At 37.1% G+C, this 72,089-nt stretch overlaps 1 protein-coding gene and 2 non-coding genes across 3 annotated transcripts; 1 reads left to right on the top strand and 2 right to left on the bottom strand.

Annotated features, from left to right (window-relative positions):
* The first annotated feature begins 28,718 nt into the window (after positions 1–28,718).
* On the top strand, positions 28,719–28,826 carry LOC148578070 (small nucleolar RNA R71). Its single transcript, XR_015904685.1, has one exon. It is a non-coding gene; the product is annotated as a small nucleolar RNA R71 (small nucleolar RNA).
* A 17,161-nt stretch (positions 28,827–45,987) lies between these two features.
* LOC107609990 (uncharacterized) lies at positions 45,988–46,968 on the bottom strand. Its single transcript, XM_016312059.1, has one exon. The coding sequence runs from the start codon at positions 46,966–46,968 to the stop codon at positions 45,988–45,990; it is 981 nt and encodes a 326-aa protein (XP_016167545.1).
* Positions 46,969–67,128: 20,160 nt separating this feature from the next.
* LOC148578069 (small nucleolar RNA R71) lies at positions 67,129–67,236 on the bottom strand. The gene has a single exon (XR_015903303.1). It is a non-coding gene; the product is annotated as a small nucleolar RNA R71 (small nucleolar RNA).
* Positions 67,237–72,089: the final 4,853 nt, after the last annotated feature.

The following is a 72,089-nucleotide window of genomic DNA, read 5'->3' as shown; positions in this document are numbered from 1 at the left end:
CGCGCCATGAGCAGAACGCAGATGACGCAGACGCATGACCGAGGCGAACGCGTGACAAGGAAAACTCCAGATGACGCGACCGCGTGATCCACGCGGACGCGTGACAGACACCACGCATCAGAAATTACAGAAAACGCTCCCAGCGATTTTTGAAGCCCTTTTTGGCCAAGATCCAAGTCCAGAAGGCACAGATAAGAGGTTATCAAGTGGGAGAATGCATCCAATTAGGAGAGAGCTCCAATTACTCACTTTTGATAGTTTTAGATGTAGTTTTTAGAGAGAGAGGTTCTCTCCTCTCTCTTAGGTTTTAGGATTAGGATTCCACTTAATTTTAGGATTATTTCTCTTCAAGTGCAGGTTCAATGTTTCTCTTATTTATTTTCCACTTTTATTATATACCTTTGATTATCATTTATCTTTTCAATTTAGCTTATGCTACATTCATGTTATGATTTTCTTGATTAATATTATTTGAGGTATTTCGGTTTATGATTGTTTCATTCTATTTATGAATGCTTTTAATTTAATTTAGATATTTTCTTCCTTTTGGCTTTGGTTAAGTAATTGGTAACACTTGAGTTGTCAAACTCAGCAGTGGTTGAAATTGGCAGATTCCTAATTAATCTAGATCGTTCTAAAGCTACTCTTCCTATAGGGATTGACTAGGACTTGAGGATCAATCTAATTAGTCCACTTGACTTAACTAAGTGGGATTAAAAATCCAATTCTCATCACACCTGATAAGGATAACTAGGATAGAAATTCCAAACTCTCATACCTTGCCAAGAGTTTATTTTACGATCATTTATTTATTTTATTGTCATTTAAATTACTCGTTCCTTACCTTCAAAACCCCAATTTAGAAAACTCATAACCAATAATAAGAACATACTTCCCTGCAGTTCCTTGAGAAGACGACCCAAGGTTTAAATACTTCTGTTATCAATTTATTTAGGGGTTTGTTACTTGTGACAACCAACACATTTGTAAGAAAGGTTGATTGTTCGGTTTAGAAACTATACTTGTAACGAGGATTTATTCTGAATTCTAAACCTTCAATCTTCCTCTCTTCAGCCTTCCATATAAGAATCGAGCTTAATTAATCGTTTAATTAAGTAATTAATTGTCCAAAGTAGGTTCCAAAATAATAGATTGAAAATTTGAGGATTTAAATGTGATTTTTGGATTCAGTAGGTCTTTCTGAGTCAGAAAATGTGTTTTCTGTGAAAAACTGTGAACCGACAGTTGAACTGATTGAACCGGTTCAAGTCTGTCTGGTACCGTATGAGAAAAAGTGAAAACAGTCAAAAACCTTAAAAAATATTAGAAATGAAAAACCGGGCGTTAATTTTAGAGGTTTGGCCCGAAGTTGGGCCAAACGGGCTAAAAATGCTAACGGGTTAGACCAGGCTCAAGCCCAACATATATAAGTGATTTAAGTGAACCCATATCAGCCCAAACCACACTTAAACACACACACTCATGCTGAAAGGAAGAGAGGAGGAAGAAACCCCATGAACACTATTCACCCTCTTCTTCTCTAGCTCATATCTTGAGCTATAGAGCTCCGATCGCCGCACCATTTGCAGCTACGCGTTCCTTGTGAAGAGCTCTATAAAACCCATCCAAGAAAATGGTAAGGAAATCTCGAAATTCCTCTCAGTTATTCTCTTCAAAATTTTGAGTTTTTAGGGCTTTGGATTAAGTGAGTTTTTGTGATTTTGAATGTTTAGGTTCACTCTAATCCTTGCTTAGCATTGAGTTTTGGCATCCATAACTGTTGGATAAGGTAAGAGGCATTAAACCCTTGTGAGATTATGTTTATATTGAGCCCTAGGTTTATTTGAGATGGTTTATGTATATATAGCTTGAATAATTGTGATTTTGGAGGCCTTTGGTGATTGTTGGTGGCTTGGATTGTGTTGGAAAGCTTGTTCGTGATCATTATTGTGCTCATTTTGGGTTAAGGACATATTGGAAATCGGCCAAGGTATGGTTTCGGTTTCCTCTATGTAGTATATAATATTCATGGACATTTAGCCTAGTGACCCATAGGATGGTTTGAATTAAAGTGATTGTTGAGTTGTTGAATGATAGTATGTAATGATTTATAATGAATTGATGATTTTTGAGTTTGATTATGATGATTAATAATGATATGATGAGGATGAATAATTATGTAAAGTTGAGATGTGAATTGTGTTGATATATGAGATATTGATGTTGATGATTTGGTAACGTGGTTAGAAAAGTGGAATGAAAATTGATTGTGGTATTGCACATTTGGTGTTGATGATAAAGTTGTATAAATGGTGAATTTTGACCCAAGAGGGTAGTTCATGTTGTAAATAGAAGTGTGGTATTGAGCGAGTTGGATGTGGTTAAGAAATTGGTAAATTGACTATAGGTGAAAATTTGGTAAAAAGGAAATTTTGGTGAACTTTATCTGACCATAACTTTTGCCTCGGTTTTCAAAATTGGATGAAATTTATTTATAATTAAAGTCCATTGAAAACCCTTTAAATTGATATAAAGTTTGTAAGATTTGGATTATTGTAGAGGAAGTTATGATCATTCAAAGATTGGGGTAAAAATCTGAAATTCTGCAAAGTTGCAGAATTTTGTGATTTTTGGTATGTGCGCACGCACAACTCTGCGAAAATTTTAACCTGTGCGCATGCACAGACCTGTGCATATGCACATGCAGAGGCAGGCAGTCTGTCCACAGCGTTAGCACAGCTTGTGCGCTCACATACCCAATGAGAAATTGCAACCTGTGCATACGCACAGCTCTGTGCGCACGCACACGTTGGGAATGCCAGTCTGTTGAGGGTGCTAGCACAGGTTGTGCGAGCGAACAGATGTTATGAATTTTGGTACCTGTGTGTACGCACACCTCTATGCGTATGCACACGTTTTGAAACTTCTTCGGGGCATGTGCACGCACACCCCTGTGTGTACGCACACACCCTATTTCTCAAAATTTTAACTTTGTTTTCAACTATTTCACCTTCCCAACAAGATTGTAAGCTTCTATAACACCATTTTAAGACTTTTGGGCTTGATTTTGAGCAGGAGAACATGGGAAATAACCTAAGGGTTTTAGTTGATGATTTTTATGAAAAATTTAGAAAATGGAGGATTAGATTTTGGGTGTACTGAGGATGGTTTGATGGTATGTGAAGGATGATTGATATATGAGATGAGACCTAATGAACTATTGAGTTCGGAACTGAAAAGTGAATTGACAGTAGTTGAGCTGAGTCGAGGACTCGGAATGGAAATGTTGATTGGACAGTGGTTGAGATGAGTCGAGGACTCGAATGTGCAATGATGCTTCATTGATGTGTTGAAAAATATTTTCTGAAAAACCACTGAACTACTATTTTAATTTGAGAATATGAGACGCTATGCGCCCGGCAGGGACGGTGGTTGGATCCCGCCTGTCGAGGTAGCGACGGCGGCGTAAGGACGGTGATTTAATCCCGCTTGCGTTGAGATGTGAGGTCTATGGCAAGAGTATCCTACTCGCATCCCTTCGAATCAATAGAGCGTTCAGGCACAAAACCCTGGACAATGATCCAAGCACTATATCTCGGGGGGTTCCCAATGATGATTCCGAAGGGCGACATCTCCATGGAGATGTGTCGGGTTGGCAGTTGAACCGACAATGTAATATCACAGCCAATAGGGCAGGCATTCATCATGTGTATTTTCTATCTATTTGTTTGCTTTGCCGACTTGTAATTGTATGCCTAATTGAATAACATGCCTATTTACTTACTTGAATTACTTGCCTTATACGCTTCTACTTGTGATTTACTTGCATTGTAATTAATTGTGATTTCTACTGGGATTGAGGAGGTTCGAAAGGCGGTGGCGATGGGATCGCATGGAGGATATGTTGGTGAAAGCTGTGGGACAGCGGTGTTTGGTTAGAATAGAAATTCCTTAAGATAGAATACCCTGTTTATTTATGTTAAGATTTATATAATCATGCTTATTTGTTTTAGTATGCCTAAGATGAATCTTGTGATGGATATGAAGTCTAGGATTGCCTTTGGCATCCCGAGGTCTTATATCCTACATCACTGGGCACTGTTACCATACTAAAAACCTCTGGTTCTCATACCATATTTCTGTTGTATTTTTCAAATGCAGGTCGCAACCCACCTCGGTGAGTTGCTTGGATGGTGATAGAAGCGGAGGATCCGGATACCTTTTGGAGTCTTTTGTTTATTTTGTTTATACATCTCTCATTTTGTATTTTGCTTTTGCCTAGAGGCATGTATTGAGAGGACAAAACTTGTATAAGCTGTTTTTACTGTCTGGTTTCATGTGTGGTCTGTATATGGCTAGTCGGCTTAAACTCCGCGAGTCGTAGCTAGATTCTTATGATATTATACTACTCTCTTTTGCTATATCTTATCTATATCTTGTGCTCTAAGTTAGTAGCTCCATTAGTACGTTTTGCACTTTTCAAATTCTGTTTTTGAGCTATACCCTTCATCGGGCTTCTAGATATTATTAATTATTTCTATATATTATATGTATGAGCTCAGAATTGTCGTAATCTCTGATTAACCCTTGCTTTACGACTGACATAGCGGAAATTGGCCGATTAAGAAATCAATATAGAATAACGTTGCGAGTACAGTTCTTAACCAGCAAAAATCCGCTTATCAATTTAGAAGGGTTGTCACAAAATATTAGAATAAAATACTGGGAGTAGAAATCCCAGGTCGTCTCCCAACGAGTTGACAAAAGAGTGCTATTTTATTAATCAGGAGTTTTCTGAGAAATTTCAAGAGTTGAAGGACAGGAAAATAAAGGATTGTGAATTAAGGCAATGTAAATTAAAAGAGATTTATGTATTTAGAATAAAAAGCCTTGACCGGGGGAATGATTAATTGGAAGTTCTATCCTTGTTGGATTTTCTCAAGTGTAGTATCAAAAGGTTGTTATTTTCATTTAGTTAACCCTTACTAAATAAAGAAAAGTCAAGTGATTGAGCTAACTCTTATTCGCAAATCCTAATCCTCTCCCTTGGGAAGGATTAGCGTTAGTAAATAGAGAATTAGCCAACAACTTCCAATTTAACTGATCACTTGAGCATTCCAACTCAAGGATCTCTTTTTAATCAACCCCCAAGTCAAGTTGGGAGTCTACTCCATTGACATGAAAATTAATTGCACAGAATTAAAAAGGGAATGAAAGAAAGACATGATAAACAATAACTGAAAAATAATTAAAAGTAAAAGTAATCCTTTGCATTAATAAATCCCAAAATTCAACATATGTATCTGAACAGGATTAATAAGTAATCAAAAGAGTAAAGGAATAAGAAAGCAAACTAGAATAATAGCAACTTCAACGGAAGTAATGACTCTTCTCAATATCCAAAAGCAAAAGCATAAAAATAGAAATCTATGAATGTAAAGGAAACCTAGAGGAAGTGTGTTCTCTCTCTAAGATTCCCAACTAAAACTCAAAACTATGCGAATGTGAATGTATGTCGAGTCTCTGCTTGTCCCCTAGCTCTAGTCTGTGTTTTTGGGCTGAAAACTGGGTCCAAACTCGGCCCAAAATCGCCCCCAGCATTTTCTGCGAATTCTGCAGGTGGCACATGTCACGCGTACACGTCAGTCACGCGTACGCGTCATTTGGCGGTTTTCCTTGTCATGCGTACGCGTAAGGCACGCGCACACGTCGCCGTGCGAACTCCGATTCACGCGCACGCGTGAGCCATGCGTGCGCGTCGCTCCTCGCTGGTTGTCTCCTTTATTTCTTGTGCTCCTTCCATTTATGCAAGCTTCCTCTCCATCCTCTAAGCCATTCCTACCCTATAAAGCCTAAAAACACTTGACGCACATATCACGGCATCAAATGGTATAAAGAGGGATTAAAGATATACAATTTAAAGGCTTAAGAAGCAAGTTTTCAATTATAGCACAAAACTAGGGAGGAATTGTAATACCATGCAAATTGTATGAATAAGTGTGCAAAGACCTGATAAAACCATTCGATTGAGCACAAGATAAACCATAAAATAGTGGTTTATCAATGACACAAGGTAAATCTTAGGCTAATTAGGGTGTTACATTCCAAGTGTTTGATAAAATGTTTGGTTAGATTTTAGAGTAGATTCTCAACCCTTGCTAGGACCTTTCTAAGTTGTTAGTTTTATTTTCTTGTTCATCAAACCCAAAACCCCAAAAATATACACCCCAAACCAATAATATGCACACTTCTCTGCAATTCCTTGAGAGACGACCCGAGGTTTAAATACTCTCTATTTTTATTGGGTTTACACTTGTGACAAACAAATTAAACTTTGATTGAGGGTTGTCTATCGGTTTGGATCTATACTTCGACGAGATTATTTTTGTGAAAATTCCTACCTACGATTTCCCCACATCAAGTTTCTGGCACCGTTACCGGGGAATTACAAATGTACGTTTGTTATTGGTTATTGTTCATATGTGAATATTGTGAATATGTTTGCTTTTTTTTTCTTTGTTAGTTCTTGCTAGTTTTAGGAGTTGTTTTCTTTGTTTCTTATTAGCTTTTATTTTGATTTTCTCTTGTCACTATGAATTCTCACCCATTTGACTATAAGTTTGGTTCTAACTATGTTGTAGGAAATGGGAATTACAATGAGGATATGCATCAAGGATGGAACAATCAAAGGTGGGAGGAGCCTCAAGCATATGATCAACCTTCTTGGCAACAACCTCCACCAATGTACTATGAGCAAAACCCATTCCATGATGCATACCAATTCAATGGTTATAGTGGACCTCCTAGTGGTTATCAACCACAACCACCATATGCCTATGAGCCCCCTCCTCAACATAGGTTTGAACCACCATACTCACAAGCCCCCTACCACCAAACACCTCCATATGATCCTAACCCATATCCACCATACCAACCACCCTATGAGCCTTATGAACCATACATAGAACCACAATAATTCCAACACAATTACTCCCAAGAACCACCTCCATATACACCATCTCCATATCCTTATCAAGATGAACCACCTTCCTATTATGAACCCTTTTTTCCCAAACAATGAACTCTCCTATCCACCCCAATCCCCAATGGATGACACTCTCACTTCATTACTTCAAGAGCAACGTGAATCTCAAAGGAGGCAACTAGAATTCATGGCTACATTGACTGAGGTAGTAAACAACTTAACCTCACAATGCTTAAGCACTCAAAGCACTCCTATGGTCACATGTGGAGAATCAAATGAAGAGCGTAGCATGAATGAGAGATTAGAAACTCCGGTGGAGAATGAGGAATGGGACTTTGTATTGGAACAATTGGAGGAAGCCGTAATTGTTGAAGAGGAAGAAGTGGTTGAAGACTTAGGAAATGTTGAAAGTCCATGGAAATCTCAAGTCATAGAGCCTCCTTCCAAGAAGTTTGAATTTGATGTTGAGGAGGGTGTACAACTTCCAAAGCATATCATGGTTGAAGAATATGGAAAGGTTGATCAAGAAATGGATTCAATCATTGATGAGTTTTTATCTACAATTGAATACAAGAAGAGCACAAGAAAGTGGAGCTTGCAAGATCATTGGAAACACATCTCCGCAAGCCATCACCATCCATTCTTTCATTCAAGTGGGTAAATCTCTCATCCCTAAGCTTTACTTTTCTACTTGAATATGGTTTGCTTGAGACCGATGGGCAACTCAGAGATCTTTGTGGCTTTAAGAGAAAGAGAGAGGTAGTTAATGGTTAGAAACAACATTCAAGGTTCCTTATGGTTGAGAGCTCAATCGCTTGGGTCAAGGAGGACGTTTGTATGCTTTAGTAAGAATTCGAATTGGTTGCCACCCGAGTGGAGTAATGATGATCAACTTGAAGACGGGTGTAGAAACAAGATTTGGAATCCCGGTATACACGATGTGGATCAACTTTGGGAGCCCTTAGATTGTGTGGAACTCCATCAAGGCTTGATACAATTGAATTGGAATCTTGGGCATTTTGGAGAACCAAGCATTGGTGGGAGTTCAAAAAAGAATATAAGCACAAATCGTCATGACAATGAGCTCACCAAAATGTCCAACTTAAGGACTATAAATAAAAGTGCTAGGTGGGAGACACTCCACCATGGTAACATCTTTTTATTTTTTTTTCTTTTGTATATATATTGGTAAATAAGTTTAATTTCATGTTTAGTTTGGTTTGTTGAGTTTATTTAGTAGTCTAGTATCTTGAATAAGGTTTGGTGGTGTTTAGATGACTGTTTGGATGTTTGGAACGCTTGGTTTGGTGCAAGAAATTGAAAAAATACAGGGCACCTTGTCACGCGTGTGCGTGACCCACACGTACGCGTGACCGCCTAATTTTGAGCGTTCTAGGATCGTGCGTGGACTGTGCCATCGCACGGTCTAAACAGAGAGTTGTGCACGTAGTGTGCGGAAACTGTGTAACACTCTAAATTTTTAAAAAAATTACATAATGAGTTATTCATGTTTTATTATTTAATTTAAAAAAATTATTTTTCTAAAAGTAATTAAATTAAATTTAATGATACTTTGAGTTTAAAATTTATTAAAATTTTTAAATAATTTTTATTATAATGAATTACTTAAAAAAAGAATTATTATTATTATTATTATTATTATTATTATTATTATTATTATTATTAGTCCATTATGTATATATAATGGAAAAGTTTTCAACGAAAACATTTGGAAACAAAGCAAAAGAGAGATGGCTTAATGTATATATATATATATATATATATATAACGATGACACATGTTCTCTTTCATTTTATTAAACCATGACACCTAATCTTATTACTAAGCAAATCTCCTTCTCTAATTATAAACCACCATCAGCCACCTCATTAGCTAAACTTATTATTCTTAATTTCATTCCATTGTACCGAACCACTAAAGAAAGAAAAGAAAGAAAACGTGAATCAATTAAACCTATGGCACCTTAATTAGGATTATTATTCAATGAATAATTTCCTTGGTTTCTTTCTTTGGCTTAAGCCATTAAGGAAACAAAGATCAATAAAAGCCAAATGTGGCTTATGTATGCATACATTAATATATAAATTAAACATGACACATAACCTTATTCATTAATCACCAAAACATTTTTACTTCATATTGGTTCCTTTCATCACCGAACTCAGAAGAAAGAAAATATGAAAAGGAGAGACCGAATGCTTGCATGAAGAAACCGTGACCCACACCAAAAATTTTGGTTCGACTTCTTGAGATCCGTAATTCCAATAAAAAATTTAATCCGATAAAAGTATTTGTATATTTTTTCTCTACATGTTGGCGTTATTTTTGTTCGGTAGAAGCTGACGGTGACGTAGCTCTTCTTCTCCTTAAGTTCGGCCAATTGGAGTTCTAGGAGGCACAGACGATTTCTGATGTTTTCTTCTTCAGCAGCTCGGTCAAAAAGTTTCTCCAGAATTTTCGTTGATTTTGATTTCGTACGGAGGTAGGAATTTGTTTTGAAACTATAAGTTTTTAATAAATGAATGCTCAAAAGTTTAATGAATAATTGTAAATAATTTATGATTGTCTAAACTGGTTGAATGACGAATTTATGTTGAATTTGTGACTATGAAAATAATTAAATTTAATGAATATGTGTTTAATTTCTTGAATGTTTGAGAATGCTAAAGATTCTGATTTATAGTTGGTTGTGATGAGAAATATCAAAATTGTGGCTGTGAATAAATTATGTGTATGTTTTGGTAGAATGATGAAAGTGAGGGAGCCCGTAAGAGTGGTGAAGCCTATTTTAAGGAGAGATTCTGTCACGTTCTTGTAAAAATATACAAAAAAAAATTATTTTGGAAACCTGATTTACAATCTTATTTTGAGAAATGACTTTATGTTAGAAAAAGATTTGGTTTACATATTTACTCATATTGAGAAAAGGATCTTAGTATTAAAAATTTGATTTATTAGTAATGAATAGAGAGTTGGAAAAGATTTTGATATTGGAACTGGTTAGATTTCAGATTTGTAAATGTTTTGAATATTGGACTTGGGTTGTTTGATTTATTGAAAGTGACCTTTGAGAATTGAAAATGGATTTACAGTATTGAATTTGATTTGTTTAAATTATCAAAAAAGATTTTTGAGGATTGAAAATGGTTTGGTAGGGACTCTTGAAGGATGGCAAAGCCTGAATTTTTAGAGGAAATGCTGCAGAAATTTTATAAAACAATGAGGCTTGTTTAAAGCTTTATCTAAAAGAAAGTTGAATTTAAAAACTGTATTATTTGTTTTCGATTTGTTAAGAAAAGAATAAATTATGCTATGATTTTGAATTGTGAAGAAAAGTATTTTGTTTTGAGATCTTTTATTAAAAAACTGAATTTTTCTTTAATTAAACGTTAAAGAAGTTTGGGTATATGAAAATTAAAGATTTTAATGCTAAGACTGAAAGTATACCTATGTGGTGATGTAGAGGTAAGAGTGATTGATTATTTGGTGATGCAGAAGTATGTGTAATTAAGCGGTGATACAGAGGTACGTTTAATAATGTAGGTGATGCGGAGGTTTGTGTATGTAATTGGTGATGTAGAGGTATAATAAAGAGAAAGAGAATAAAAAGAGCTAATGCAGAAGTGCCCGCTTGATTGATAGACTAAGATAACTAATGCGGTAATGTTCGCCTAACTGATAGCATATTGCTTGATTGAATGGGCCTTTGTGCCAAATTGCTAATGCGAAAGTGCTCGCCTGACTGATAGCCTAAGATTGCTAATGCGGGAATGTTCGCCTAACTGATAGCCTATTTCTACCGTGATGCCAAGATATCCTAACTGACATAGGTTCGCCCATGATGATAATTGTGCCTGACTAACACGGTAAAGAAACCATATTCGGGGTTCGCCCCGAGTAACGTCGGGTTGCGGGTAGACAACCGACGCGTGAGCTCATGGCCTGCTTAGGACAAACATGCATCATATTGTTTGCGTATTTACATTTGGTTGTTTTTTTCTTGTTGTATTTTCTCTATGATTGTGCTAGTTGTGTTATTCTACCTTGCTTGTGTGTTCAATTGGATCTCTGGTACTATTAGTTTATGTTTTAAAGTGTTTAAGAATTATTGTTATAAATGAGTTTTGTTTTAAGTTTGGAAATTTTAATGAGAGGAATTAATTGTCTAAAGTAAAATTAAAAACTATTTTCAAAGGGTTGATAAAAGGATAGTTCTACTAAGTAAAGTCAATTATTCGCATTTGGTTCAAACTTTTACGACATTCACTTTCCTTACTGAGAACATGCGAGGACAACGTTCTCACCCCCTACAGATTTCCTTTCAGCAACAGGTTCAGAAATTCTTGGCATAGAGTCGCGACTGAACATCAGTATATATATATATATATATATATTTCTGTATTTGGTTTAGTCTTAGACTTTCTCCTTACTATTTGTTGTCTTTGATTTTTTTCAGAGGGGTAGGACTTGTAATTGAGAAACTTGTAATAAGTCTATGTAAATATAGCTATGTGAATATATATATATATATGTTTTTGTGATTAAGAGGTTTAAAGTAAAGACCTTTCGTTTTCTTGATTAATATTCTGATTCATATTCGCGAAAGCTCAATATCAAATAAAGATAGTATAAAATAAAAAGGGTTAGAGGTCTTTGATTTTTTTCAGAGGGGTAGGACTTGTAATTGAGAAACTTGTAATAAGTCTGTGTAAATATAGCTATGTGAATATATATATATATATATGTTTTTGTGATTAAGAGGTTTAAAGTAAAGACCTTTCGTTTTCTTGATTAATATTCTGATTCATATTCGCGAAAGCTCAATATCAAATAAAGATAGTATAAAATAAAAAGGGTTAGAGGTAAGTAACGCCTAAGCCTTTAGTACAATCATGAGGTACTAAAAGTTAGGGTGTTACAAACTGTGCGTCTAGCACAACGTGTGGCCCACGCGTGTGTGTCACCTTCTATTTTCTCCTGTCCTGCGTACGCGTGACCCATGCGTACGCGTCACACCCCATTCTCCCAACCCACGCCTATGCGTGACCCACGCATATGCGTGGGCATCCCTGTCTCACATACTCTTTTCTTCTCTTCTCTCTATTTTTTTTCTTCTTTTCTCTTTTCCTCTCTTCTCCCCTTCCTTCAACCATCATCTACCACTACCATTCACCATTTACCACCATCTCTATTAGTTAGTTAGTTAGCTAGTTAGTTCAAATTTTTGCTTAAGTAGATTAGGTTGTTAGTTAGTTTAGGTTATATTTTTGTGCTAAGTGTTGGATTATTAATCTTGTTTGCTGTTTATTGCTACTGATTACTGATAGGATGCTATTTTGGCATCATTGTTGTTAATAGTCGTTGTTGGATTTCTTTATTGGGGTTATAATTTGTTACTCGGTATTAAGTTTTGTATGCTTATCATTTATGCATACCAAAGTACTTATAACATTGCCTTTGAGAATGTATTTGGATTTCTAAATTGCATGTTTTGACCCATGTGATTTAAAGCATTTCATCATGATGAGGCAATTTATGTATAATCGATGCATTTTATGTTAGGTGATGATTGTTTATGATTGATCTTTATGTACATCACCTAGTTCATGCATTGAGATCGTGGAATTATGAAATTGGATCGTAAGCTTACCTAGTGATATATTTTTTAGCTTTTTAAGCATTGTGGACCATACTTGCTATGTGATTGATTTCGACTTCTATCTTTCTTTTCCTAAGTTGCATAGCAACTATATTTCCCACTTCATATCAATTAGGTGATGAAAACAAACTTCAAAGTGTGTCATTGTTTGATGTATGAGTTTATATTTCATTTGTTTCATTGAATTTTCTTGCACATCAACCAATGTCCATGCATTATCCATTTCACAATTGCTTGATTCTTTCTTGAATGCTTTTATGCTTCTTTACTACTTGTTTGTTTATCTTAACCTTACACGTTTTCTTCAAAGTATTTCAAGAACACTAGAATGAGTGAAGTGTACATTTTTTTTCTGTAATTGTGACATCGCTTTTCATGCTAGTGTGTGAGTTTTAAACCGCACAACTTAGAATTCACACACTTGTTTTCTACATGTCACAAACTTAGTCACTCACTTCATTTTAGTGATTATCACCTCATTCTAACAATCTATGCTTCCTTGCTTTTGTAATTACTTGTCTTACCATCCTGTTTCCTATCTTTTAAGATGACCCACCATAAGCAAAAAGGGAAGGAGAAGAAAGAATACGCAACAACCAGTTGATCCACCAGCTGAAGGTGGCAATCTGTGAAGTCACCATATCCCCCTTGCTCATCTTTGAATGCACCGAGGACGGTGCAAACTTTTAAGTGTGGGGAGGTCGTCCGACCAATTGGCCATTTTTGGGTGACAAATTTCTAATCCTAACACTTTCATATTTTATTTTATTTTATTTTATTACTAAGTCTTTTAGAATTTTTAGTTGCATTTTCTTGGTTTGCATATATATATATATATATATATATATATATATATATATATATATATATAATAAGCTTAGTCAAAATAATGAAATTTTTCAAGAAAACTTCTTTTCATATAAGGCATTGACATCCTAATTGATTTCAGTTGATATTTGTTTTATTGAAACTTGCTTGAAATATATTGTGGAACATGTTTTTAAGCTAAGAACACATAAGTTTGTGAGTTTTTTAGCCTAATTGTGTGGTTGCATCATATTAACCACTATTTTCCTTCTTGTGTGTATTATTCTCTTTCTATGATTGTAATCTTTGATTTGTTTGATTCTTTATGTCCATTATTATGTGTATGAATGCATATATAATTGAGGCATTCATTTCATTTAGCTTACTTACCCAAATAGCCTTACTTTTTTATCCACCGTTGTTAACCAATGTTGAGCCTGTTTAACCCTTTTGTTCTTAATTTTAGCACATCACTAACCTTAAGTGAAAAATAATAAATGTCCCTTATTTAGAGTGTGTATTATTTAAGTATGAAAAAGCTTGGGAACATTGGTTGAGATGAAAGTGTATTTTTGTATTATCATTGAAAATTTTGGGAATTAGGTACGTACTCATGCATTAAATTTTTAGACCATAAGCATTGATACTCTTGTATATTTTTATTTTGAAAAAAAAAAGAAAAATAAAAGAAAGAAAAAAGAAAAGGAAAAGAAAAAGAAAAAAAAGAGAAAGCAATAAAAATGGACAAAATGCCCCAAAGTAAAGTAATAATAATAATGCATATGTGTTGTGATTGAAGAGAATGTATGAGTGTGTGAAAAAGTGAGAATTATGGATAGCTAGATGTTGTATTAGAATTGTATAGGTTGTTATATATGTTTGGTGAGAGCTTAGGTTAATCAAAGTTTCAAATTTCAAGCTCACTTAACCATATATATCTTTACGTTGACCCTAGCCCCATTACAACCTTGTGAAAAGTCCTCATGATATTTGTATGCATACATTGAATAATTGTTGATTGTTAAATGAAAAATAAATCTTGAAAAGCATGATTAGAGGAGAATTGATGAGTGAATCAACCTTAAGCACTTGAGCAATTAGAGTGCATATACATCCGGTGAGGGTTCGATTGCTCAATTCTATATTTCCACCGGTTATTATTTCTTATCTTGCAATTTTATGATTTTTTCAATAACTCAATTCAATTGTGAATTTGATTTGATTGTGATTGCTTTAGTCCTTATGTTCATATATGTATTCTTAGAAATTGATTTATTTTGACCAAGTAGTTGCACGCATTTAGATAGATTGCATGTAGATAGATTGCATTTAGATAAGTGCATTGAATAAATGCAATACCCTTTCTTGTCTTTCTTGAGTTTAGCATGAGAACATGCTATTGTTTAAGTGTGGAAAGATTGATAAACCACAATTTTATGGTTCATCTTGTATTGAATTTGGTGGATTTTATCAACTTTTTCCACATTTATTCAATGAAATAGCATGATTTTGTGAATCTCTCCTAATTTGTGCTTAAGAATGAAAATATGCTTTTAGGTCCTAAAATTGCTAAATTTTATTCACTTCAATTCCATACGATGTCTTGATATGTTTGTTGAGTGATTTCAGGCTTAGGGGGGTAAGGATTGAATTGAAGAAGTGAAGAAAAAGCATGTAAAGTGGAGAATTCATGAAGAAATGAAGTTTTGGAAATCTTCCATGCAAGGCGTATGCGTGACCCACGCGAAGCGTGACCTGAAAAATTGCAATATGACGCATGCGTGTGACCCACGTGTATACATGACAAGCAGCATGTGACCAACTTAAAGGCAACACTTTGGGGGCGATTTCTGGGGCTGCAGAAGTCCAATCCAACTCATTTTTTAAGCTATTTGAGGCCAAATTCAATAGGGAACAAGGGGGAGCAATTAGGAGTAGTTTTATAAACATGCTTTAGGTCATATTCTAGAGAGATAAGCTCTCTCTTTGGTGGAGGCGTTAACGTCGGTTAGGAATTTTTGCATAAAATTATGATTCCGTCGATAGTATAGTCCCAACCAATGAACAACTCCTGACCAAAGTTTGGAAAGACAAATGGTCACAATCAAAACAAATATAATTTCAGGAGTTTTAATTCCCAGGTCGTCTCCCAAGGACTAGTGATCAATGAGTGCACAATTTCGGTTGTGAAGGCAACAAGATTTTCAATGAAGAGATAAACAATTAAAGGAATAAAAGAACACTCAAAATTGCAAGTAATGAACTAATAAAGGAATTAAAGAACTAGCTATGTAATATGAACAAGTAAGCTATGAAAATGATTGATGTATGTATGTGTGTGTGTTGATTCAAGACATAAATGAAATCTTAGCTTGGGATGAGCTAAGGGTCCTTTCCTTGTTGGAACCCTACCTATGACAATTGTAATGGATTAATTCCACTTAATTAACCCTCACATCGGAGACTAGATCAAGTGAGCATAGTTGTTCTTAATCCACAAATCCTAACTCACTTGCTAATTGCCTTAGCAACAAGTTAGCTTTAGTGGAAAAAAGAACAATTAACAACTCATGAATTATCACTAAATGATGGACATTCCAACTCTAGGAACCCAATTGCTCATTTTTCCCAAGCCAAGAGGTGGAAATTTAGCCCATAATTAAAGTTGACATTTTCACAAACACTTGGTGGGCAAAAACACAAATCATGGCAAAATTGAGAAAATGCTTGAAACTATGAGTAACAAATAATCAAAAGCAACAATAGCAACTCAACCAAGCATATAACAATCACCAATCATCAAAATCATCAACAAGAAATCAAAATTGCAAAAAGTATATATATTAAAACTATGACTTTAATTACAAGAAAGAGTATCAAAATTGTAACTAAAAAGAGTAGTAATTAAGAGATACTTACAATGGAAGCTAGCACAAACCAAGATCAAAATTGAAAATGGCATTTGAAATGTAAAACCCTAATATAAACCCTAATGGTGATGAGAGAAAATTTAGAGGAAAAAAAAACTAAACTAAAGCCTCCTACTACTATCCTAAAAACTACCCTAATGATATGCTATCCTTCTACAAGGTTTGCCCTTTCCAATATGAGCTTCCAGCATCAGAATTGGGCCTTCAAGCCCCTCAAAACGTGAGTCACTGATAAACCCATATTTTATGATATATTTTGTGCCTAATTTAAGTGATTTATTCAATCCTTCACTCACTTATTCATGTTAATTGCATGGTTTTACTTTCCCTTCCTTATTATGTGATATATGCAAAATACATATTTCCTATGCTTTGAAAATAATTATTTTAATTACTCTTTATTACCATTCGATGCCGTGATTTGTGTGTTAAGTAGTTTCAGATATTCTAAAGGCATGAACGACTTAAAGGATGGAAAGGAAACATACAAAAATGGAAGGAAAGCACAAAATGGAGTTTTTGAAGAAACTGGCAGCGACGCGAACGCGTGGGCGACGCGGCCACATGCCTGGCGCGAAGAGAGCGCGATGCGAACGCGTAAATGACGCGAACGCGCGCCTTGAGCAGAACGCAAATGATGCGGACGCATGGCCGAAGCGAACGCGTGATAAGAAAAACTCCAGATGACGCGACCGCGTGACCCACGCGGACGCGTGACAGAGGCCACGCACCAGAAATTACAGAAAACGCTCCCAGCAATTTCTGAAGCCCTTTTTGGCCCAAATCCAAGTCCAGAAGGCACAGATCAGAGGTTATGAAGTGGGGGAATGCATCCATTCAAGGGAAAGTCTCCAATTAGTTACTTTTGATGATTTAGATGTAGTTTTTAGAGAGAGGTTCTCTCCTCTCTCTCTTAGGATTAGGATTAGGATTTAGGATCTTTCTTGCTTTCATGATTGTCCCTTTTTATCAGGTTCAACTTTCCTTTTTATTATCTTCTCAATTTAATTTATGAACTTTTCTATGTTACAGATAATTCTCTTAATTAATGTTATTTGAGGTATTTCAGTTTATGATTGCTCTCTTTTGTTTATGTTATTGTTACTTCCAACCTGAAGATATTTTTATTCGAGTAGATTTACTTTTTCCCTTTTGGTCTTGGTTAAGAAATCAGTAACTCAGGAGTTATCAAACTCAACGTGATTGATAATTGTTATCTTTGCTAAATGAATTGAACTTCAATAATTCCAGTCCTTTCTTAGGAATTGACTAGGATATGAAGATCAGACTAATTAATCCACTTGATCTTCCTTTGCTTTAGTAAAGGCTAACTAAGTGGGATTAAGATTCAATTCTTATCTCTATTGATAAGGATAACTAGGATAGGACTTCCAATTTCTCATACCTTGCCAAGAGTTTATTTTACAGTTATTTATTTATTTTACTTGTCATTCAAATTACTTGTTCCTTACTTTCAAAACCCCCAATTTACAATCTTCATAACCAATAGTAAGAACATACCTCCCTGCAGTTCTTTGAGAAGACGACCCAAGATTTAAATACTTCGGTTATCAATTTATTTAGGGGTTTGTTACTTGTGACAACCAAAACGTTTGTAAGAAAGGTTGATTGCTTGGTTTAGTAACTATACTTGCAACGAGAGTTTACTATAACTTCTAAACCATCAATCTTCAGTTCTTCAGTCACGTGCATTTTTAATGAAGGCATGCGCGGGCACCTATGCGTACGCATAGACATGTGCGCACGCACACTTAACCAAATTTACAGGTTGTGCGCACGCACACTTCGCGATACTCGGGATGCTTGTGCGACGCGCCAGATGTTGTGCGCTTGCACACTTGGCTCTGATTTGCTACCTGTGCGTAAGCGCAAGAGGCTGTGCACACGCACACACACATCAATTTGCCCTTCTCCTTTGTTTCCTCATGCTTCCTCCTCCTTGCATGCTCTTCTTCCATTCTCACCAAGCCATTCTCCTACCTTATACATCTAAAATCACTCACAAACAACATCAAGGTACCGAATGAAAGGTGGTACACCGGAATCGTGATTATTTGTTCCCTGGCTATAATGCCAAAAACTTGGTGTAGGAGAACGTGATCTCAAGACTTCTTCACAATTCTGTGTAACTGACCAGCAAGTGCACTGGGTCGTCCAAGTAATAAACCTTACGTGAGTAAGGGTCGATCCCACGGAGATTGTCGGCTTGAAGTAAGCTATGGTCAACCTTGTAAATCTCAGTCAGACGGATTCAAATGGTTATGAGGTTTTGATAATTAAATATAAATAAAATAGAAATATTTATGTAATTCATTGGTAGGAATTTCAGATAAGCGTCTAGAGATGCTTTGTTGCTTCTGAACTTCTGCTTTCCTACTGCCTTCTTCCAACCATGCGTTACCTCCTTCCATGGCAAGCTGTATGATCCTCTCGGATGAAAACAAATCCATATGCGCTGTCACCGCACGGCTAATCATCTGTCGATTCTCGCTAGCATCGGAATAGGACCATTGTCCTTTTGCACAATGTCACTGCACCCAACATTCGTAAGTTTGAAGCTCGTCAGAGTCATCCCTTCCCAGATCCTACTCGGAATACCACAGACAAGGTTTAGACTTTCCGGATCTCAAGAATGCTGCCAATGGTTCTAGCCTATACCACAAAGACTCTGATCTCATGGAATGAAATGCTCTGTTGTCAGGAGAGGCAATCATGCATCGTGAACCAGGAGGCCAAGAGATACACACTCAAGCTATTGCAGATAGAACGGAAGTGGTTGTCAGGCACGCGTTCATAAGTGAGAATGATGATGAGTGTCACGGGTCATCACATTCATCAGGTTGAAGTGCGAGTGAATCTCTTAGAGAAGAAGTAGGTGTGAGTTGAATAGAAAAACAATAGTACTTGTATTAATTCATGAAGAACAGCAGAGCTCCACACCTTAATCTATGGGGTGTAGAAACTCCACCGTAAAAAATACATAAGTGAAAAGTCTAGGCATGGTCGTGAGGCCAGCCTCCATATCCAAGGTCTAAGGACTCAACTTCCAGAGATACAAAATAAAACTCTCTAAAAGTAGTTTTTATACTAAACTAGTAACCTAAGGTTACAGAAAATGAGTAACTAATTGCAAATAGTGCAGAAATCCACTTTCCGGGGCCCACTTGGTGTGTGCTTGGGCTGAGCATTGAAGCTTTCACATGCATAGGCTGTTCTTGGAGTTAAACGCCAGGTTTGGTACCAGTTTGGCCGTTTAACTCCAATTCTGGTGCCAGTTTGGGCGTTTTACGCCAAGATGTTGTAAACTAAATTTGAACGCCAGTTTGGGCCATCAAATCTCTGACAAAGTATGGACTATTATATATTGCTGGAAAGCCCAGGATGTCTACTTTCCAATGCAATTAAGAGCGCGCTAATTGGGCTTCTGTAGCTCCATAAAATTCATTTCGAGTGCAGGGAGGTCAGAATCCAACAGCATCTGCAGTCCTTTTTCAGCCTCAGAATCAGATTTTTGCTCAGGTCCCTCAATTTCAGCCAGAAAATACCTGAAATCATAGAAAAACACACAAACTCATAGTAAAGTGTAGAAATGTAATTTTTGAATAAAAACTAATAAAAATATCATAAAAAGTAATTAAAACATAGTAAAAACTATGTAAAAACAATGCCAAAAAGGGTATAAATTATCCGCTCATCATAGGCTGTTCTTGGTGCACGAAATTGTGATCTCAGGCAACGGCACCAAAAACTCTATACGCACGTCTTAATAAATTATTTTTCATTCACAACTTCGATACAACTAACCAGCAAGTGCACTGGGTCGTCCAAGTAATAAAACCTTACGTGAGTAAGGGTCGATCCCACGGAGATTGTTGGTATGAAGCAAGCTATGGTCATCTTGTAAATCTCAGTCAGGCGGATAATAATTGATTATGGAGTTTTCGAAAATAATTAATAAATAGATAGAAAATAATGATAGAAATACTTATGTATATCATTGGTGAGAATTTCAGATAAAGGTCTAGAGATGCTTTTGTGCCTCTGAACTTCTGCTTTCGTGCTGTCTTCATCCAATCAGTCCTACTCCTTTCCATGGCTGGCTTTATGTAAGGACATCACCATTGTCAATAGCTACTTGTCATCCTCTCTGGAAAATGGTCCGATGCGCTGTCACTGCATGGCTAATCGTCTGGAGGCATCACCGTGGTCAATGGCTGCATCCTATCCTCTTGTGAAAATGGTCCAAATGCTCTGTCACAGCACGGCTAATCATCTGAGGTTCTCGATCATACTGGAATAGGATTCACCCTCCTTTTGCGTCGGTCACTACGCCCAGCACTCGCGAGTTTGAAGTTCGTCACAGTCATTCAATCCCAGAATCCTACTCGGAATACCACAGACAAGGTTTAGACTTTCCAGATTCTCATGAATGCCGCCATCAATCTAGCTTACACCACGAAGATTCTGATTAAGAGATCCAAGAGATAATCATTCAATCTAAGGTGGAACGGAAGTGGTTGTCAGGCACGCATTCGTGGGGGAATGATGATGATTGTCACGTTCATCACATTCATGTCGAAGTGCGAATGAATATCTTAGAAGCGGAATAAGCTGAATTGAATAGAAAAATAGTAGTACTTTGCATTAATCTTTGAGGAACAGCAGAGCTCCACACTTAATCTATGGAGTGCAGAAACTCTACCATTTGAAAATACATAAGTGATAAAGGTCCAGGCATGGCCGAATGGCCAGCCCCCAAAACGTGATCAATATGATCCTAAGATGAACTAAAAATCATAAGATGTCTAATACAATAGTAAAGAGTCCTATTTATAATAAACTAGTTACTAGGGTTTACAGAAGTAAGTAATTGATGCATAAATCCACTTCCGGGGCCCACTTGGTGTGTGCTTGGGCTGTTCTTGAATGTTACACGTGCATAGGCTCTTTCTAGAGTTGAACGCCAGGTTGTAACGTATTTCTGGCGTTCAACTCTGGTTCGTGACGTGTTTCTGGCGTTTAACTCCAGACAGCAGCGTAGAACTGGCGTTCAACGCCCTTTTACGTCGTCTAAACTCGGCCAAAGTATGGACTATTATATATGGCTGGAAAGCCCTAGATGTCTACCTTCCAACGCAATTGGAAGCGTGCCATTTTGAGTTCTGTAGCTCCAGAAAATCCATTTTGAGTGCAGGGAGGTCAGAATCCAACAGCATCAGCAGTCCTTCTTCAACCTCTGAATCTGATTTTTGCTCAAGTCCCTCAATTTCAGCCAGAAAATACCTGAAATCACAGAAAAATACACAAACTCATAGTAAAGTCCAGAAATGTGAATTTAACATAAAAACTAATAAAAACATCCCTAAAAGTAACTAGATCCTTCTAAAAACATACTAAAAACAATGCCAAAAAGCGTATAAATTATCCGCTCATCACTTATCAATGAACTTAGTTCCAATTAGATGAGCGGGGCTTATAGCCTTTTTGCTTCTGAATAGTTTTGGCATCTCACTTTATCCTTTGAAGTTTAGAATGATTAGCATCCATAGGAACTCAGAATTCAAATAGTGTTATTGATTCTCTTAGTTCAGTATGTTGATTCTTGAACACAGCTACTTTATGAGTCTTTGCCGTGACCCTAAGCATTTTGTTTTTTAGTATTACCACCGGATACATAAATGCCATAGACACATAATTGGGTGAACCTTTTCAGATTGTGACTCAGCTTTGCTAGAGTCCCCAGTTAGAGGTGCCCAGAGCTTTTAAGCACACTCTTTTTGCTTTGGACCACGACTTTAACCGCTCAGTCTCAAGCTTTTCACTTGACACCTTCACGCCACAAGCACATGGTTAGGGACAGCTTGGTTTAGCCACTTAAGCCAGGATTTTATTCCTTTGGGCCCTCCTATCCATTAATGCTCAAAGCCTTGGATCCTTTTTACCCTTGCCTTTTGGTTTAAAGGGTTACTGGCTTTTCCTGCTTACTTTTTCTTTTTCTTTCTTTTTTTTCGCCTTTTTTTTCTGCAAGCTTTTCACAGCTTTTTCTTGCTTCAAGAATCAATTTTATGATTTTTCAGATTATCAATAACATTTCTCTTTTTTTATTATTCTTTCAAGAGCCAACAGTTTTAACATTCATAAACAACAAATTCAAAAATATGCATTGTTCAAGCATTCATTCAGAAAACAAAAGGTATTGCCACCACATCAAAATAATTAAACTAATTTCAAGATAGAATTCAAAATCATGTACTTTTTATTCTTTTGCAATTAAAAACATTTTTTATTTAAGAAAGGTGATGGATTCATAGGACATTCATAGCTTTAAGACATAGACACTAGACACTAATGATCATGTAATAAAGACACAAACATAGATAAAACATAAAGCATAATTTTCGAAGAACAGAAAAAATAAGAACAAGAAAATTAAAGAATGGGTCCACCTTAGTGATGGCGGCTAGTTTTTCCTCTTGAAGATCTTATGGAGTGCTTGAGCTCCTCTATGTCTCTTCCTTGCCTTTGTTGCTCCTTGGTGCACGAAATTGTGATCTCAGGTAACGGCGCCAGAAACTCTGTACGCACGTCTTAATAAATCGTTTTTCATTCACAACTTCGATACAACTAACCAGCAAGTGCACTGAGTCATCCAAATAATAAACCTTACGTGAGTAAGGGTCGATCCCACGGAGATTGTTGGTATGAAGCAAGCTATGGTCACCTTGTAAATCTCAGTTAGGCGGATATAAAATAGTTATGGAGTTTTCGAACATAAATAATAAATAGATAGAAAATAAGGATAGAAACACTTATGTATATCATTGGTGAGAATTTCAGATAAGTGTATAGAGATGCTTTTGTTCCTCTGAACCTCTGCTTTCCTACTGTCTTCATCCAATCAGTCTTACTCCTTTCCATGGCTGGCTTTATGTAAGGACATCACCGTTGTCAATGGCTACTTTTAATCCTCTCTGGAAAATGGTCCGATGCGCTGTCACTGCATGGCTAATCGTCTGGAGGCATCACCCTTGTCAATGGCTGCATCCCATCCTCTTGTGAAAATGGTCCAAATGCTCTGTCACAGCACGGCTAATCATTTGAGGTTCTCGATCATACTAGAATAGGATTCACCCTCCTTTTGCGTCTGTCACTACGCCCAGCACTCGCGAGTTTGAAGTTCGTCACAGTCATTCAATCCTAGAGTCCTACTCGGAATACCATAGACAAGGTTTAGACTTTCCGGACTCTCATGAATGCCGCCATCAATCTAGCTTATACCACGAAGATTCTGATTAAGAGATCCAAGAGATACTCATTCAATCTAGGGTAGAACGGAAGTGGTTGTCAGGAACGTGTTCATAGGGAATGATGATGATTGTCACGTTCATCACATTCATGTTGAAGCGCGAATGAATATCTTGGAAGCAGAATAAGTTGAATTGAATAGAAAAATAGTAGTACTTTGCATTAATCTTTCAGGAACAGCAGAGCTCCACACCTTAATCTATGGAGTGAAGAAACTCTACCGTTGAAAATACATAAGTGAAAGGTCCAGGCATGGCCGAATGGCCAGCCCCCATGATCTAAGAACTAGACGTCCCAAGATGTCTAATACAATAGTAAAAAGTCCTATTTATAATAAACTAGCTACTAGGGTTTACAGAAGTAAGTAATTGATGCATAAATCCACTTCTGGGGCCCACTTGGTGTGTGCTTGGGCTGAGCTTGAATGTTACACGTGCAGAGGCTCTTTCTGGAGTTGAACGCCAGGTTGTAACGTATTTCTGGCGTTCAACTCTGGTTTGTGACGTGTTTCTGGCGTTTAACTCCAGACAGCAGCGTAGAACTGGCGTTCAACGCCCTTTTACATCGTCTAAACTCGGTCAAAGTATGGACTATTATACATTTCTGGAAAGCCCTGGATGTCTACTTTCCAATAAAATTCACTTTTCGTGCAGGGAGGTCAGAATCCAACAGCATCAGCAGTCCTTCTTCAACCTCTGAATCCGATTTTTGCTCAAGTCCCTCAATTTCAGCCAGAAAATACCTGAAATCACAGAAAAACACACAAACTCATAGTAAAGTCCAGAAATGTGAATTTAACATAAAAACTAATAAAAACATCCCTAAAAGTAACTAGATTCTACTAAAAACATACTAAAAACAATGCCAAAAAGCGTATAAATTATCCGCTCATCACAACACCAAACTTAAATTGTTGCTTGTCCCCAAGCAACTGAAAATCAAATAGGATAAAAAGAACAGAATATACTATAAATTCCAAACTATCAATGAAACATATCTCCAATTAGATGAGCGGGACTTGTAGCTTTTTGCCTCTTGAATAGTTTTGGCATCTCGCTTTATTCATTGAGGTTTAGAATGATTGGCATCTATAGGAACTCAGAGTTCAGATAGTGTTATTGATTCTCCTAGTTCAGTATGATGATTCTTGAACACAGCTACTTTATGAGTCTTGGCCGTGGCCCTAAGCACTTTGTTTTCCAGTATTACCACCGGATACATAAATGCCACAGACACATAACTGGGTGAACCTTTTTAGATTGTGACTCAGCTTTGTTAAAGTCCCCAATTAGAGGTGTCCAGGGTTCTTAAGCACACTCTTCTTTTGCTTTGGACCTTGACTTTAACCGCTCAGTCTCAAGTTTTCACTTGACACCTTCACGCCACAAGCACATGGTTAGGGACAGCTTGGTTTAGCCGCTTAGGCCAGGATTTTATTCCTTTAGGCCCTCCTATCCACTGATGCTCAAAGCCTTGGGATCCTTTTTATTTACCCTTGCCTTTTGGTTTTAAGGGGTTATTGGCTTTTTGCTCTTGCCTTTTGGTTTTAAGAGCTTTTGGCTTTTTCTGCTTGCTTTTTCTTTTTCTTTCTATTTTTTTTTCGCCATTTTTTTCTTTTTCTTTTTTTTTCTGCAAGCTTTGTTCTTTGCTGCTTTTTCTTGCTTCAAGAATCATTTTTATGATTTTTCAGATTATCAAATAACATGTCTCCTTATCATCATTCTTTCAAGAGCCAACATATTTAACATTCTTAAACAACAACTTCAAAAGACATATGCACTGTTCAAGCATTCATTCAGAAAATAAGAAGCATTATCACCACATCAATATAATTAAACTAAGTTCAAGGATAAATTCGAAACTCATGTACTTCTTGTTCTTTTGAATTAAAACAGTTTTTATTTAAGAGAGGTGATGGATTCATAGGACATTCATAACTTTAAGACAAAGTTACTAACTACTAATGATCATGTAATGAAGACACAAACATGGATAAGCACTTAATATAGAGAAAACGAAAAACAGAGAATGTAAGAACAAGGAATGAGTCCACCTTAGTGATGGTGGCGTTTCCTTCTTGAGGAGCCAATGATGTCCTTGAGCTCTTCTATGTCTCTTCCTTGTCTTTGTTGCTCCTCCCTCATTGCTTTTTGATCTTCTCTAATTTCATGAAGGATGATGGAGTGCTCTTGATGTTCCACCCTTAGTTGTCCCATGTTGGAACTTAATTCTCCTAGGGAGGTGTTGATTTGCTCCCAAAAATTCTGTGGAGGAAAGTGCATCCCTTGAGGTATCTCAGGGGTTTCTTGATGATGAGCTTCTTCATGTGCCTATTGAGATCCATGAATTTGCTCTCTTGTTTGCTCCATCCTTTTCTTAGTGATGGGCTTGTGAGATGAATCTTTCCATCTCCCATGGCTCAGAGGTGGAAGCAATTGTCTTCCCTTTCCTCTTTCTTGAGGTTTCTCTGGACTTAGGTGCCATTAAGGTTATGGAAAAACAAAAAAGCTATGCTTTTACCACACCAAACTTAGAATGTTGCTCGCCCTCGAGCAAAAGAAGAAAGAATAGAAGAAGAAGAAGAAGATATGGAGGAGATGGAGGGATGTGTGTATTCGGCCATATGGGTGGGATTGGGTGGGGAAGAGATTTTGAATTTTGAAGGTAGGTGGAGTTTACGAGGTAGGTTTACGGGGGAAGAGTGGATGGAAGTGAGTGGTGAAGTGGTGATAGGGAAGAGAGTGAGTGGAGGTAGGTGGTGATCCTGTGGGGTCCACAGATCCTGAGGTGTTCAAGGATTTACAACCTTGCACCAAATTAGGCATGCAAAATGCCCTTGCACACAACTCTGGGTGTTCAGCGCCAGATTGGTGCTTGTTCTGGGCATTGAACGCCCATTTGTTGCCCATTTTTGGCGTTGAACGCCAGAACCATGCTTGTTCTGGGCGTTCAGTGCCAGCTATTCTCCAGGGTGCAATTCTGGCGTTCAAACGCCCAGATGCTGCCCATTTTGGGCGTTCAGCGCCAGAACCATGCTCTGTTCTGGCGTTGAACGCCAACCAGATGCTTCTTACTGGCGTTTAAACGCCAGTAAGGTCTTCCTCCAGGGTGTGATTTTTCTTCTGCTGTTTTTGATTCCATTTTCAATTTTTATATTTATTTTGTGACTCCACATGATCATGAACCTAATAAAACATGAAAGAACAAGAAAAATAAAATTAGATAAATAAGAATTGGGTTGCCTCCCAACAAGTGCTTCTTTAATGTCAATAGCTTGACAGTGGGCTCTCATGGAGCCTCACAGATGTTCAGAGCATTGTTGAGACTCCCCAACACCAAACTTAGAGTTTGAATATGGGAGTTCAACACCAAACTTAGAGTTTGGTTGTGGCCTCCCAACACCAAACTTAGAGTTTGACTGTGGGGGCTCTGGTTGACTCTGTTTTGAGAGAAGCTTATTGTGCCTCTTTTCCATGTTTACAGAAGGATAACCTTGAGTTATAAACACAAGGGAGTCCCCATTCAATTGAAGGACTAATTCACCTCTGTCAACATCAATCACAGCTCTTGCTGTGGCTAGGAAGGGTTTTCCAAGGATGATGAATTCATCCTCATTCTTCCCAGTATCTAAGACTATGAAATCAGCAGGGATGTAAAGGCCTTCAACCTTTACTAACACGTCCTCTACTTGTCCATAAGCCTGTTTTCTTGAATTGTCTGCCATTTCTAATGAGATTTTAGCAGCTTACACCCCCTAGATTCCCAGTTTCTCTATTACAGAGAGGGGCATGAGGTTTATCCCTGACCCAAGGTCACACAGAGCCTTCTCAAAGGTCATGGTGCCTATGGTACAATGTATTAGGAACTTTCCAGGATCCTGTTTCTTCTGAGGCAATCTCAGTTGATCCAGATCACTTAGTTCATTGGTGAACAAGGGAGGTTCATCTTCCCAAGTCTCAATACCAAATAATTTGGCATTCAGCTTCATGATTGCACCAAGGTACTTAGTAACTTGCTCTTCAGTAACATCCTCATTCTCTTCAGAAGATGAATACTCATCAGAGCTCATGAATGGCATAAGGAGGTTCAATGGAATCTCTATGGTCTCTCGGTGAGTCTCGGATTCCATTGGTTCCTCAAAGGAAAGCTCCTTATTGATCACTGGACGTCCCAGGAGATCTTCCTCCTTGGAATTCACGTCCTCTTCTTCCTTTACAGGTTCGGCCATGGTGATTAATTTAATGGCATTGCACTCTCCTTTTGGATTTTCTTCTGTATTGCTTGGGAGAGTACTAGGAGGGATTTCAGTGATCTTTTTACTCAGCTGGCCCACTTGTGCTTCCAAATTTCTAATGGAGGATCTTGTTTCATTCATGAAACTTACAGTGGCCTTAGATAGATCAGAAACTAAGTTTGCTAAATTAGAGGTATTTTATTCAGAGTTCTCTGTCTGTTGCTGAGTGGATAATGGAAAAGGTTTACTATTGTTGAACCTATTTCTTCCACCATTATTAAAACCTTGTTGAGGCTTTTGTTGATCCTTCCATGAGAGATTTGGGTGATTTCTCCATGAGGGGTTATAGGTGTTTCCATAAGGTTCACCCATGTAATTTACCTCTGCTATTGCAGGGTTCTCAGGATCATAGGCCTCTTCTTCAGAAGGCGCCTCTTGAGTACTGTTGGATGCAGCTTGCATTCCATTCAGACTCTGAGAAATCATATTGACTTGCTGAGTCAATATTTTATTCTGAGCCAATATGGCATTCAGAGTATCAATTTCAAGAACTCCCTTCTTCTGAGGCGTCCCATTACTCACAGGATTTCTCTCATAAGTGTACATGAACTAGTTATTAGCAACCATGTCAATGAATTCTTGAGCTTCTGCAGGCGTTTTCTTTAGGTGAATAGATCCACCTGCAGAAGTATCCAATGACATCTTAGCTAATTCAAATAGACCATCATAGAATATGTCCAGGATGGTCCATTCTGAAAGCATGTCAGAAGGACACTTTTTGGTCAGTTCTTTGTATCTCTCCCAAGCTTCATAGAGGGATTCACCTTCTTTCTGTCTGAAGGTCTGAACATCCACTCTAAGCTTACTCAGCTTTTGAGGAGGAAAGAACTTAGCTAAGAAAGCCTTGACCAACTTATCCCAAGAGTTCAGGCTATCCTTAGGTTGAGAGTCCAACCATATTCTAGCTCTGTCTCTCACAGCAAAGGGGAAAAGCATGAGTCTGTAGACTTCAGGATCTACGCCATTAGTCTTAATAGTATCACATATCTACAAGAATTCAGTTAAGAACTGAAAAGGATCTTCAGATGGAAGTCCATGAAACTTGCAGTTCTGCTGCATCAGAGAAACTAATTGAGGTTTCAACTCAAAATTATTTGCTCCAATGGCAGGAATGGAGATGCTTCTTCCATGTAAATTGGAATTAAGTGCAGTAAAGTCACCAAGCATCCTCCTTGCATTATTATTATTTTCGGCTGCCATCTCCTCTTCCTGTTCGAATATTTCTGAAAGGTGCTTGTGGATTGTTGTAATTTAGCTTCTCTTAGTTTCCTCTTCAGAGTCCTTTCAGGTTCTGGATCTGCTTCTACAAGAATGTTCTTGTCCTTGCTCCTGCTCATATGAAAAATAGGGACAGAAAAATAATAATAATAGGGGTCCTTTTTACCACAGTATAGAGGTCCCTGTGTAAGTAGAAGAAAAGAAAAAGAAAAAATTTGAACACAGATGGAAGAGGGGGTTCGAATTTGGGTGAGATGAAGTGTTAGTAGATGAATAAATAAATAGAAGGAGATAAGAGAGAGAGAGAATTTTCGAAAATAATTTTTGAAACAGCGTTAGTGATTTTCGAAAATAGTTTTTGAAAAAAGTTAGTAATTTTTCGAAAATTAAAATAAAAAATTAAAATAATTAGTTAATTTAAAAGAAATTTTGAAAAAGAGGGAAGATATTTTCGAAAATTAGAGAGAGAGTGAGTTAGTTAGGTAGTTTTGAAAAAGATAAGAAACAAACAAAAAGTTAGTTAGTTAGTTGAAACAAATTTGAAAATCAATTTTGAAAAGATAAGAAGATAAGAAGTTAGAAATGATATTTTAAAATCAAATTTTGAAAAAGATAAGATAAAGAGATATTTTTGAAAAGATATGATTGAAATTAGTTTTGAAAAAGATTTGATTTTTAAAATCACAATTAATGACTTGATTCACAAGAAATCACAAGATATGATTCTAGAACTCAAAGTTTGAATCTTTCTTAACAAGCAAGTAACAAACTTGAAATTTTTGAATCAAAACATTAATTGATGATGTTATTTTCGAAAATTAGGAGATGAAGATAAGAAAAAGATTTTTGAAAAATATTTTTAAAATTTTCGAAAATAAATAAGAAAAATGAAAAAGATTTGATTTTTGAAAAAGATTTTGAAAAAGATAAGATTTTTAAATTGAAAATTTGATTTGACTCATAAAAACAACTAGATTTTAAAAAGTTTTGAAAAAGTCAACTCAAATTTTCGAAATTTATGAGTGAAAAAGGGAAAGATATATATTTTTTTTATTTTTGAATTTTTTATGATGAGAGGGAAAAACATGAAAAAGACTCAATGCATGAAAATTTTGGATCAAAACAATGAATGCATGCAAGAATGCTATGAATGTCAAGATGAACACCAAGAACACTTTGAATGTCAAGATGAACATCAAAAACTTATTTTTGAAAACTTTTTAATGCAAAGAAAACATGCAAGACACCAAACTTAAAAATTTTTCATGTATAGACACTATGAATGCAAGAATGCATATGAAAAACAAGAAAAGACACAAAACATGAAAACATCAAGATCAAACAAGAAGACTTACCAAGAACAACTTGAAGATCATGAAGAACACTATGAATGCATGAATTTTTTCGAAAAATGCAAGATGAATATGCAATTGACACCAAACTTTCAACTTGACTCAAGACTCAAACAAGAAACATGAAATATTTTTGATTTTTATGATTTTTTTGTATTTTTATTTTATATTTTTCGAAAATTAGTGTGAAAAAGAAAAATAAGGATTCCAAAATCTTTAAGAAGAATTCTAGGAATCTTTCAGTATTAGCCCAAAGCTCCAATCAAAGGGTTGGACATGGCTTAATAGCCAGTCAGCTTTAGGATGGAATTACATGCATTGTGGTGATTAGTTGAAGACCAATCCCAAAGCAGTTTGGGTATGGCTTTACAGCCAGATAGGATTCAACGTGTTACCATGAAACTCTAGAATTCATTCTTGAAAGTTTTGAAGCCATAGAATAATTTAAAATTTTTTTTTTCGAAAATAGATAAGAAAATTTTGAAAGGTTTTTGAAAAATTTTTGAAAATAAAACAAAAAGAAAATTACCTAATCTGAGAAACAAGATGAACCGTCAGTTGTTCAAACTCGAACAATCCCCGGCAACGGCGCCAAAAACTTGGTGCACGAAATTGTGATCTCAGGTAACGGCACCAGAAACTCTGTACGCACATCTTAATAAATCGTTTTTCATTCACAACTTCGATACAACTAACCAGCAAGTGCACTGGGTCGTCCAAGTAATAAACCTTACGTGAGTAAGGGTCGATCCCACAGAGATTGTTGGTATGAAGCAAGCTATGGTCACCTTGTAAATCTCAGTTAGGCGGATATAAAATAGTTATGGAGTTTTCGAACATAAATAATAAATAGATAGAAAATAAGGATAGAAACACTTATGTATATCATTGGTGAGAATTTCATATAAGTGTATAGAGATGCTTTCGTTCCTCTGAACCTCTGCTTTCCTGCTGTCTTCATCCAATCAGTCTTACTCCTTTCCATGGCTGGCTTTATGTAAGGACATCACCGTTGTCAATGGCTACTTTTAATCCTCTCTGGAAAATGGTCTGATGCGCTGTCACTGCATGGCTAATCGTCTGGAGGCATCACCCTTGTCAATGGATGCATCCCATCCTCTTGTGAAAATGGTCCAAATGCTCTGTCACAGCACGGCTAATCATCTGAGATTCTCGATTGATGAGCGGATATTTTATACTCTTTTTGGGGTTAATTTCATATAGTTTTTAGGATATTCTAGTTAGTTTTTAGTTTATTTCCATTAGTTTTTAGGAAAAATTCATATTTCTGGACTTTACTATGAGTTGTGTGTTTTTCTGTAATTTCAGGTATTTTTCTGGCTGAAATTGAGGGAGCTGAGCAAAAATCTGATTCAGGTTGAAAAAGGACTGCTGATGCTGTTGGATTCTGACCTCCCTGCACTCAAAGTAGATTTTCTGGAGCTACAGAACTCGAAATGGCGCGCTTCCAATTGCTTTAGAAAGTAGACATCCAGGGCTTTCCAGCAATATATAATAGTCCATACTTTGCTCAAGGATAGACGACGTAAACTGGCGTTCAACGCCAGTTCTCTGCCCAATTCTGGCGTCCAGCGCCAGTAAAGGATTAAAAGTTGGAGTTCAACGCCCAAAACAGCCTTATGCACGTGAATTGTTTAAGTCTCAGCCCCAGCACACACCAAGTGGGCCCCAGAAGTGGATCTCTGCACCATCTGTCATAGTCTACTCACTTTTTGTAAACCTAGGCTACTAGTTTAGTATTTAAACAACTTTTAGAATATTATTTTGCATCTCATGACATTTTCAGATCTGAACTTTGTACTCTTTGACGGCATGAGTCTCTAAACTCCATTGTTGGGGGTGAGGAGCTCTGCTGTGTCTTGATGAATTAATGCAAGTATTTTTGTTTTCTATTCAAACATGCGTGTTCCCATCTAAGATATTCATTCGCACTTCAACATGAATGTGATGAACGTGACAATCATCATCATTCCCTCACGAACGCGTGCCTGACAACCACTTCCGTTCCACCGTAGAATGAATGAATATCTCTTGGATCTCTTAATCAGAATCTTCGTGGTATAAGCTAGAATGATGGCGGCATTCATGAGAGTCCGGAAAGTCTAAACCTTGTCTGTGGTATTCCGAGTAGGGCTCTGGGATTGAATGACTGTGACGTGCTTCAAACTCGTGAGTGCTGGGCGTAGTGACAGACGCAAAAGGATAGTAAATCCTATTCCGGTACGATTGAGAACCTGCAGATGATTAGCCGTGCGGTGACAGCGCACCTGGACCCTTTTCACTGGAAGGATGGATGGTAGCAATTGACGACGGTGATCCACCAACTCACAGCTTGCCATAGGAGGAACGTGCGTGCGTGAACAAGAAGGCAGAGGAAAGCAGAGATTCAAAAGACAAAGCATCTCCAAAACTCCAACACATTCTCCATTACTGCATAACAAGTATTTACTTCATGCTCTATTATTCCTTACAACCAAATTTGATAAGTGAATTGTTTTATTATTTTCCTGACTAAGAGTTGCAAGATAACCATAGCTTGCTTCAAGCCAACAATCTCCGTGGGATCGACCCTTACTCACGTAAGGTATTACTTGGACGACCCAGTGCACTTGCTGGTCATGTGTGCGAAATTGTAAAAGAGTAACAATTTTGTGCACCATCGATCATACTGGAATAGGATTCACCCTCCTTTTGCGTCTGTCACTACGCCCAGCACTCGCGAGTTTGAAGTTCGTCACAGTCATTCAATCCTAGAGTCCTACTCGGAATACCATAGACAAGGTTTAGACTTTTTGGACTCTCATGAATGCCGCCATCAATCTAGCTTATACCACGAAGATTCTGATTAAGAGATCCAAGAGATACTCATTCAATCTAGGATAGAACGGAAGTGGTTGTCAGGCACGCGTTCATAGGGAATGATGATGATTGTCACGTTTATCACATTCATGTTGAAGTGCGAATGAATATCTTAGAAGCGGAATAAGTTGAATTGAATAGAAAAACAGTAGTACTTTGCATTAATCTTTGAGGAACAGCAGAGCTCCACACCTTAATCTATGGAGTGCAGAAACTCTACCGTTGAAAATACATAAGTGAAAGGTCCAGGCATGGCCGAATGGCCAGCCCCCATGATCTAAGAACTAGACGTCCCAAGATGTCTAATACAATAGTAAAAAGTCCTATTTATAATAAACTAGCTACTAGGGTTTACAGAAGTAAGTAATTGATGCATAAATCCACTTCCGGGGCCCACTTGGTGTGTGCTTGGGCTGAGCTTGAATGTTACACGTGCAGAGGCTCTTTCTGGAGTTGAACGCCAGGTTGTAACGTATTTCTGGCGTTCAACTCTGGTTTGTGACGTGTTTCTGGCGTTTAACTCCAGACAGCAGCGTAGAACTGGCATTCAACGCCCTTTTACATCGTCTAAACTCGGTCAAAGTATAGACTATTATATATTGCTAGAAAGCCCTGGATGTCTACTTTCCAACGCAATTGGAAGCGCGCCATTTCGAGTTCTTTAGCTCCAGAAAATATACTTTGAGTGCAGGGAGGTCAGAATCCAACAGCATCAGCAGTCCTTCTTCAACCTCTGAATCTGATTTTTGCTCAAGTCTCTCAATTTCAGCCAGAAAATACCTGAAATCACAGAAAAACACACAAACTCATAGTAAAGTCCAGAAATGTGAATTTAACATAAAAACTAATGAAAACATCCCTAAAAGTAACTAGATTCTACTAAAAATATACTAAAAATAATGCCAAAAAGCGTATAAATTATCCGCTCATCACTCCTCCCTCATGGCTCTTAGGTCTTCTCTAATTTCTTGGAGGAGGATGGAATGCTCTTGGTGCTCCATCCTTAGTTGTCCCATGTTGAAACTCAATTCTCCTAGGGAGGTTTTGATTTGCTCCCAATAGTTTTATGGAGGAAAATGCATCCCTTGAGGCATCTCAGGGATTTCATGATGAGGAATTTCCTCATGCTTTTGTTGAGGTCCATGAGTGGGCTCTCTTGTTTGCTCCATCCTTTTCTTAGTGATGGGCTTGTCCTCTTCAATGAGGATGTCTTCCTCTATGACAATTCCAGCAAAATTGCATAGGTGACAAATGAGATGAGGGAAGGCTAACCTTGCCAAAGTAGAGGGCTTATCCACCACCTTGTAGAGTTCTAGAGATATGATCTCATGAACTTCTACTTCCTCTCCATTCATGATACTATGGATCATGATAGCCCGGTCTATAGTAACTTCAGACCGGTTGCTAGTAGGAATTATAGAGCGTTTGATGAACTCCAACCATCCCCTAGCCACGGGTTTGAGGTCAAGCCTTCTTAGTTGAACCGGCTTGCCTCTTGAATCTCTCTTCCATTGAGCGCCTTCCACACAAATGTCCCTAAGGACTTCGTCCAACCTTTGATCAAAGTTGACCTTCTAGTCAAAGGGTGAGGATCTCCTTGCATCATTGGCAAGTTAAATGCTAACCTCACATTTTCCGGACTAAAATCTAAGTAGTTCTCCTGAACCATTGTGAGCCAATTCTTTGGGTTTGGGTTCATACTTTGGTCATGGTTCCTAGTGATCCATGCATTAGCATAGAATTCTTGAACCATTAAGATCCCGACTTGTTGAATGGGGTTGGTGAAGATTTCCCAACCTCTTCTTCGAACTTCATGTTGGATCTCCGGATATTCACTCTTTTTAAGCTTGAAGGGGACCTCGGAGATCACCTTTTTCTTGGCCATAACTTCATAGAAGTGGTCTTGAAGGACCTTTGAGTTGAATCTCTCCATCTCTCATGACTCGGAGGTGGAAGCAATTGTCTTCCCTTTCCTCTTTCTAGTGGTTTCTCCGGCCTTAGGTGCCATTAGTGGTTATGGAAAACAAAAAGCTTTAGCTTTTCCCACACCAAACTTAGAATGGTTGCTCATCCTTGAGCAAAAAAAGATGAAGAAAAGGAGTAGAAGAAGAAGAAATGGAGGAGATGGAGGTGAGGAGAAGGTTCGGCTAAGGGGGTGTATCGTGTATGATGTGTAAAATTGAAGGTGGTAAGGAAGGGTATTTATAGGGTAAGGGAGAGAGGGTATTCGGCCATGTGTGGGTGGGTTTGGGAGGGAAATGGTTTGAATTTAAATGGTGAGGTAGGTGGGGTTTAATGATGGTTGTGAGGAAGGGGTTATTGATGGGATTGGTCAAGGGTGTATGGAGAAGAGTGTTATGGAAAGGTGTGAAGAGGAGAGAAGAAGAGTTGGGATAGGTGGGGATCCTGTGGGGTCCACAGATCCTGAGGTGTCAAGGAATTTGAGTCCCTGCACCATTCTGGCATTTAACACCAGCTCTGCTACCTTTCCTGGCGTTAAACGCCAGCCCTGCTACCTTTCCTGGCGTTAAACGCCACTCTGCTGCCCATTTCTGGCGTTAAACGCCAACCAGATGCCTATTTCTGGCGTTTAACGCCAGCCAGATGCCAGACAGCCCTTTCTGGCGTTAAACACACGGAGTGCTGCCCATTCTGGTGTTTAACGCCCAGAATGCTGCCAGGCTGGGCGTTAAACGCCCATTCTGCTATCCTTACTGGTGTTTAAACGCCAGTAAGTCTGTCCTCCAGGGTGTGCTATTTTTAATGCTGTTTTTCATTTTGTTTTTGAATTTTTTTGTTGTTTTTGTGACTTCACATGATCATCAACCTGAAGAAAATATAAAATAACAATGAAAAATAAATATAATTAAATAACATTGGGTTGCCTCCCAATAAGCGCTTCTTTAATGTTAATAGCTTGACAGTGAGCTCTTAGAGAGCTTCACAAAGACTCAGAGCTTGATGTTGGCCTCCCAACACCAAACTTAGAAGTTGAGTGTGGGGGCTCTGTTTGACTCTGTACTGAGAGAAGCTTTTCATGCTTCCTCTCCATGGTTACAGAAGAAGATCCTTGAGCCTTAAACACAAGGTAGTCCTCATTCAATTGAAGGACTAACTCTCCTCTGTCCACATCAATCACAGCTCTTGCTGAAGGAATAACTTGGCATTCAGCTTCATGATTGCTCCTAGATATTGAACAACTTGCTCTTCAGCAATATCTTCATCCTCTTCAGAGGAAGAATACTCATCAGAGCTCATGAATGGCAACAGTAAGTTCAATGAAATCTCTATGGGCTCTATATGAGCCTCAGATTTCTTTGGTTCCTTATTAGGGGACTCCTTAGTGGCTAGTGGACGTCCATTGAGGTCTTCCTCATTGGAAATCACTGCCTTTTCTTCCTCTCCAGGTTCGGCCATGTTGGTTATAGTTATGGCCCTGCACTCTCTTTTTGGATTCTCTTCTGTATTTCTTGGGAGAGTACTAGGAGGGAGTTCAGTAACTCTTTTACTCAGCTGACCCACTTGTGCTTCCAAATTTCTAATGGAGGACCTTGCTTCAGTCATGAAACTGAGAGTGGTCTTAGATAGATCAGAGACTACAGTTGCTAAGTCAGAGTGGCTCTACTTAGAATTCTCTGTCTGTTGCTGAGAAGATGATGGAAAAGGTTTGCTATTGCCAAACCTATTTCTCCCACCATTATTATTATTGAATCCTTGATTAGGCTTCTGTTGATCCTTCCATGAGAAATTTGGATGATTCCTCCATGAAGGATTATAGGTGTTTCCATAGAATTCTCCCATGTAATTCACCTCTTCCATTCCAGGATTCTTAGGATCATAAGCTTCTTCTTCAGAGGAAGCTTCCTTAGTACTGCCTGTTGCAGCTTGCATTCCAGATAGACTCTGAGAAATCATATTGATTTGTTGAGTCAATATTTTGTTCTGAGCCAATATGGCATTCAGAGTATCAATCTTAAGAACTCCTTTCTTCTGAGTTGTCCCATTATTCACAGGATTCCTTTTAGAAGTGTACATGAACTAGTTATTTGCAACTATTTCAATGAGTTCCTGGGCTTCTGTAGGCATCTTCTTCAGATGAAGAGATCCTCAAGCAGAGTGGTCCAATGACATCTTGGACAATTCAGACAGACCATCATAGAATATACATATGATGCTCCATTCTGAAAACATGTCAGAAGGACACATTCTGATCAATTACTTGTATGTTTCCCAAGATTCATAGAGGGATTCATCGTCCTTCTGTCTGAATGTTTGGACTTCCACTCTAAGCTTGCTCAACTTCTGAGGTGGAAAGAATTTGGCCAAGAAAGCATTGACCAACTTTTCCCAAGAGTTCAGGCTATCTTTAGGTTGTGAGTCCAACCATGTCCTAGCTTTGTCTCTTACAGCAAAGGGGAAAAGCATAAGTCTGTAGACCTCAGGATTAATCCCATTGGTCTTAACAGTGTCACAGATTTGCAAGAATTCAGCTAAGAACTGATGAGGATCTTCCAATGGAAGTCCATGAAACTTGTAATTCTGCTGCATCAGAGAAACTAATTGAGGCTTAAGCTCAAAGTTGTTTGCTCCAATTACAGGAATTGAGATGCTTCTTCCACAGAAGTCAGAAGAGGGTGCAATAAAGTCACCAAGCATCTTCCTTGCATCTCCACCATTGTTGTTGGGTTCGGCCATCTCTTCTTCTTTTTCAAAAAATTCTGTCAAGTCCTCTCCAGAGTGTTGTGCTTTAGCTTCTCTTAGCTTCCTCTTTAGAGTCCTTTCAGGTTCCGGATTAGCTTCAACAAAAATGTTCTTATCCTTGCTCCTGCTCATATGAAAAAGAAGAGAACAGAAAAGAATAGGAATCCTCTATGTCACAGTATAGAGATTCCTTTATATGAGTAGAAGAATAGAAGAATAGAATGAAGAAGGGGGAAGAAGGAGAATTCGAACACAGAGAGAGGGAGTGGGTTCAAATTTTAAGAAGTAGAGTGTTAGTAAATAAATAAATAGAAATGGATGAGAGAGAGAAGAATTCGAATTTAATTAAAAAGAAAAGAAAAATATTTTTGTTTTTATTTTAATTATTAGTTAGAATTCGAAAATTATAAAAAGGAATAAAATTAAATTAAAATTTAAAACAATTAGTTAATTAAAAAGAATTTTGAAAAAGTGGTGAAGAGTTTTTGAAAATTGGAGAGAGAAAAAGGTAGTTAGGTGGTTTTGAAAAAGATATGATTGAAATAGTAAACTTTTAAAATCAAACAAAAAGTCAAGTAGTTAATTGAAAAAGATTTGAAAATCAATTTTGAAAAGATAAGAAGTTAGAAAAGATTTTGAAATTGATTTTGAAAAATATATGATTGAAATTTATTTTGAAAAGGATTTGATTTTTGAAATTAAAGTTGATTACTTGACTAATAAGAAACTAAAAGATATGATTTTAGAATTTAAAGATTGATCCTTTCTTAATAGGCAAGTAACAACTTGAAATTTTTTGAATCAAAATATTAATTGTTAGCATTAATTTCGAAAAATATGAAATAAAAATAAGAAAAAGATTTTGAAAATCAATTTTAAAATTTTCGAAAATATTAAGAAAAAAGGAAAAAGATTTTATTTTTGAAAAAGATTTGAAAAAGATAGGATTTTGAAGTGCAAAATTTGACTTGACTAATAAGAAACAACCAAATTTTAAAACTTTTGACTAAATCAATTCAAAATTTTGAATTTTATGAGCAAAATAAAGGGAAAGATTTTTTTTTATTTTTGAAATTAATGAGGAAAGAGAAAAACACAAAAATGACACAAAACATAAAAATTTAAGATAAAAACAAAAATGCATGCAATAACACTTTGAATGTCAAGATGAACAGCAAGAACTTATTTTTGAAAATTTTTAAGAAAAGAAAAACATGCAAGACACCAAACTTAAAAATTTTTAAACTTTAGACACTAATAATTCAAGAATGCATATGAAAAACAAGAAAAGATACAAAACAAGAAAATGTAAAGATCAAACAAAGACAATCATCAAGAACAACTTGAAGATCAATGAAGAAAACATGCATGAATTTTCGAAAACTTTTGAAGAAAGATTAAAAAGATGCAATTGACACTAAACTTAAAATTTCACACAAGACTCAAACAAGAAACACAAATTTTTTTAGTTTTTATGATTTTATTAATTTTTTTTTATTTTTTTGAAAATTAATTTGGAAAAAGAAAATAAATAAATTCAAAATTTTTAATAGGAATTCCAGGAATCATGCAATGTTAGTCTAAAGCTTCGGTCCAAAAATTTAGACATGGCTAAATAGCCAGCCAAGCTTTATGTGAAAGCTTCGGTCCAAAAGATTAGACATGGCCAAATGGCCAGCCAAGCTTCAGCATACAAATCAGACATATAACAGCAAATTAGATGGGAATCCAAAGGCTCTTGCAATGATAAGTGGAAGCCTCAGTCCAAAAAAATTTAGACATGGCTTAACAGCCAGCCAGGCTTCAACATATCATCTGAAACTCTAGAATTCATTCTTAACAATTCTGAAGAACAAATATAAATTATATATTACTTTTCTTTTGAAATTTTTTTCGAAAATAAAAAGAATAAAAACAAAAAGCTTAAAATTAAAATAAAATTACCTAATCTGAGCAACAAGATGAACCGTCAGTTGTCCAAACTCGAACAATCCCCGGCAACGGCGCCAAAAACTTGGTACGCCGGAATCGTGATTATTCGTTCCCTGGCTATAGTGCCAAAAACTTGGTGTGGGAGAACGTGATCTCAAGACTTCTTCACAATTCTGTTAACTGACCAGCAAGTGCACTGGGTCGTCCAAGTAATAAACCTTACGTGAGTAAGGGTCGATCCCACGGAGATTGTCGGCTTGAAGCAAGCTATGGTCATCCTTGTAAATCTCAGTCAGGCGGATTCAAATGGTTATGAGGTTTTGATAATTAAAATATAAATAAAACAGAAAATAAAATAGAAATTCTTATGTAATTCATTGGTGGGAATTTCAGATAAGCATCTGGAGATGCTTTGTTGCTTCTGAACTTCTGGTTTCCTACTGCCTTCTTCCAACCATGCGTTACCTCCTTCCATGGCAAGCTGTATGATCCTCTCGGATGAAAACAAATCCATATACGCTGTCACTGCATGGCTAATCATCTGTCGGTTCCCGCTAGCGTCGGAATAGGACCATTGTCCTTTTGCACATTGTCACTGCGCCCAACATTTGCAAGTTTGAAGATCGTCACAGTCATCCCTTCCCAGATCCTACTCGGAATACCACAGACAAGGTTTAGACTTTTCGGATCTCAGGAATGCTGCCAATGGTTCTAGCCTATACCATGAAGACTCTGATCTCACGGAATGGAATGCTCTGTTGTCAGGAGAGGCAATCATGCGTCGTGGACCAGGAGACCAAGAGATACACACTCAAGCTATTGTAGATAGAACGGAAGTGGTTGTCAGGCACGTGTTCATAAGTGAGAATGATGATGAGTGTCACGGGTCATCACATTCATCAGGTTGAAGTGCGAGTGAATATCTTAGAGAAGAAGTAGGCGTGAGTTGAATAGAAAAACAATAGTACTTGTATTAATTCATGAAGAACTGCAGAGCTCCACACCTTAATCTATGGGGTGTAGGAACTCCACCGTAGAAAATACATAAGTGAAAAGTCTAGGCATGGCCGTGAGGCCAGCCTTCATGTCCAAGGTCTAAGGACTCAACTTCCAGAGATACAAAAGAAAACTCTCTAAAAGTAGTTTTTATACTAAACTAGTAATCTAGGGTTACAGAAAATGAGTAACTAAGTGTAAATAGTGAAGAAATCTACTTTTGGGGCCCACTTGGTGTGTGCCTGGGCTGAGCATTGAAGCTTTCACGTGCATAGGCTGTTCCTGAAGTTAAACGCCAGCTTTGGTGCCAGTTTGGCCGTTTAACTCCAATTCTGGTGCCAGTTTGGGCGTTTTACGCCAAGATGTTGTAGGCTGACTTTGAACGCCAGTTTGGGCCATAAAAGCTCGGGCAAAATATGAACTATTATATATTGCTGGAAAGCCCAGGATGTCTAATTTCCAACGCAATTAAGAGCACGCCAATTGGACTTCTATAGCTCCATAAAATTCACTTCGAGTGCAGGGAGGTCAGAATCCAACAACATCTGCAGTCCTTTTTTAGCCTCTGAATCAGATTTTTGCTCAGGTCCCTCAATTTCAGCCAGAAAATACCTGAAATCACAAAAAAATACACAAACTCATAGTAAAGTCCAGAAATGTGATTTTTGAATAAAAACTAATAAAAATATAATAAAAAGTAACTAAAGCATACTAAAAACTATGTAAAAATAATGCCAAAAGGGTATAAATTATCCGCTCATCAGAAGGCAAATGGAATAAAATGGGTTAAATTAGGCACAAAAGAGTATATTTTCATAATCAAGCACAATTTAGGAGGAAAGCTCAAAAGCATGCTATTTAATGGAATAACTGTAGGTTTATATGATGAAATCCACTCAATTCTAACCTGAAATTATCATAAAATATAGATTCATCAATTCTTCCACACTTAAACACTAGCATGTCCTCATGCTATTCACAATCAAAGGAGATGAATGAAAGGGCAAACAATTAATTTAATGTACTACCTATATGCATGCAACTAATCTACTAATATCTATTCTACTAAAATTTGGTAGAAACAAATCATGAAATTCCATTCAATCCTAAGAAAGCTTTAGGGTCAAGGCAAAAAGTCAATACACTATGATCAATGTCCAAAGAATTGAATTAAGATTTTCGAAACTAACAAATAAACAACTTGCAAGAAGATACAATATAAGGAACAAGAACATAGAATTGAGTGATCGAACCCCTCACCGGATGTGTATTCACTCTATTCTCTCAGTGTTTAGGGCTTAATCACTCAATTCTCCTTTAATCATGTTTCTTCAAAGATTTTCAAGTCACCTAACAATCAACTAAAATTTGATGCATGAAAACAAATATCAAGAGGTCATTGGAGGGTTGTAATGGGGCTAGGGTTAAGGTAGGATTAATATGGTTAAGTGGACTTAATGAATTAGATCTTTGATTAGCTCAATTGTCCACCTAATCCCATACCATCCTATATATACATAACAAAACAATCTAACTACCCATTTATCTCCTATCTCACATTCACTCATGCATTTTCTTTCCAAAACACGAACATATGCATCCATTATTTAGCTTTTTATATCATATACTATTATGCACAAAATTTGATTTAATTGACATATATATATATATATATATATATATATATATATATATATATATATATATATATATGTTAGGTAGAGCACCTCGTTTACACGTGCGCCAATGTTTTTTTTCAAAGGAGTCCATCATGTAATTAAAAGAGTTGATCTTTTTGAGAAATCGATGTCTTACTCCACTTTAGGGAACAAAACAAGAGAACAATAGTCTGACAAAGGGTTGAGACGTCCAGTAGAATCCATCATTGATTTGAGATATTGATAAGGTGAATATATATATCAAAAAATTCCTTGTTTTTGTCAACAAGAGAAGATGCATATGTCTTGAATAATGAATGCATGAGTAATGACCATTTTCCAAATTTTCACAATCAAATTCCCATGTAACTTCATCACCAATATTTCCCAACAATTTTCCCCTACACTTAGAGTATACATACTACTCCACCCAAGCTAATCAAAGAATAATTCAAGGACATCAATGGTTTTTCTCTTTAGAGAGAACAATGTGCTTAGAATTATAACAAAGGGGATTTAAAGGCTCAAAGAGGGGTTACAAAGGTGAATGCAAGGGTTGGCCATATAGGTTGGTGAGTTCAATATCGAAATGGCATCAATCATGCTAAATGCAATCAAACACCAAAAATAGGATATATAGATTCATGCAAAGCTAAAATCACAATAAAAAAGAAGTATAATCACACAAGAACAAACGTTATGGTTGAAAATATGCAACCATCTATTGGAGCTCAAATCTCACAAGGTATGTTGTTCTAGCTCTTTTTCTATGTTCTATGAAGGGAATATTCCAAGCAAGTTGAAAAATAATTTTTCAATTCAATAAAATGGCACGCCCGAAGAAAAGCTTCATGAAAATTTCTTGTTGTTTTACCAAACTTATTTACTCTACCATGCAACATGCAAATATTTACTATCATAAAACCATAAGTACTAAAGAAATATATACAAACAAACTAAACAAAGTGCAATAAGAACAAAATTGCAAAAATTGAAAGAAAATAGACAAAAAGGTATTGTAAAGTGTCTAAGAACAGAATTTACCCCCCTCAAAGTTGTCAACCCTCCCTCACACTTAATTAATGCACGGTGCACTTACAATCCGGGATAACGATAACTTGGGGGCTCCACCTTCAGCTGGTGGTCACTGACATGGGTTGATGACTTCCATCATCCTCCTCCCCAGCTAACTCTGATGAATGGCAATCGCACTATTAAAACAATCAAAGCTCAATGCTTCTCAATCAAGTGTTTAAGTTGCAAGTGTAAAGAATTAAGATGCAAGCAAACTTAAACAAGCACCAAATGACCTAGTGGAATTCTTGAAGGAAATGGTTATTGAGGTTGTAGGCATGAAAGTTCATTATTAAAATGGATGCACAATAACAATAACCATTTAAGCAAAGTAACATGTCATTGGTTCATCTTGAATGTGTAAGAATCACATAAACAATGTGTTTAAATTAGAGAAAAAGATGTTTGATCAAGACATCATAGAATGAACACTTGTGATGTGATTACTCAATTCAATTGCTAAGATGAACAATGAAAAATTTGAATTCAAGTAAGATCAATGCATTCATAACTAATCACCTATCAACTAAGAACCAAAAGTCATGTAAGACATGGGTGTTTGGAACTTCAATGTTCAAGAAACAAGGGAATGCATTGGGAAATTCATCATCAAAATTCATATTTGAAGTTGCACAAATCATAGAGTATGCCAAACAAGAGAATGTTGAAAGCATATGATGGCCAATTCACATGAATCAAGCAAAAGTTTCATATAGGTATTTCATCAAACAATTAATGTGCATTGTGCAAACTCATGACATTTAAGCTTAAATTCAATCAAAATCAACCCAATGATTCAAACATCAACACTTGCGATACAAAGATAACTAAATAAAGAAATCAAATTCAATCTATCTAACATGAAAAGAAAATAAAAACAACATCAAAATAGTATCATAAAAAGAAAATGAAATCTAAAAATCAAAGGGTGAAGAAAGCAAGATAAGAAGATGAAACAATGGCATGTGTTATAGCCACTGCGAGCTCACGGCGGTTGGCTTCGCCGGAGATGCACCGGAGTTCCACAAGGGTGAAGGAACTCTCCGGTGGAAGAGAAAGAAAAGAGAAAGATAAGAAAGAAAGGTAGAAAAAAGAGAGAAGAGAGAGAAAGAGAGGTGGCGGCGGCTGGCGGCAGGGTCGCTGGAAGAGAAATGGGTGGAGGGCGACACAGCAGCAGTAGAGAATAAGAGAGAAGAAGCTACTGGTTTAAGAGGGATTTTGCCCTGTTTAATGCCCAGGTCGAGGCCTGTGTGTGCGCACAAGGTGCTGTGCGTGCGCACAAGGAGCGAAAAAGAGAGGGATGCGAACGTACATAGCATGCGAACGCTCCAAATAGAGGGGATGTAGAGAAGTGTGCGGGCGCACAGGGCTGTGCGCTCGCACAGACGACTGAAATTTTTTTTTTGAATTGCTTGAGAAGGGGTCATGTGTGCATGCGCACGCACAGGAGCAAAAAGAAGTGGGGTTCATGTGCGCAGGCTGTGCCAACGCTCCTACCAGAAGGGATGCAAGTAGGCGTGCGGACGCACAAGCTTGTGCGCTCGCACAGAGAGTGCAAAAAAGGGCATGTGTGCATATGCATGAGTAGGTGCGCACTCACAGGTCGCAGAAAATAGGGGAGCGCCCACTCACAAGCTATGCTGGCGCTACGAACAGAGGGCATGCATGATAGTGTGCGCACGCACAGGACGCAAAACATAAAGGATTTGTGTGTATGTACAGGTGTGTGCGCACGCACGGATGCCCTGTTTTCAAAAATTTTTCCTCTCAATTCTAAGGTACTAAGCCTTAGTTCAGTCAATATCTCAACCCCAAACATAAAAAACATTCAAATAATCATGACCCAAGCAAATTAACCTATCTAACTCAAAAATTAAACCAATCCTATACAAACTAATTATACCAGAAAGCAATTAAGTCAAAGAACTAAAGTAAAAAGAGAAGGGTTATAACAATGTTACCATGGTGGGGTGTCGCCCACCTAACACTTTGGTTTAAAGTCCTAAGTTGAACTTGCATGAGTTCATTGATCATTTTAGGACCTCTCTAAGGAGGAAAATCTCCAACTCCTTGGCATCATTTTCTTCTTCATGCTCCTTACTAGGTTCAATCACTTGATCTTCAATTAGGTCACAACCAAAGATAGAGTAAACTTCAAGGAGTAGGCTTCTTAGATTCATCCAAAGTGAACTTCACTATTTTTCCATCGACCTCAAATGGGTAAGCTCCCGAGAATGCATCCAACTTGAATCGAGATGTCTTCAAAAATGGTCTCCCAAGGAGAATAGAGGATGGCTTGCCTAAATCAATTGGAGGGGTTTCCAATATATGAAAATCTACCAGAAAGAGCAACCCTTGGATATTTACCAAAACATCCTCCGCAATTCCTACAACCGATACAATGCTTTTGTCCGCCAACACAAATTTTGCTCCGGACCTCTTCAATAGTGACAAGTTCAACTTCTCATAGATAGGGAGGGGCATAATGCTTACACAAGCTCCCAAATCACACATGCAATCCATGAACTCCATGCCACCAATTACACAAGTCACCAAACATGGACTGGGGTCATTACACTTTTTTGAAATGAGAGAAGATATAGAGTCATTCACCGGACTTTTGTTTAGCTCACTAATCTTGTCCTTGTGGGTGCAAACATCCTTGAGGAATTTGTCATACTTTGGCACTTGTTGGATGGCTTGAAAAAGAGGAACGGTAACTTCCACATTCTTGAAATTTTCTACCATATTGGGATCAAGGTCCTCATGCTTCTTTGCCTTTTTAGCCAATGTTGGGAAAGGAATTGGTGTAGGCTCTTCAAGAGGGTTCTTTCTTTTGGGCTCTTTGACCTTCATTAGTTCCTCCTCACCTCTTGTAACATTTTCCTCCTCCTCTCCCACCACTTCCACTTCTTCTTCTATTTCTTCATTGTGGGGCTCCTTGCTCAAACTTGTAGGCTTAAGACCAACTTCATCTAACTTGGTACCACTCCTAAGGATAATAGCATTAATACTTCCCTTTGGGTTTGGTTGGGGTTGAGAAGATAGGCCACTAGAGGTGGAAGCTTGATGGGCATTTTGAGTGTTTGAAGGAGAAAGAGTCAAACGAGATAAAGCTTCGGCAATGGTTGCCATGTACGTTTCTTGCTTCTCATGTAAGGTTTGAAGTGCATCATTCATGTAAGGTTGGTTTGGAGGGGGAAGTTGATTGTTTTGGGTGAGGTTAGGCCTAGTGTATGGTGGTTGGTATCTTGCTTTATGTTAAGAATGTGGTTGTTGACTAGGTTGGGTAGGAGGTGGGCTTTGTGGTTGATATGGTGGATATTGAGGTTGTGGTGGTTGAGGGTAAGGTTGTTGGCCTTGGAGAGATTGGTGATAATAGACTTGTTGGTTAGAATAAGGTTGAGCTTGAGATGGTTGGTTCCACCTTTGATGGGAGTTGTCTCTCCATCCTTAACTTTGGTTTCCTCTATATTGATGAGATCCTTGATTTTCTTGATTGAAATTGGACCTTTGTGGGTAAGGATTTGCCACCGCCAATGTATTGTCCTCTTGAAGTTGAGGGCACTCATCAGTGTAGTGACCGTTGCAAGCACAAATACTACAAGATCTAGTATGTCCTTCAATTCTAGGAGGTTGAGGTGGAGGAGATAGCAACATTTGTGGAATTTGTTGGCCTTGAGTGAGTTGCCTTAACATGATCGTCATCTCACCAAGTGTCTTAGTCAAGATAGCATCACCGGAAGGTGAGACTTCATTTATAGCTTTTAGTCGGGGGTTTCTTGTTCTCAAATGTTGGGTTGAATCTGCCAAGTCCACAATGACTTCCCAAGCTTCCGCGGCGATTTTGTTCTTAGTGAGAGATCCTCCACTTGAGGCATCAAGAAGAAGCTTGTCTTGAGGGATCATCCCTTGGCAAAAGTAACTTATGAGCACCAATTCATCAATGTGGTGGTGAGGACAAGCTTCCAACAACTTTTTAAACCTTTCCCAATATTCATAAAGAGTCTCTCCATCTCTTTGCATGATGCAAGAGATTTCCTTCCTTAGACGATCCATCTTTTGAGGTGGATAAAACTTCTCAAGAAACTCCTTGAGCAACAAATCCCAATTAGAAATCACCTCCTTAGGCTGGGTGTAAAACCATTCTTTTGCCATTCCCTCTAAGGAGAAAGGAAAAGTGAAAACCATAACCGCTATCTCATCCGAGCCATGTCTTCTTGCCGTAGAGCACACAACTTGAAAGTCCTTCAAATTCTTGAGAGGGTCTTCTCCCGGTAACCCATTATATTTCGGAAGCAAGTTGATCATACTTGTCTTGAGCTCAAAATTGGCATCTAGATCTGGGTATCGAACTTGTATCGGTTGCAAAGTGATGTCCAGGGCTCCGGCCTCCTTTAGAGTAATTCTCCGGTGGATCCGCCATAGTGTTGTCACCTAATTCACTCAAAGAAATTTCAGCACTTCCAACAGAAGAATACAAGGTTCCCTCGTTAAGTGAAGAATGAGGATCACGGTTAGAAGGTGATGGTGAATGGCTTGCCCTTCAAGAGATCCTGATTCACTATGCACGAATGCTAACCGGTGCCGAGCTTGCCTAATATGTGTTAAAGTCCTTTCTATTTCAGGGTCAAAAGCGGCCAAGCTCAGGTTTTGGTAAGGCGTTAACGTCGGTTAGGAATTTTCGCATAAAATTATGATTCCATCGATAGTATAGTCCCAACCAACGAACAACTCCCGACCAAAGTTTGGAAAGACAAATGGTCACAATCAAAATAAATATAATTCCGGGAGTTTTAATTCCCGGGTCGTCACCCAAGGACTAGTGATCAATGAGTGTGCAATTTTGGTTGTGAAGGCAACAAGATTTTCAATGAAGAGATAAACAATTAAAGGAATAAAAGAACACTCAAAATTTCGAGTAATGAACTGATAAAGGAATTAAAGAACTAGCTATGTAATATGAACAAGTAAGCTATGAAAATGATTGATGTATGTATGTGTGTGTGTGTGTGATTCAAGACATAAATGAAATCTTGGTTTGGGATGAGCTAAGGGTCATTTCCTTGTTCGAACCACAACTATGACAATTGTAATGGATTAATCCCACTTAGTTAATGATAAACCACTATTATATGGTTTATCTTGTACTCAATTGAGTGGTTTTTATCAATTCTTTACTCACTTATTCATACGAATTGCATGGTTTTATATTTTCCTTCCTAATCCTGTGATATAATTGAGAACATGTTTTCTAGGCCTTTAAACTATCAATTTTAATTATCCTTTATTACCATTCGATGCCTTGATATGTGTGTTAAGTGTTTTCAGAGATTATAGGGCAGGAATGGCTTAGAGGATGGAAAGGAAACATGCAAAAGTGGAAGGAATACAAGAAACTGAAGGAACTGCTAAAGCTGTCCAGCCTGACCTCTATGCACTCAAATGGTTATAACTTGAGCTACAGAGGTCCAAATGATGCGGTTCTAGTTGCGTTGGAAAGACGTCTGGAGCTTCAAAATGATATATAATTTTCTATAGTGGTCGTACATCTATGCGACGCAAACGCGTGCTCCACGCAGACGCGTTGCAGTGACAAAAATCAGCATGTTTGAATTCGCAACTAGCGATTTCTGGGCTGTTTTTGACCTAGTTTTTGGCCCAGAAAACACAAATTAGAGGCTATAAAGTGCGAGAATCAATCCATTCATTGAGAGAACATATACAACTTTCATATTTACAATTTTAGGTTTTAGATGTAGTTTTTAGAGAGAGAGGCTCTCTCCTCTCTCTTAGGATTTAGGATTAGGATTAGGATTTAGGATTTCTATTATGATTAGGCTACTTCTCTTCATTCCAGGTTCAATGTTCCTTTAATTTAATTTATTTTATAATTTTATTTATTCTATTACTTTAATTGTTATTTATCTTTTCAATTTGGTTTATGAACTCCATGTTAGGATTGATTTTCTTAATTAATATATATTGAGGTATTTCAGATTTAAGATTTCTTTCTTTTATTTATGTTACCACTGCTTCCAATCTGAAGGCATTTTTATTCAAGTATATTTTCTCCCTTTTTGCTTTGGTTAAGTAATTGGTAACACTTGAGTTATCAGACTCAGCAGTTGATTGAAAATTAGAAATTGCTGATTGATTTGGATCACTCTAAAGCTAGTCTTTCCACAGGAGTTGACTAGGACGTGAGGATCAGATTGTTTGGTCCACTTGAATTTCCTTTGTTTAGTAAGGGTTAACTAAGTGGGAGCAATAACAATTCTCATCACACCTGATAAGGATAACTAGGATGGGATTTCCAGTTCTTATACCTTGCAAGAGATTTTTATAATTATTAATTTATTTTTCTTGCCATTTAAATTACTTGTTCCTTATTTCAAAAACACAAAAATATATCCCTTTCCATAACCAATAATAAATCATACTTTCCTGCAATTCCTTGAGAAGACGACCCGAGGTTTGAATACTTCGGTTATAAATTTTATTGGGTTTTGTTACTTGTGACAACCAAAGTTTTTGTATGAAAGGATTTTCTGTCAGAAAGGATTTTCTGTCAGTTTAGAAACTATGCCTACAACGCGATTATTCTTATAAAATTCTTTACTGGCAGGAATCTAATCGTCAAAATGGCGCCGTTGCCAGAGAATTGCAAACGTGTGCCTTATTATTGGTTATTGTAAATATTTGCTTTTTGCTTGTTTATTTGTTTTTATTTTTGTTTTTATCTTTGCTTTTTCGTAAATTAAGAGGTTATTGGTTTTTATTTAGTTATTAAAATTTTCGAAAATAATGTTCCTTGTTCTTTCTTGATTTTCAAGTTGTTCTTCATGTTCATCTTGACCTGCAAGTTGTTCTTGGTTGTTTTCTTCGTTTTGATCTAAAAATTTTAAGTTTGGTGTCATTTTATTGTTTTTCTCTCTCCTCATTAAATTCAAGAATATCTTTTCTCTTTATTTTAATTGATTTTTTCGAAAATTACAAAAAAAAAATTAGATTTTTATTTTAAAATTTTTTATCTTATCTTATCTTAGTTTTAAATTTCAAAATTCAAATCTTTTTCAAAAATCATATCTTTTTCAAAATCTTATCTTATCTTATTTCAAATTCAAATTTCAAATTTCAATTAAATTCCAAATTTCAAAATTCAAAATTTAAATCTTCTTCAAATCTTTATCTTATATTGTTGACTTTTTTCAAAATTTAAATTTTAAAATTTAAAATTCAAAATTTAATTTTCAAATTCAAAAATTTAAATTTCAAAACCTTTTAATTTAAAAACTTATCTTCTCTTACCTAACTTATCTTATCTTTTTTAATCTTAAAAATCTTTTTCAAATCTTTTCTCTTATTTATTTTATTTTATTTTCCTTTGCTTGTTTATTTGATTTTATTTTTAATTTTTATTAGTTACTATGAGTTCTCACCCCCATTGCTTTGAGTTTGGTCCTAATGCTGTTGAAAGGAATGGAAGCTATAACAGGAACATGCATCAAGGTCAAAACAATCAAAGATGGAAGGAGCCACAAGGATCTGATCAACCCTTTAGGCAACAACACCCTCCAAGATACCATGGACAACGACCATCCTACAATGCATGCCAAGACAATAGTTATGGTGGACCCTTTCGTGACAAACCACCTCCACCAAATTACTATGGTCAAGAGCCATTCCAGGGAGCGTACCAAGATGATAGATATGGTGGACCCCCTTGTAGTTACCAACAAGTCCCATCATATGCTTATGAACCACCTCCACAACATACCTTTGAACCACCAAACTCACAAGCCCCTTTACACCATTCACCTCCATATGACCCCAACCCCTATCCACCCCAATTCCAACCCAATTACCCCCAAGGACCACCACTTCCATATGCACCATGTCCATATCCGTCGACCCAAGAATCACAGGCTCGCCTCAAGAAAACAGTAGATCGATTTCATGCAAACCTTCACCAACTGGAGCAAGCAATAAATCGATTACCCTTCCGATGTTCAGACATTCAAGGAACCCCCATGGCTTCATGTGGAGAATCTACTGAAGAACGCAGCATGAAAGAGAAGCTAGAAGCTCCGGTGGACAGTAAGCAGCATGACTTTGTACTGGAACAATTAGAGGAAGCCGTAATCATTGAAGAGGAAGAAGTGGTCGAGGACTTAGGAGATGCAGAACGTCTAAGGGAACCTCAAGTCATAGAACCCCCTTCTAAGGAGTTTGAATTTGATGTTGAGGAGGGTGTACAACCTCCAAGGCATATCATGGTTGAAGACTTTGAAGATGTTGATCAAGAGATGGATTCAATTATTGATGAATTCCTATCTACAATTGAATCCTCTCCCATTGGGTTTGACATGGAGATTAAAGAAGAAGAAGCACAGCCTCCCATGCCCTTGGTGAACAATGAAGCAGAGATTGAATTGGAAGAAAGCTACCAAGAGGAAGAAGTTGATATTGAAGAAGCTCGCAAAGAGGTGGAAGTTCTAAAAAAAGAGCCCAAGGGAATGGAGCTGGAAATCACCTTGCCAAAGCTGTTGGAGACCTCTCTCCCAAAGCCATCACCATCCATTCCTTCATTCAAGTGGGTAAATCTTTCATCTCTAAGCTTAATTAGTCCACTTGAATATGCTTTGCTTGAGACAGATGGGCAACTCAGAGCTCTTTGTGGCTTTAAGAGTAAAAGGGAGATGGTTAGTGGTAGGAGTCGTCATGCAAGATTCAATATGGTGGAAAGCTCAAAGTTTAAATGCAAAGGTTGGTGTAAAGCACAAATGAATGGGTCTAGGAGGATGTTTGGGTGCCTAAATGAGAATTCTAAGGCTGAGCCACCCAGACGGAACCATGATCAACTTGAAGACGGGTGTAGAATCAAGATTTGGGATCCCTGTATACAAGAAGATCAATTTTGGGAGCTCAAAACTTGTGAAGAACTCCATCAAAGCTTGAAAAATTTACCTGGTATTGATAGAGCTTATTGGAAGTCCAAGCATTGGTGGAAGTTTCAAGATGAGTTCAAACACAAGCCTCCATAACAAGGAGCTCACTGAGTGTCCAACTTAAGGACTTTAACTAAAAGTGCTAGGTGGGAGACAACCCACCATGGTATGATCGTTCAGTTTCAGTCTTAGTTTTATTTTACTTTATTCTATTTTTATTTTTATTTTTTTGTTAATGACTCTTCTCATAATCTCTGGATATAGCTGCATATAGTTTACATTTGCATTTACATACTGCATATATAAAAAAAAAGAAGGGCACACGACGCGCAAGCGTCGCTGACACGTCTGCGTCATATTGCATTAGAAACAAGGAGAAAAGAAGCAGAGAGTCACGCAAAAGCATGGCTGGAGGTGTGCCTTAGGCACAAATATGTTCACGCAACCGCGTCGCTGACGCGCTCGCGTCGTTTGCGAAATAGCCTCCCAACACGTCCGCGTCACCCACGCGAACGCGTGGCCCTGCAAAAATCAACGTAAATGGGTGTATGGCAGAGAGTTATGATGGAGTGGAACTGGAATGATGCTAGAAGCACAAGCCCTATCACGCGAACGCATGCCCCACGCGTCCGCGTCATTTTTAAAATATGGCCATTCACACGATCCCGTCACCCACGCGAACGTGTCACCCAGATTTTTTGACAAAACGCATTTAAAACAGAGAGTTGCACGAACGCACGGCTGTAGTCGCGCCAATTGCACAAATCAGGGCACGCGATCGCGTGATCCACGCGTCCGCGTCACCTGAACATTATCACACATCACGCGATTGCGTGACCTACGCGTCCGCGTCACATGCGACGCACAGTTTATCCAGATCAGCGCCAGAATTCCTATCTTTTCTTCTCCAATTCTACTTATCTTTCTATTATCATTCTTTCTTCTTTCTTCTATCCTTTCTACTTCTTTCTTCTTCTTCTTCATCTTTTTAACTTCTCATCCTTTTTCACTTTCATTCTATTTTACTTAATTTATTTGCATACTTTCATTCATTGTATTTTAATTTTGTGTATATTTTTATTTTCTTTTCTAAATTTATTATTTTCCATTGGTGTTAAATTTTCTTATTCAGCTGTTATATCTTTTCTGGTATTATTTGGTGCTTAGTGACTTATTTTTCACTGTTGGGTAATATTATTTAAGTCAATGCTCATCGTTTATGATACTTGTATTAATTTTGCATTGACATGAGTTTATACTGTCTTTCATTACCTACTATCTCTTCTCCTTTGTTGCGAATTTTTGCACTCTTGATTTGCCATGTGCTTCTACTGTTTTCTCACTTGCATGTTGTATCTACCATGTAATTGAGACTCTCATCATTTGGCATTAACCCAACCATATTTTAAATTATTTTCTATCTTTGTTTTTGGGTTACTTTTTCTTCTTTTCCTCTTCTTTCAGGATGGCCACCGAGGAAGGGAAACAGAAACCGTTTATATGGGGAGACAGACAAGTCCATCTGCATAATCTTTGGAGAAAAGCTTCAGTTGAAGCAACTCGTCCACTTGCACATCTTAGCATGCACCAAGGACGGTGCAATCTTTAAGTGTGGGGAGGTCGATACCAATCTCCATGGGTTAGTTATTTTATTCTCAACACCAGTATTTTACTTTATTAGTTCATTGTTGCATTTGTATGTTTGATTGCATATTTATTTGATTTTGTGCATATTTTACCACCACTTGGTTAAAGTAATATTTTTTTTCAAGAAACTTTTTAGAGTATTTCACTAATTTAAATTAAAACTTTTTATTAAACTTGTTTGAAGGAATATTATACTGGAACATGGTTTAGAGCTCGAACACACAAAACCTGTGAGATTTTTGAGCTTATTTGATTGGTTGCATTTTATCAACCAATATTTTATTTTTGGTGTGTATTTTTCTCTCTAAAATTGTGATCTTTGTCTTGCTTAATTCTATATTTCCATGATTTGATGTATGCATGCACTTATATGATTGAGGCCTTGTTTCACTGAGCTTACATATCCATATGGCCTTACCTTTCATTATCCCTTGCAAACCAATGTTGAGCCTATTTTACCCCTTTATTCTTTACTTTAACACATCATTAACTCTAAGCGGAAAACATAATGTCCTTAATTTGAATCCTTGGTTAGCTTATACTAGTGAGAGTGCTCACGAATTAAGTGTGGGAAAAGTGGGTTTGGAAACATTTGGTTTAAGAATTGGGTGTTATATATCTTTATGAAAATGTGAAAGAAATGCCTAGGACATGTTTATACAATCAATAATTTAATCATATGCATTGAAAAAAAAGAAGAAGAAAAAGAGAAAAAGAGCAATTAAAAAAAAGGGGGACAAAATGCCCCAAAGTAAATGGTGATAGCAATGCATATGAATTGTACTCAAATCAAGATGCATGAATATGTGGAAAACATAGTAAATGGATAGTTAGGTTTTGTATTTTGATTACATGGATTGGCTTAAGTTAGGTGAAAAATTTTAAGTTAATTAAGGATTCAGATTTTAGTCCACTTGGCCAAATACAATCCTACCTTGACCCTAACCCCATTACAACCCTTAAAAGACCTCTTGATATGTGTATCTGTGCATTAAATTTTTGTTGATTGGTAGAAGAAAATCAAGCCTTAGAAAGCAAGGTTAGTAGAGAATTGAGATAATCGAACCTTAAACACCTGAGCGATTAGAGTGCATACACTTCCAGTGAGGGTTCGATGCTCGATTCTTTGTTCCCGGCTTTCACGAGCTATTTTCTTTTGCAAGTTTACTTGTACTTTATTTTGTTATTTGAATTAGTGAAATCCAGTTCATATTTGTTCTTAAAAGATTTGTTTACTTTTAACCAAGTAAGAAAAAGCATTCTGCATATAGTTGCATTCATATAGATAGGTTGCATTTCATACATTCTACCATTCCTCTTTACTCCTTTATAGCTTCTCTTGAGCTTAGCATGAGGACATGCTAATGTTTAAGTGTGGGGAGGTTGATAAACCACGATTTTACGGTTTATCTTATGCTCAATTGAGTTTATTTTATCAATCTTTCATACACTTATCCATACAAAATGCATGGTTTTACAATTTCATTCTTGATTTTGTGCTATGATTAAAAACATGCTTCGTTCTCTTAAATTTCCTATGTTTAATCCTCTCTTATTACCATTCGATGCCATGATATGTGTGTTAAGTTATTTCAGAGATTACAGGGCAGGAATAGCTTAGAGGATGGAAAGGAAGCATGCAAAAATGGAAGGAATACAAGAAGTTGAAGAAACTGCAAAGCTGTCTAGCCTGACCTCTTCGCACTCAAACGGTCATAACTTGAGCTACAAAGGTTCAAATGAGGCGGTTCTAGTTACGTTGGAAAGCTAACGTCCGGAGCTTCAAAATGATATATAATTCGCTATAGTGGCCATACAGAAAAATGACGCGCACGCGTGAATCACGCGGACGCGTTGTTCTGTGGAAAAACCAGCGTGGCAGATTTTGTCCCCAGCGATTTCTGGGCTATTTTTGACCCAGTTCTCGGCCCAGAAAACACAGATTAGAGGCTATAAAGTGGGGGAATCCATCCACTCACACAACATATATAACACTCAGAATTCACAATTTTAGATTTTAGATGTAGTTTTAGAAAGGGAGAGAGGCTCTCTCCTCTCTCTTAGAATTTAGGATTTAGATTTAGATTTTTAGGATTAGGATTCCTCTCAGTTTATGGTTATCTCTTCATTCCAGGTTCAATGTTCCTTTAATTTATTTTCTACTTTTATTTATTCTATTACTTTAATTGTTATTTATCTTTTCAATTTGGCTTATAAACTTCATGTTAGAGTTGATTTCTTCATTTAATATAATTTGATGTATTTCAGATTTAAGATTTCTTTCTTTTATTTATGTTACTGCTGCTTCCAATCTGAAGGCATTTTTATTTGAGTAGATTTTCTCCCTTTTTGCTTTGGTTAAGTAATTGGTAACACTTGAGTTATCAGACTCAGCAGTTGATTGAAAATTGGGAGTTGCTGATTGATTTGGATCCCTCTAAAGCTAGTCTTTCCATAGGAGTTGACTAGGACTTGAGGAATCAAGTTAATTAGTCCACTTGACTTTCCTTTATTTAGTAAGGGTTAACTAAGTGGGAGCAAAATCCAATTTTTATCACACCTGGTAAGGATAACTAGGATAGGATTTTCAGTTCTTATACCTTGCAAGAGATTTTTATAATTATTAATTTATCTTTCTTGCCATTTAAATTACTTGTTCCCTATTTCAAAAACCCAAAACAAAATATACTTTTTCCATAACCAATAATAAATCATACTTCCCTGCAATTCCTTGAGAAGACGACCCGAGGTTTGAATACTTCGGTTATAAATTTTATTGGGTTTGCTTAAGTGACAACCAAAACTTTTGTACGAAAGGATTCCTTGCTAGTTTAGAAGCTATACTTACAACGCGATTATTTTCATAAAAATTCTTTACTAGCAAAAATCCGTTCGTGGAGGTGGTTTGTCACGGAGGGGTCCACCATAACTATTGTCTTGGCATGCATTGTAGGATGGTCGTTGTCCATGGTATCTTGGAAGGTGTTGTTGCCGAAAGGGTTGATCAGATCCTCGTGGCTCCTTCCATCTGTGATTGTTTCGACCTTGATGCATGTTCCTGTTATAATTTCCTTTCCTTGCAATAACATTAGAACCAAACTTGAAACCAGAGGGGTGAGAATACATAGTAGCTAAATAGAAATTAAAAACAAAAATAAATAAACAAGCAAAATAAAATAAAATAAAATAAAATAAATGAGCGAAAAGGTTTGAAAAAGATTTGATTTTAAGATTAGAAAAGATAAGATGAGTTAGGTAAGAGAAGATAAGTTTTTAAATTAAAAGGTTTTGAAATTTAAATTTTTGAATTTGAAAATTAAATTTTGAATTTTAAATTTTGAAATTTGAATTTTGAAAAAGTCAACAATATAAGATAAAGATTTGAAAAAGATTTAAATTTTGAAAAGGTTTGATTTTTAAAATTTTAAATTTAAATTTTGAATTTTGAATTTTGAATTTTGAAATTTAAAACTAAGATAAGATAAGATAAAAAAATTTTAAAATAAAAATCCAAATTTTTTTTTTCGAAAAAATCAATTTAAAAGTAAATATTTACAATAACCAATAATAAGGCACACGTTTGCAATTCCCCGGCAACGGCGCCATTTTGACGATCAGATTTCTGCTAGTAAAGAATTTTACAGATAAAGTCTCGTTGCAAGTATAGTTTCTAAACCAGCAAAGAATCCTTTCGTACAAAAATTTTGGTTGTCACAAGTAACAAAACCCAATAAAATTTGTAACCGAAGTATTTAAAATAGCCCAACCCACGCGAACGCGTGCCCCATGCGTCTGCGTCACATGCGACGCACAGTTTATCCAGATCAGTGCCAGAATTCCTATCTTTTCTTCTCCAATCCTACTTATCTTTCTATTATCATTCTTTCTTCTTTCTTCCATCTTTTCTCCTTCTTTCTCTCTTCTTTCTTACTTACTTCTTCTTCATCTCTTTAACCTCTCATCCCTCTTCACTTCCATTCTATTTTATTTAATTTGCATACTTTCATTCATTGCATTTTGTGCATATTTTTATTTTCTTTTCTAAATTTATTATTTTTTCCATTGGTGTTAAATTTTATTTTTCAACTGTTGTATCTTTTCTGGTATTATTTTGGTGCTTCGTGACTTATTTTACACTGTTGGATGATATTATTCACCTGTCACTGCCAATCTTTTATGTTACCTGTATCCCTTTTGCATTGACATGAATTTATATTGTCCTTTATTACCCACACTCTCTCTCCCTTGTTGCAATTTTTGCACCACTGGTATGCCATGTGCTTCTATTGTTTTCTCACTTGCATGTTGTAGCTACCATGTAGTTGAGACCCTCATTATTTGGCATTAACCCACCCAGACTTTATTTATTTTCTTATCTTTATTTCTGGGTTACTTTTTCTTCTTTTTCCTCTTCTTTTAGGCTGGCCACCGAGAAAAGGAAAGAGAAACTTCTAATGGTGAGGCAAACAAGTCCATCTACACAATCCTTTGAGAAAAGCATCAGTTATAACCGCCGGTCCACTTACACATCTTAGCATGCACCGAGGACGATGCAATCTTTAAGTGTGGGGAGGTCGATACTGACTTTCGTGGGTTAGTCACCTTCTTCTCAACACCAATGTTTTATTTTCTTTGTTTGTTCATTGTTGCATTTGCATGTTTGATTGCATATTTGTTTGATTTTTGTGCATATTTTACCACTTGGTTGAAGTAATATTTTCTTTTTCAAGAAACTTTTTATAACATTTCACTAATTTGATTTAAAATTTTTATTGAACTTGTTTGAAGAGATTTTATTTTGGAACGTGGTTTTAGAGCTCGAACACACAAAACCTGTGAGATTTTGAGCCTATTTGATTGGTTGCATTTTACCAACCAATATTTTATTTTTGGTGTGTGTTGTTCTCTCTAAAATTGTGATCTTTGTCTTGCTTAATTCTATATTTCCATGGTTTGATGTATGCATGCACTTATATGATTGAGGCCTTGTTTCACTAAGCTTACATACCCATATGGCCTTAACCTTTCATTATCCTTTGCAAACCAATTTTGAGCCTATTTTACCCCTTTGTTCTTTACTTTAGCACATCATTAACTCTAAGCGGAAAACAATAATGTCCTTAAATTTGAATCTTTGGTTAGCTTAGACTAGTGAGAGTGCTCATGATTTAAGTGTGGGGAAGTGGGTTTGGAAACATTTGGTTTGAGAATTGAGTATGTTAGAATTTTCTGAAAATGTGAAACAATGTTGAGAATATGTTCATGCATTCAATACCTTAATCATATGCCTTGAGAAAAGCAAAAGAAAAAAAATTATGATTTAAAATAAATGATGAAAAAAAAGAAAAATAAAGAAAAATAAAAGATAAAAAGAAAAGAAAAAGAGCAAATAAGTAAAAGGGGACAAAATGCCCCAAAGTAAGTGGTGAAAGCAATGCATATGTACTGTACTTGAAATTAGGATGCATGAATATGTGGAAAACATGGTTAATGGATAGTTAGATGTGGTATTATGATTACATGGATTGTCTAAGTTAGGTGGAAAAGTTTAAGTTAATTAAGGATTTAGATTTTAGTCCACTTGGCCAAATACAATCCTACCTTGACCCTAACCCCATTACAACCTTTAAAAGACCTCTTGATATGTGTATCTGTGCATTAAATTTTTGTTGATTGGTAGAAGAAGAGCAAGCCTTAGAAAGCAAGATTAGTAAAGAACTGAGAGATCGAACCTTAAACACCTGAGCGATTAGAGTGCATACACTTCCGGTGAGGGTTCGATGCTCGATTCTTTGTTCCCAGCTTTCATGAGCTATTTTCTTCTGCAAGTTTACTTGTACTTTATTTTGTGATTTGAATTAGTGAAATCCAGTTCATATTTGTTATTAAAAGATTTGTTTACTTTTAACCAAGTAGGTAGAAACATTTTGCATTTAGTTGCATTCATATAGATAGGTTGCATTTCATATATTCTACCATTCCTCTTCACTCTCTTATAGCTTCTCTTAAGCTTAGCATGAGGACATGCTACTGTTTAAGTGTGGGGAGGTTGATAAACCACTATTTTATGGTTTATCTTGTACTCAATTGAGTGGTTTTTATTAATTCTTTACTCACTTATTCATACGAATTGCATGGTTTTACATTTTCCTTCCTAATCATGTGATATAATTGAGAACATGTTTCCTAGGCCTTTAAACTATCAATTTTAATTATCCTTTATTACCATTCGATGCCTTGATATATGTGTTAAGTGTTTTCAGAGATTATAGGGCAGGAATGGCTTAGAGGATGGAAAAGAAGCATGCAAAAGTGGAAGGAATACAAGAAACTGAAGGAACTGCTAAAGCTGTCCAGCCTGACCTCTTTGCACTCAAACGGTCATAACTTAGGCTACAGAGGTCCAAATGATGTGGTTCTAGTTTCATTGGAAAGCTAACGTCCGGGGCTTCGAAATGATATATAATTTGTTATAGTTCTCGTATATCTAGATGACGCGAACGCGTGCTTCACGCGGACGCATCGCAGTGACAAAAATCAGCGTGTTTGAATTCGCAACCAGCGATTTCTGGGCTGTTTTTGACCCAGTTTTCGGCCCATAAACACAGATTAGAGGCTATAAAATAGGGAAATCAATCCATTCATTGAGAGAACATATACAACTTTCATATTCACAATTTTAGGTTTTAGATGTAGTTTTTAGAGAGAGAGGCTCTCTCCTCTCTCTTAGGATTTAGGATTAGGATTAGGATTTAGGATTTCTATTATGATTAGGCTACTTCACTTCATTCTAGGTTCAATGTTCCTTTAATTTAATTTATTTTCTACTTTTATTTATTCTATTACTTTAATTGTTATTTATCTTTTCAATTTGGTTTACGAACTCCATGTTAGGATTGATTTTCTTAAATAATATATATTGAGGTATTTCAGATTTAAGATTTCTTTCTTTTATTTATGTTACTGCTGCTTCCAATCTAAAGGTATTTTTATTCAAGTAGATTTTCTCCCTTTTTGCTTTGGTTAAGTAATTGGTAACACTTGAGTTATCAGACACAGCAGTTGATTGAAAATTTGGAATTGCTGATTGATTTGGATCGCTCTAAAGCTAGTCTTTCCACAGGAGTTGACTAGGATGTGAGGATCAGATTGATTGGTCCACTTGACTTTCCTTTATTTAGTAAGAGTTAACTAAATGGGAGCAATAACAATTCTCATCACACCTGATAAGGATAACTAGGATGGGATTTCCAGTTCTTATACCTTGCAAGAGATTCTTATAATTATTAATTTATTTTTCTTGCCATTTAAATTACTTGTTCCTTATTTCAAAAACCCAAAAATATATTCTTTTCCATAACCAATAATAAATCATACTTTCCTTGCAATTCCTTGAGAAGGCGACCCGAGGTTTGAATACTTCAGTTATAAATTTTATTGGGTTTTGTTACTTGTGACAACTAAAGTTTTTGTACGAAAGGATTTTCTGTCAGTTTAGAAACTATACCTACAACACGATTATTCTTATAAAAAATTCTTTACTGGTAGGAATCTAATCGTCAGTTAACCATCACATCGGAGAGTAGATCAAGTGAGCATAGTTGTTCTTAATCCACAAATTCTAACTCACTTGCTAATTGCCTTAGCAACAAGTTAGCTTTAATAGAAACAAGAACAATTAACAACCCATGAAAATTTAGCCCATAATTAAAGTTGACATTTCCACAAACACTTGGTGGACAAAAACACAAATCATGGCAAAATTGAGAAAATGCTTGAAACTATGAGTAACAAATGATCAAAAGCAACAATAGAAACTCAACCAAGCATATAACAATCATCAATCATCAAAATCATCAACAAGAAATCAAAATTGCAAAAAGTATATGTATTAAAACTATGACTTTAATTACAAGAAAGAGTATCAAAATTGTAACTAAAAAGAGTAGTAATTAAGAGATACTTACAATGGAAGCTAGCACAAACCAAGATCAAAATTGGAAATGGCACTTGAAATGTAAAACCCTAATATAAACCCTAATGGTGATGAGAGAAAACTTAGAGAAAAAAACTAAACTAAAGCCTCCTACTACTATCCTAAAAACTACCCTAATGATATGCTATCCTTCTACAAGGTTTGCCCCTTCCAATATGAGCTTCCAGCATCAGAATTGGGCCTCTAAGCCCCTCAAGATGCGAGTCACGTGCATTTTTAATGAAGGCATGGGCGGGCGCCTGTGCGTACGCACAGATGTGTGTGCACGTACACCTGGCCGAATTCACAGCTTGTGCGCATGCACACTTCGCGATACTTAGGATGCTTGTGCAACGCGCCAGATGCTGTGCGCTTGCACACTTGGCTCTGATTTGCTACCTGTGTATACGCACAAGAGGCTGTGCGTACGCACACATCAATTTGCTCTTCTCCTTTGTTTCCTCATGCTTCCTCCTCCTTGCATGCTCTTCTTCCATTCTCACCAAGCCATTCCTACTTTATACATCTGAAATCACTCACAAACAACATCAAGGTACCGAATCGAAGGCAAATGGAATAAAATAGGTTAGATTAGGCACTGATGAGCGGATAATTTATACGCTTTTTGGCATTGTTTTTAGTATGTTTTTAGTAGAATCTAGTCACTTTTAGGGGTGTTTTCATTAGTTTTTATGTTAAATTCACATTTCTGGACTTTACTATGAGTTTGTGTATTTTTCTGTGATTTCAGGTATTTTCTGGCTGAAATTGAGGGACTTGAGCAGAAATCAGATTCAGAGGTTGAAAAAGGACTGCTGATGCTGTTGGATTCTGACCTCCCTGCACTCAAAGTATATTTTCTGGAGCTACAGAACTCAAAATGGCGCGCTTCCAATTGCGTTGGAAAGTCAACATCCAGGGCTTTCCAGCAATGTATAATAATCCATACTTTGGCCAAGAATAGATGACGTAAACTGGCGTTCAACGCCAGCTTTCTACCCAAATCTGGCGTCCAGCGCTAGAAAAGGAGCCAAAACCAGAGCTGAACGCCCAAACTGGCACAAATACTGGCGTTCAACTCCAAGAAGAACCTCTACACGTGCAACACTCAGGCTCAGCCCAAACACACACCAAGTGGGCCCAGGAAGTGGATTTATGCATCAATTACTTACTCATGTAAACCCTAGTAGCTAATTTATTATAAATAGGACCTCTTACTATTGTATTAGGCATCTTTGGTCTCAGTTCTAATCCATTATTCATCTTAGGAGACTATTGATCACGCTTTAGGGGGCTGGCCATCTCGGCCATGCCTGGACCTTTCACTTATGTATTTTCAACGGTAGAGTTTCTACACTCCATAGATTAAGGTGTGGAGCTCTGCTGTTCCTCAAAGATTAATGCAAAGTACTACTGTTTTCTATTCAATTCATCTTATTTCGCTTCTAAGATATCCATTCGCACCCAAGAACGTGATGAAGGTGATGATTATGTGTGACGCTCATCACCATTCTCCCCTATGAACACGTGCCTGACAAACACTTCCGTTCTACATGAAATAAGCTAGAATGAATATCTCTTAGATCTCCTAACCAGAATCTTCGTGGCGTAAGCTAGAATGATGGCGGCATTCAAGAGAATCCGGAAAGTCTAAACCTTGTCTGTGGTATTCCGAGTAGGATTCAATGATTGAATGACTGTGACGAGCTTCAAACTCGCGATTGCTGGGCGTTAGTGACAGACGCAAAAGGAGGGTGAATCCTATTCCAACATGATCGAGAACCGACAGATGATTAGCCGTGCTGTGACAGAGCATGTGAGCATATTTTTCACTGAGAGGAGGGGATGTAGCCACTGACAACGGTGATGCCCTTGCATAAAGCCAGCCATGGAAAAGAGTAAGATAGATTGGATGAAGATAGCAGGAAAGCAGAGGTTCAGAGGAACGAAAAGCATCTCTATTCGCTTATCTGAAATTCCTACCAATGATTTACATAAGTACCTCTATCCCTATTCTATTATTTATTATTCGAAAACACCATTATCCATTTATATCTACCTAACTGAGATTTGCAAGGTGACCATAGCTTGCTTCATACCAACAATCTCCGTGGGATTCGACCCTTACTCACGTAAGGTATTACTTGGACGACCCAGTGCACTTGCTGGTCAGTTGTACCGAAGTTGTGACAAATTATGAATGTGTAATCACGATTACGCGTACCAAGTTGCTCACGTGCCAGGAATAGTTTGAGCCTGGACATCACAATTTCGTGCACCAAGTTTTTGGCGCTGTTGCCGGGGATTGTTCGAGTTTGGACAACTGACGGTTCATCTTGTTGCTCAGATTAAGTAATTTTCTTTTTATTTTATTTTCAAAAAAATTTTTCAAAAATATTTCTAAAATTTTCTCATCTGTTTTCGAAAATAATAAAAATGTTTTCAAAAAAAAAAATTTTTTTTTATTCAAAATTTTTAAGAATGAATTCTAGTGTTTCATGAAGCATGTAAAGCCTGACTGGCTGTAAAGCCATGTCTAAATTTATTTGGACTGAGGCTTGCAATTTGTTATCAAGAGCAATATACTCTCGTGTTAAATGCTGAAGCTTGGCTGGCCATTGGCCATGTCTAGTGTTTTGGACTGGAGCTTTCTTTGAAAGCTTGGCTGGCTAGTGAGCCATGTCTAATTCCTGGACTGAAGCTTTAGACTAAGAATGCAAGATTCCTGGAATTCATATTAAAAATTTTGGAATCCTTATTTTTTCTTTTTCATATAAATTTCGAAAAAAATCCAAAAAAAATTAGAAAATCATAAAAATCAAAAATATTTTTCTGTTTCTTGTTTGAGTCTTGAGTCATATCATAAGTTTGGTGTCACTTGCATATGCATCTAGCATTTTTGGAAAATATCATGCATTCATAGTGTTCTTCATGATCTTCAAGTTGTTCTTGGTAAGTCTTCTTGTTTGATCTTGATGATTTTTTGTTGTGTGTCCTTTCATGTTTATCATATGCATTCTTGAATTCTTGGTGTCTAGGCATTAAAGAATTCTAAGTTTGGTGTCTTGCATGTTTTCCTTGCATAAAAAATTTTTCAAAAATATGTTCTTGATGTTCATCATGACATTCATAGCGTTCTTGGTGTTCATCTTGACATTCATAGCATTCTTGCATGCATTCATTGTTTTGATCTAAAAATTTCATGCATTGCATCTTTTTAGTGTTTTTCTCTCTTGCATCATAAAAATTCAAAAATAAAAAAAATATCTTTCCCTTTTTCTCTCATCAAATTCGAAAATTTGGGTTGACTTTTTCAAAAATTTTTAAAATCAAGTTGTTTCTTATGAGTCAAATCAAATTTTCAATTTGAAAACCTTATCTTTTTCAAAATCTCTTTCAAAAATCAAATCTTTTTCAAAATTCTTAGTTATTTTCGAAAATTCAAAAAAATATTTTTCAAAAATATTTTTCTTATTTTTATACTAAATTTTTGAAAATAACAATAGCAATTAATGTTTTGATTCAAAAATTTCAAGTTTGTTACTTACTTGTTAAGAAAGATTCAAACTTTAAGTTCTAGAATCATATCTTGTGATTTCTTGTGAATCAAGTCATTAATTGTGATTTTAAAAATCAAATCTTTTTCAAAGCTAATTCCTATCATATCTTTTCAAAAATATCTTCTTATCTTACCTTTTTCAAAAATTTGATTTCAAAATATCTTCTCTAACTTCCTAACTTCTTATCTTTTCAAAATTGTTTCAACTAACTAACTAACTTTTTGTTTGTTTCTTAACTTTTTCAAAACTACTTAACTAATTCTCTCTCTCTCATTTTTCGAAAATATCTTCCCCCTTTTTCAAAATTTCTTTTTAATTTATTAATTAATTTAAATTTTAAATCTTAATTTTCGAAAATTACTAACATTTTTCAAAAACTATTTTCAAAAATCACTAACTCTTTTTCAAAAATAATTTTTGAAAATTCTCTCTCTCCCATCTTATTCTATTTATTCATTCATATCCTAACATCTCATCTCACATCTCTTCCATCCTCACAGTTGTGTTTCTTCCATTATATTACATTCTTTGTCTCCCCCTCTTCTTCCACTCACACAGGGATCCCTATACTGTGGTATAAAGGATCTCTATTATTATTATTATTTTTCTGTGCCTTCTTCTTTGTCATATGAGAAGGAGCAAGGATAAGAACATTCTTGTGGAAGCAGATCCAGAACCTGAAAGGACTCTGAAGAGAAAATTAAGAGAAGCTAAAATACAACAATCCAGAGAAAACCTTTCAGAAATTTTCGAACAGGAAGAGGAGATGGCAGCCGAAAATAATAATAATGTAAGGAAGATGCTTGGTGACTTTACTGCACCTAATTCCAATTTACATGGAAGAAGCATCTCCATTCCTGCCATTGGAGCAAACAACTTTGAGCTGAAACCTCAATTAGTTTCTCTGATGCAGCAGAACTGCAAGTTTCATGGACTTCCATCTGAAGATCCTTTTCAGTTCTTAACTGAATTCTTGCAGATATGTGATACTGTTAAGACTAATGGAGTAGATCCTGAAGTCTACAGGCTCATGCTTTTCCCTTTTGCTGTAAGAGACAGAGCTAGATTATGGTTGGATTCTCAACCCAAAGACAGCCTGAACTCTTGGGATAAGCTGGTCACGGCTTTCTTAGCCAAGTACTTTCCTCCTCAAAAGCTGAGCAAGCTTAGAGCTGATGTTCAAACCTTCAGACAGAAAGAAGGTGAATCCCTCTATGAAGCTTGGGAAAGATACAAACAGTTGACCAAAAAGTGTCCTTCTGACATGCTTTCAGAATGGACCATCCTGGATATATTCTATGATGGTTTATCTGAGCTATCAAAGATGTCACTGGACACTTCTGCAGGTGGATCCATTCACCTAAAGAAAACGCCTGCAGAAGCTCAAGAACTCATTGACATGGTTGCTAATAACCAGTTCATGTACACTTCTGAAAGGAATCCTGTGAGCAATGGGACGCCTATGAAGAAGGGAGTTCTTGAGGATGATACTCTGAATGCCATATTGGCTCAGAATAAAATATTGACTCAGCAAGTCAATATGATCTCTCAGAGTCTGAATGGAATGCAAGCTTCATCCAACAGTACTCAAGAGGCATCTTCTGAAGAAGAAGCCTATGATCCTGAGAACCCTGCAATAGCAGAGGTAAATTACTTAGGTGAACCTTATGGAAACACCTATAACTCAACATGGAGAAATCATCCAAATTTCTCATGGAAGGATCAAAAGCCCCAACAAGGCTTTAATAATGGTGGAAGAAACAGGTTTAGCAATAGCAAGCCTTTTCCATCATCAACTCAGCAACAGATAGAGAACTCTAAACAAAATGCTTCTAATTTTGCAAATCTAGTCTCTGATCTATCTAAGGCCACTGTAAGTTTCATGAATGAAACAAGGTCTTCCATTAGAAATCTGGAAGCACAAGTGGGCCAGCTGAGTAAAAGGATCACTGAAATCCCTCCTAGTACTCTCCCAAGCAATACAGAAGAGAACCCAAAAGGAGAGTGCAAGGCCATTGACATAAGCACCATGGCCGAACCTGTGAGGAGAGGAGAGGACGTGAATCCCAAGAAAGAAGACCTCCTGGGACGTCCAGTGGTCAATAAGAAGCTTCCCTCTGAGGAACCAAAGGCCTCTGGGGCTCATCTAGAGACCATAGAGATCCCATTGAACCTCCTTATGCCCTTCATGAGCTCTGATGAGTATTCCTATTCTGAAGAGAATGAGGATGTTACTAAAGAGCAAACTGCCAAGTTTCTTGGTGCAATCATGAAGCTGAATGCCAAATTATTTGGCATTGATACTTGGGAAGTTGAACCTCCCTTGTTCATCAATGAACTGAGTGATCTGGATCAACTGACATTACCTCAGAAGAGACAGGATCCTGGAAAGTTCATAATACCCTGTACCATAAGCACTATGATCTTTAAAGCTCTGTGTGACCTTGGTTCAGGAATAAACCTCATGCCTCTCTCTGTAATAGAGAAACTGGGAATCTATGGGGTGCAAGCTGCTAAAATCTCATTAGAGATGGCAGACAGCTCAAGAAAACAGGCTTATGGACAAGTAGAGGACGTGTTAGTAAAGGTTGAAGGCCTTTACATCCCTGCTGATTTCATAGTCCTGGATACTGGAAAGGAAGAGGATGAATCCATCATCCTAGGAAGACCTTTCCTGGCCACAGCAAGAGCTATGATTGATGTTGACAGAGGTGAAATATTCCTTCAATGGAATGAGAACTCCCTTGTGTTTAAAACTCAAGGATCTCCCTCTGCAACCATGGAGAGGAAGCAGAAAAAGCTTCTCTCAAAGCAGAGTCAACCAGAGCCCCCACAATCAAACTCTAAGTTTGGTGTTGGGAGGCCACAACCAAACTCTAAGTTTGGTGTTGAACTCCCATATCCAAACTCTAAGTTTGGTGTTGGAGAGTCTCAACAAAGCTCTGCACATCTGTGAGGCTCCATGAGAGCCCACTGTCAAGCTATTGACATTAAAGAAGCGCTTGTTGGGAGGCAACCCAATGTCTATCTAATTCTTATTTTTATTGTTTTTCATGTTTTCTTAGGTTCATGATCATGTGGAGTCACAAAATAAATATAAAAATTGAAAACGGAATCAAAAATAGCAGAAGACAAATCACACCCTGGAGGAGCATCTGTCTGGCGTTCAGCACCAGAACAGAGCATGGTTCTGGCGCTGAACGCCCAAAATGGGCAGCTTCTGGGCGCTGAACGCCAGAACAGGCATGGTTCTGGCGTTCAACGCCAGAAATGGCACACAAATGGGCGTTGAACGCCCAAAATGGCCACCAACCTGGCGCTGAACGCCCAGAGTTGGGTACAAAGGCATTTTTACATGCCTAATGGGTGCAGGGATGTAAATCCTTGAACACCTCAGGATCTGTGGACCCCACAGGATCCACTCAGGATCTGTGGACCCCACAGGATCCCCACCTACCTCCACTCACTTCTTCTCACCACTCTCTTTCACACAACCCCATAAACACTCTTCCCCAAAAACCCTTCACCAATCACCTCTTCACCACTCACATCTTCCCCATCACCTCTTCACCACTCACATCCATCCACTCTTCCCCATAAAACTACCTCATAAACTCCACCTACCTTCAAAATTCAAAACCAATTTCCCACCCAAACCCACCCATATGGCCGAACCTTAACCCCCCCTCCCTTCCCTATATAAAGATCTCCATTCTTCATCAAATTCACACAACACACCCCTCTACACTCTCCTTGGCCGAAACCACATCTCCCTCTCCCTCTCCATATTTCTTCTTCTTCTTCTTCTATTCTTTTGTTTATTGCTCGAGGGCGAGCAATATTCTAAGTTTGGTGTGGTAAAAGCATAGCCTTTTTGTTTTCCATTACCATTGATGGCATCTAAGACCGGAGAATCCTCTAGAAGAGGGAAAGGGAAGACAAAAGCTTCCACATCCGAGTCATGGGAGATGGAAAGGTTCATCTCCAAAGCCCATCAAGACCACTTCTATGATGTTGTGGCCAAGAAGAAGGTGATCCCTGAGGTCCCTTTCAAACTCAAAAGAAATGAGTATCCGGAAATCCGACATGAAATTCAAAGAAGAGGTTGGGAAGTTCTAACAAATCCCATCCAACAAGTCGGCATCCTAATGGTTCAAGAGTTCTATGCTAATGCATGGATCACTAAGAACCATGATCAAAGTAAGAACCCGGATCCAAAGAACTATGTTACAATGGTTCGGGGGAAATACTTAGATTTTAGTCCGGAGAATGTGAGGTTGGCGTTTAACTTGCCCATGATGCAAGGAGATGAACGCCCCTACACTAGAAGGGTCAACTTTAATCAAAGGTTGGACCAAGTCCTTATGGACATATGTGTAGAAGGAGCTCAATGGAAGGTTGGCTCCAAAGGCAAGCCGGTTCAACTAAGAAGATTGGACCTCAAGCCTGTAGCTAGAGGATGGTTGGAGTTCATTCAATGCTCAATCATTCCCACTAGCAACCGGTCTAAAGTTACTATAGACCGGGCCATCATGATCCATAGCATCATGATTGGAGAAGAGGTGGAAGTTCATGAGATTATACCTCAAGAACTCTACAAGGTGGCTGACAAGTCTTCCACTATGGCAAGGTTAGCCTTTCCTCACCTCATTTGCCACCTATGCAATTCAGCTGGGATTGACATAGAGGGAGATATCCTCATTAAAGAGGACAAGCCCATCACTAAGAAAAAGATGGAGCAAGCAAGAGAGCCCATCCATGGAGCTCAAGAGGCGCAAGAAGCTCATTTCCATGAGATCTCGGAGATGCCTCAAATGCACTTTCCTCCACAAAACTATTGGGAGCAAATCAACACCTCCCTAGGAGAATTGAGTTCCAATATGGGACAACTAAGGGTGGAACATCAAGAGCACTCCATCATGCTTCATGAAATAAGAGAAGATCAAAAAGCAATGAGGGAGGAGCAACAAAGACAAGGAAGAGACATAGAAGAGCTCAAGGACATCATTGGTTCCTCAAGAAGGAAACGCCACCATCACTAAGGTGGATTCATTCCTTGCTCTTATTTCTTCTGTTTTTTGTTTTCTATGTTGTGTGCTTATCTATGTTTGTGTCTTCATTACATGATCATTAGTAGTAGTAACTATGTCTTAAAGTTATGAATGTCCTATGAATCCATCACCTCTCTTAAATGAAAAATATTTTAATTCAAAAGAACAAGAAGTACATGAGTTTCGAATTTATCCTTGAACTTAGTTTAATTATATTGATGTGGTGACAATGCTTCTTGTTTTCTGAATGTATGCTTGAACAGTGCATATGTCTTTTGAAGTTGTTGTTTAAGAATGTTAAATATGTTGGCTCTTGAAAGAATGATGACTAGGAAACATGTTATTTGATAATCTGAAAAATCATAAAAATGATTCTTGAAGCAAGAAAAAGCAGTAAAGAACAAAGCTTGCAGAAAAAAAAAATAATAGGCGAAAAAAAATATATAGAAAGAAAAAGAAAAAGAAAAAAAAGCAAGCAGAAAAAGCCAAAAGCTCTTAAAACCAAGAGGCAAGAGCAAAAAGCCAATAACCCTTAAAACTAAAAGGCAAGGGCAAATAAAAAGGATCCCAAGGCTTTGAGCATCAGTGGATAGGAGGGCCTAAAGGAATAAAATCCTGGTCTAAGCAGCTAAACCAAGCTGTCCCTAACCATGTGCTTGTGGCGTGTAGGTGTCAAGTGAAAACTTGAGACTGAGCGGTTAAAGTCAAGGTCCAAAGCAAAAAAAGAGTGTGCTTAAGAACCCTGGACACCTCTAATTGGGGATTTTAGCAAAGCTGAGTCACAATCTGAAAAGGTTCACCCAATTATGTGTCTGTGGCATTTATTTATCCGGTGGTAATACTGGAAAACAAAGTGCTTAGGGCCACGGCCAAGACTCATAAAGAAGCTGTGTTCAAGAATCATCATACTGAACTAGGAGAGTCAATAACACCATTTGAAATCTGAAGTTCCTATAGATGCCAATCATTCTGAACCTCAATGGATAAAGTGAGATGCCAAAACTATTCAAGAGGCAAAAAGCTATAAGTCCCGCTCATATGATTGGAGCTATGTTTCATTGATAGTTTGGAA

This window comes from Arachis ipaensis, chromosome B1, assembly GCF_059453495.1.
Source record: "Arachis ipaensis isolate K30076 ecotype BB chromosome B1, ASM5945349v1, whole genome shotgun sequence".
NCBI classification, from domain to species: Eukaryota; Viridiplantae; Streptophyta; class Magnoliopsida; order Fabales; family Fabaceae; genus Arachis; species Arachis ipaensis.
Note: the sequence above shows the minus strand (reverse complement) of the source record. Positions and strands in the feature narration are given on the sequence as shown.

Excerpts from the sequence above, each read along its gene's own strand:
- LOC107609990 (XM_016312059.1), bottom strand. The coding sequence starts at position 46,968 with ATGGCAACCATTGCCGAAGCTTTATCTCGTTTGACTCTTTCTCCTTCA.